This window comes from Silene latifolia, chromosome 2, assembly GCF_048544455.1.
Source record: "Silene latifolia isolate original U9 population chromosome 2, ASM4854445v1, whole genome shotgun sequence".
NCBI classification, from domain to species: Eukaryota; Viridiplantae; Streptophyta; class Magnoliopsida; order Caryophyllales; family Caryophyllaceae; genus Silene; species Silene latifolia.
This window is the reverse complement of record NC_133527.1, coordinates 13723883-13795971: the sequence shown is the minus strand read 5'-3', so window position 1 is coordinate 13795971 and position 72089 is coordinate 13723883. Positions and strand designations below refer to the sequence as shown.

Sequence of the window (72089 nt, the reverse complement as noted above, 5' to 3'; positions counted from 1 at the left end):
AGGAGAGCTTATTTAGTCATATGTCTAAGTTTTTGGGAAGATTTAAATTAAGAAACCGTTAACTTCATAAATTGACCAAATCATGATTGATTTTCAGTTTAGAAATGTATTTTATAATGTATTTTGATGGAGGTTTTTTAATCCTTTGGATTTCTAAACAACTGGAGTATGTATTTTATTCTTCTCGGCAGTTGAGATCTCTTTCCCTTTGGTGTTATTTGTTTAGAATTTTGTAATTTTTTTAAAAGTTTACTTATTTTCCAATCGACTTTATTTTTTTAATTCTTTATGTCTGTTAAAGTGACTTGCTTTTTTGAGTAGAGTCTCTTCTTTGTATCCTTTTGTCTTATTGTTACTTCGTGGTAAACAGAAGTTCTTTGAATTTCGTTTACCTTTCACATCCGCGAGGATGTTATAGGTTGATTTATAATCATCCTAGTTTTCTTACCTTATCAAAAAAAAAAAAAAACAGATCTCTCGACTTTAGGATATGTTCTTTTCAGCATAATTGCAGTTCTCATTTTGCTCACTCCAACTCATTTTAGTTCAATTCAACTTATTTCAACTGTTTTCATCTCAGCTACAACTGTGCATTGAACCCGGCCCAGCCTGATCTTGTGGGTCGAGTTCCAGCAGCCTGGCACGACCCAATCACCACCTCGGGCCAGGCTAGTGCCATATTTACCTTAGTCCAGCCCAATCCCAACGCTAAAAATTAAAAAATAAAGGTGGCCCAACTCGACCCACGATGGTTCGCTACTAAGTGGACCCACCATATATAAATAACAAACCGGGTGGTCGTAAAATCTATTGGGATTTGGCAATTTTGGGTACGTGCATTGTAGGTGTTGAGCTATCCAGTTGATTTACTAAAAGTTTATACGGAAATAGCAAGTCCTCATTTACAAATGGTGGTTACTCAAAACGCAGCATTTTACTCCGCGCCATTTTAATAAATCCCCTCCAACAAGAAACCCAGCTCACAATATCGAAAATTTTCACTCTTTCTCATCAAATTTCTTTCTGACACACCCGCACAAATTCACACCCACGCCATTTGTTCGTCTTTCTTCTTCTGCAACTATGATGCCGGAAATGTACGCACTCTTATTTAATCTAATCGCCATCTTTTCCAACAATTATTCCTTCTTACTCATCAATTTTACATCACGTTTACTCATATTTATATAAATAATTTTGCGTGAGTTTTTGTGTTTTGTTTTTTAGGAATAATCGTCGTGTTTTTTATACCGTCAATATTTCATCACGCTTCGTCATTTTCATATGGATGATTTATTGATTTCTGTGTATTTTGATGCAGTTCTGAATCACAGAACGAGCAAATGCAGCTCATTCTGTCAATCGATACGCGTATTTGTCTTAATCTCTCATCGTTTCTATTATTTTTGAAGTTACTGATATTCTTAGAGCTTGAAATTTCTGTTGCTTGTTGCGTAATTTTTGTTGATTTTCAAGTTGCTGATATTGTTAGACCTTGATTTCTGTTGCTTAGTAGCCTAATTTGTTTGATTTTGTTAAATTAAGTTCAATATATAACACAAAGGATCGTAGCTGCGAATTTAATCCACATGTTCATCTGACGTTTTTTTTTTGTTTTTTTTTTTTGGTATCATTATTGTGTATATATTTAATTTAAGGAAAATTTATGTTGAGAAAATGTTACGGAGTTGTAAATTTTTGCGATATACTCAAGTTTCTGAGATAAATTCAGTAATATTGCAGAGTTTCTACTCTGTGAATTCTGATCGCAGATTCGTAGAAATTCATTTATTTGTTTTCAGCGTTATTTTTTAAAAATTGACGAATCTATCGATTAATTGTGTAAATGATTGCCCGGAGAGAGTTGAGGATTTTCGGGCGATCAGCTTCAGTAATGTTATTATGAAAGTGGTTACAAAGTGTATTGCTAATAGATTAAAAGGTGTTATGGATGATCTCGTTAAAGTGCTTTTGTCCCAAATATATTGCGGATAATATTATCATTGCCCAAGAAATTCTCCATGTTATCAATCATTGAAGTTACGGTAAGAAGGGTATGATGGCATTAAAGGCAGATATGAGTAAAGGCTATGATAGACTCAACTGGAATTTCACAAGAGGGGTGCTCTCTTGCTTAAATTTGTCGGACGCTATGATCCATCTTATCATTAGTACTATTGAATCTGTTATTTATGAAATTCTGCTTAATGGTGCACCTATGGAAAAAGTTGAACCTTGCTGTGGGATTAGGCAAGGTGATCCATTATCCCCTTATATTTTCGCGCTTTGCACGGAAGTCCTATCTCAAATGATTCTCTACGCCCAGGATGACAACCTCATTAAGGGTATCAAAACATGCAAGAACGAACCAGAAATCTCCCATTTATTGTTTGTGGATGATTCACCCTTCTTTATTCGTGGTGACTATGGGGAATTGGACTTTCTTATGAATATTATCGATGAATATTGTATTGCCTCTGGGCAACGCCTTAATAAAGATAAGTCTTCTATTCTCTTCAGTCCAAACTGCTCACTTATGACGGTCAAGAAGTGTTTGACTGAGTATAAATTTGCTCCGAAGAATGATCTTGGCAACTATCTTGGCTTACCAACGAGTATTGGGTCTTCTAAGAGGGATTTATTTAAATTCCTTATAGACAAAACTAAGTGAAGGCTTTCGTCCTGGAATAACATTCTTCTCTCTTCGGCTTGTAAATTGGCTCTTATTCGTTATGTCCTTTCTTCATTATCTCTTTTCTCTCTATCGGTATTTCGAATACCGGTAAGTGTAACATCAAAACTTTAGTCTTTGATGGTGCATTTTTGGTGGAGTGGAACTAGAACTAGTAAGTCCATTCATTGGTGTAGTAAAGATTTTCTTAGTAGGCCTGTGGGGAAGGGGTCTTGGTCTTCGCAATATTGGATGTTTTAACCAAGCCCTTCTTGCAAAGTCTGCTTGGACAATTTTAAGTGTACCAGGAAGCCTTATTAGTAAAGTTATTGGTCCTAAGCTTGGTACTCAAGATGATATTTTATTCCAGAATCGTTGGAAGGCCCCCAGGCATCATCATGGGCATTTAAAAGCCTTGTCTGGGGATCCGATCTTATCTACAACAATATTGCTTGGACTATTGGCTCGTCTTCTCTTCTTAATGCTTGGAAGAGTAAATGGATAGAGGGTTATAGTCTTCAGGATCTTTGCGGGGATTTTATTGATGCTCCTACTGACTTCACACTTCTGGTTGGTGACCTTCATGATAATCATAGGAGATGGGATCTCTCGTCTCTCGGTTTTGATCCGGGTGAGGAAGTTTTAAAGAAAATCCTCGGAACCTATATCCCGTGTCATCCTTCGGATGGCTCCTTCTATTAGAAATTTTCTAAACATGGTGCTTTCACTGTTAAGTCGGGATACTATGTTGCTGCTATGGCCTTATCTAATGGGCATACCTCGGTTGCTGATTGCTCTAGAATGTTTGCAACCATTGTTGCATTTTGCAAATCAAAACTCTGGAAGTTGCCAATATCTAGCAAACTAAGGGTGTTTTTATGGAAATTTATGGCTAATGCCCTTCCCGTGGGTTCTGAATTCCTGAAACGAAATTTGAATTGGCGCTCCTCCTGTACTCTTTGTGATGACTTATCTCCTTGCGTGGAATCTATTTGTCATCTCTTCAGAGATTGTAGCTTTGCAAAGGCACTATGGTTTGGCTACCCTTTAGGACTTAGAATCACGGGGGGTTGGATTTTGGTGTTAGGGTGTGGGTCATTAACTGGGTTACTTACTTTTTAAATGGCCCAGATCCTAATTCCCTCATTTACCCCCTTATCGCTATTCTCTGGAAAATTTGGTGTTGTAGGAATGATATGGTCTTCAAGAACCGTCGCCCTTGGCCTATGGGTGCTCTCAATTTTATCCTTGGTGACATTCAGTTTATGAATGAGGTTGCGTGTAGCAAGGGCGCTAGCCTTCCTCAAGCGACTTTGTTGGACTTCTCTCCCGATTTTGAACTAGCAAAGAGGATTAGAAACTCCTTTCCCTTTTGGATTGTTGGTGGACCTGTGTGCGAAAATGTTTGCACTGTCAAGTGTGATGCTGCTTAGAGGGCTGATAGAAGTTCTGGCATGGGGTGGTGCTTGTTGGATGGTAATGGGACCTTAAGGAATACTGCTCACGCTCGCTCGTTTGCCTCTTCTGCTCTACATGCCGAAGGACACGCTGCTATCATGGCGCTAAAATGAGCCTTGGACGAGGGATATCTTCATGTTAGACTGGTTACAGATTGTCTTATCTTGGTTATGCAGGTTGCTGGAGCGGAGAAGGCGATTGCGTCTATTAATTGCATTATCTAGGATATTAAGTCTATTGCATCTCGTTTTCACTGCTGCTCTCTTAGTTTTTGTCCTAGGGGAGTGAATAGGATAGCTCATAATCTTGTTCAGGAAGCTCTTTTGTAAGCTATTTGTTGCTGTAAAAAAAAAAATCGATTAATTGTGTAATAACAAGGTTTGATCTACTAGTTTTATCAATGTGCATTTGGTAGCTTGAATGATCAAGTAGTTCTGCATATTATTATGGTTGGAGATATCAAAATTGATTAATCTGATTGCGTATTGCTACAAAATTACACGAACGAAATTCACTTGCAAATTTTGAAGTTGTCCTGCATTTCTTTTTGTGCTATAGGTGATTAATGTTCATGATCTATATTTTTCCGCCTATGAATGAATTGTCAATTGCAGTCTGATATTTAAAATTTAAAATTCTAGAGTTCCACAATTCTGTATCGCAGCTGCTTAAGCGATTATCGCGCTAAGTTTAATTAAAAAGCAATGACTGGCTCGAAACTTTTTCATATATGGAAATTTGTAGCTTCTGCTCCTACCTTTATAGGTAGTTCAGCATTTTACTAAGTCGTTTTGTGTCCCAATCTATTTTCAGTTAGTCTTGCTGAAGACGGGTCGAAGCAAATGACGGGTAATGCCACTCACAAAACGGATAGGGGGGACAAGGTGGGGGCACCCCCATATGCTTCCCTCTCTCCTCTATTTGGGTCATTTATGAGAGGAAATGGTATCCGTCACTCCAAAGTGACGGATACGTGCCATCTTCAATGAAATTTTGTGATCTATTTTATCGTCGTGTCTAAAGCTTGCATGTTTGCGTTTGAAACTTCGAATTTCAAAAGTTTATAATTCTCTCTGTGTTTTACTGGATTGCCATCAAAATGTATATCTACACTATGGTACATGAATCCTTTTGGTGTTCTCAATTGTCATCTAACTAACTCACCACCTTTCCGTCAATTGCAACATCTTAAGTGATAACTCATTGAATCGATTAATCTAGACCCGAACCCACATATCTCCACATATATTATAATGTCAATGGTTAAATGGTCAAATGTGTCGAATTGTGTATGCTCGAACTGTGTCGCTGTCTTTGGTCCGACTCCCAAGGTTGAATGTGTTAAGTGTGGAAATCCAATGCGTTTTTGCAAGATAGGTAATTTCCTGATATCTAAGTTGTTCCTCCTCAATTGTAATTGCCCCATATGTGGATTTAGGATTGTGGATCTCATTTCCATGAGATGTCATATGGATGACGAGCACCACGAAAGAAGTATCCCAATTGTTGCTGGTGAAGAAAAGAAGCTGAGCATAAAGTACACAAAAGTTATACTCGACGATAGGGCAACAAATGATTTATACTTGCTCACTTTTGAAAAGGGGACTCTGTGCCTTCAACTTATGATAGGTGATCAGCCCCGCAAGTATACGTTGATTGCTTACCAGGCCCGGTCCTGAGGTTTGTGGGGCCCTAGGCAAAAGTGTAGATTAGGGCTCCGTTTAAAAAATAAAATGTATGATCATTTTCTTTAAAGCACTAGTTCTATTACTCGTGAAATTCACGAGACTATCTACGTTTTTACGTTGATGGTGTTTTGTAAACCCGGATTCACGATCGCATTGGGCCTTGAGGAAAAAAGAAGACTCGTAAGAAAAAAACTTTTATTAATCAATAGATATATTGCCATAATATATCGCCAAACATATGTTATGTTTATGACCACAATTTACTAAATTTTATCACAAATTATTAATATTTTGCTATGAATATTGTTACGTTTATTAGTCTTTTGCCACGAATTTTGTTATTATTGTTGTTTGTCTTCAATATTTTGTCTTTATTTATTAAACTCCCCCCGTTCGGGTCATTTGTTTACTTTTTACTAACTTTAAACCCGTACAAAAATTACACGGATCTACTCATCCATTTGTATATGGTTGTTGCTTAAGCGCATATAAACATGAAATAATTTGTATCTACATACGACAACAATGGGCCCCTTTCTAGCTTGGGCCCTAGGCCGCCGCCCCTCCAGACGACCCTCAGAACCGGGCCTGTTGCTTACCTCAGTAGTGGTGATGATGATTACTGAAAGTAAACCGGCGTTTTGTGACGTGGAAATTACCCGTTGGGGCAATTTGGAACTTCCCCCACTGTTTGATGAGCTGTTTTCTGAAAATAAACCGGCGTTTTGTGACGTGGAAATTTTCAAGAAAACAAATGCAGAAAGTAATTCAATTACTATGAAGCTTGATGGTTTGAGTCTCGGTGATTGGAAGGAATTCCTCGAATGCATTATTTGTTACAAAATCGTTAGGCACCCCGCTTATCACACTCAATTTAATTGTCATACTGCGGAAGCGTTCATTCATGCACCTATCACATCTACTCCAATACTATTTTGATAGCCATCACGACAAATTCAAAACTTACCAACTATCATTATTACCACATATCATACTCACAATTTCTTTCATGTCAAACACTAATTCCAACTATTTGAAAAAAACATTACCAACACCACCTCATACTATTTGAAAAAAACGCTCTTGAATCTAAAGTTAAGGCTAGTGATGCCATAACTTCAGAGCTCAAACTCAACATTAAGCATCTTCAAGCTAAAGTTACAGCTAGTGATGCTATAACTTCTGAGCTGAAGAAAGTCAATGAGATTTTAAAAGATGAACTTAATGGCAAAGATAATGTGGTTTCCGAACATAAGAGAGAAATTACATTTCTCTCTAAGCAATTGAAAGAAGCTAATGATAGTATGTCTGAACTTAAAAAACAACATGATGATGAGAAACGTGTCTTGAATGAACGTTTTGATAAATTTCGTGAAGATTTTGAGAAAGGTAACTCTTCCAATGATTCAAGTGTAGATCATTCAAAATGTGAAAAAGAAATTGAGTCCTTGAAAGAATTACTCTTACATGCACGAAAAGTTCATGATAAGTGGGAAGGAAGCACAAAGGTTTTAAACTTCCTTACTGATCAATCTGATTATAACATGAAGATGGGACTTGGTCATGAATGCTATAGCCGTAGAGACCATTATAGATGCAAATCTAATCCTTCTGATCACGATTTCAGAAAAAGAAAATATGTTAATCTTCCAGAATACTTGATTTGCAATTACTGTGGCTCTATTGGACATATTCAAGTCAATTGTGTCAAACTTGCTTTGGATAAGCAAAAGAATGTCGAATTTGTTAAGACTTGTGATTTCATAGTGGAAGATGATGTCTCAACTATAGATGAATCTAACAACAATGAAGAACGTAATAATGAGTTTAGATGGACTTATGATATGGCTTTCGATTACTCATCTGTTCCTCCAAAATCAGACAAAATAAATGAGAATCAAAAGCATACATTTAAGTCTAAGGTTCATAACACTAAACCTAGAGTGTCTCATGAAGGTATTAGACCTAGAGCTACTTTTGTTAGAACAAAACCTAGAGTACCTTATGTTCTGATTGTTAGACAAAGACCGAGGCAACCCTATGTTAAAGCCAAAAGAATAATAAGACAAGTATGGGTTAGAAAGGATCAAATTTACAGAGTTACTAACAATAAAGGACCCAACTTAGCTTGGGTACCTAAAAACCTTATCTGATTCATATGCAGGAAATGGTGAAAGGAAATAATCTATGGTATCTCGACAGTGGGTGTTCGAGACACATGACAGGAGACAGAAATCTTTTTCTTTCACTAGAGCCCTTCTTCGGTGACAAGGTTAATTTTGGAGATAACAAGAAAGGTAGGATTATTGGAGTAGGAAAAATTGGAATTTCAACCTCTCATTCAATCGATAACGTATATCTGGTAAGTGGTATTAAACATAACTTACTTAGTATTTCTCAATTATGTGACAAAGGTAACAAAGTTGTTTTTCATGCCGATGTTTGTCGTATAATAATTGAAGGTACTAGTAATGTTTTACTTGAGGGTCACCGTAGGAGGAATGTGTATATGATTGACTTAAATGTTGTCAATACAAATTCCTTCTCGTGTATGAAAGTAACCCTAGATGAGTCTTGCTTGTGGCACAAGAGGTTTGCACACATTAGTCTAACTATTTTAAAGAAATTTATGTCTATGGATTTAGTTGAAGGCTTGCCCTCAATTAAATTCGAGCAAGAGAAAATGTGTGACTCATGTGCCCGCTGCAAACATGTTAGATCCTCATTTAAACCTAAAAGAGTAATTAGCACTAAACGACCACTTGAGTTGGTACACATGGATTTATGTGGACCTATGAAAGTTAGAAGCCGTGGTGGATCAAAGTATATATTTGTTCTAGTCGACGATTACTCAAGGTATGTCTGGCCAATCTTTATTTCCTCTAAAGATGAAACTTTCGATGAATTTGTGGCATTAATAAAGCTTGCCTAAAATAAATATGATAAAAAGCTAATTTCGATTCGGACGGATCACAGCACGGCATTTGATAATCAATTGTTCATAGAATTTTGTAGGGAAAATGGTGTAGGACATAACTTCTCCGCACCATGAACCCCACAACAAAATGGTGTCATGAAACGTATGAATCGAACCCTAGAGGATATGGCCCGTACTATGTTGTTGTGTAGTGGCCTCCCTAGAAGTTTATGTGCAGAAGCTGTTAGTACTGCATGCTATATATGTGCATAATAGAGCTATGATCCGACCTATTTTGAAAAAGACTCCCTATGAAATTTTAAGAGGGAGAAAACCCAATATATCACATCTCCGTTGCTTCGGGAGCAAATGTTTTGTTCACAATAATGGAAAAGACAATTTAGGAAAATTTGACCCCCGAAGTTACGAAGCTGTTTTTCTGGGATATTCGGATCATAGTAAAGCTTACAAAGTGTTCAACAAAAGAACTTTGCGCATAGAAGAAAGTGTTCATGTTCGCTTTGACGAAGATAATGTGCTTGATAAAGTTGAACAGGAAGAAGAGGATCCAGATGAGCCCGATTTCTTTTTAGCAAGAAATGATCCTTTAAATGAAGATGAAAATATTCAAGGTATCAATGATGAACTAGATAACTCTGCAAACGATCCTAAGAGAAGTGATGAGTCCGTAGTTAATAATACTATTGACCCTTCCTTAAATAAGGAAAAAGATCTTGAAGTTATACCTAATGATGTTGTAACTTCCGATCCAAATCATGATAATTCTAATGAAGTTAGTGATACTTCTGAAGAAAATCCCGAGTCTAACTCAGGGGGAACAAGTCATGATTCCTCGTCTGCAGATGGTGCGAGTTCATCAAATGATAATGAGCCTAGAGTTCTCAAAAAGTGGAAACATCAAAGCTCCCACCCTTTGGACAAAATCCTAGGGGATCTAGAACAAGGCATTAAAACTAGAAGGTCCTTGAATAATTTCTGTTCGTTCTTCTCTTTTCTGTCAACCATTGAACCTACCAATATCAAAGAAGCTCTTGCTGAACCTGATTTGATAACTGTTATGCAAGATGAGCTTCAACAATTCGAACGCAATAAGGTATGGCACTTAGTGCCACGACCTAGTGATCGAACTGTTATTGGTACAAGATGGGTGTTCAGAAATAAACTGGACGATGCAGGACTTATTACAAGAAACAAGGCACTACTAGTTGTCCAAGGCTACAATCAACAAGAAGGGATCGATTATGACGAGACCTTTGCACCCGTAGCAAGACTTGAGGCTATTCGTCTCATTATTACCTTTGCTGCTCATAAAGGAATGAAATTATTCCAAATGGACGTTAAGACTGCATTTCTTAATGGCTATTTGGAAGAAGAAGGTTATGTAGAACAACCTCCCGGATTTTTAGATAGCAAGTTTCAAAACCACGTATGTGATTATGGTATAAATGTAGGTCGTATGCCTATTATGTGTGACAATACGAGTGCTATAGTAATTTCTAAGAACCCTGCTCAGCACTCGAGGACCAAACATATAGATATTACACACCATTTTCTACGAGATCACATAGAGAAGGGCAACATTTCACTTGAATTTTGTAGTACCGAAAGGCAATGGGCTGATATCTTGACTAAGCCGTTAGCTAGAAAACGCTTTGAGTTATTGAGACTAGAGATTGGTTTAATTAGCAATAATTAAATCCGTCATAATTATATCTGGGAACCTGAATGACTGGCTAGAAAGATGAGATTGTACGATTGTGTCCGTATATTTTGTTGCAAGTTTAATTATGTTAAATAATGTTTATTTTACGTGTTATATCTTGCTTATGTGTATGGTAATATTTAATATTCTGTATATTCACATATTCTTACAAAAATTCGACAAAATCTACAATAAAATGCCTAAATATAATAAAGATATTTCTATCTTATTATATTCATACACGAATCTTTATCTTTACCATATTCTTGTAACCACCTCCTCACAATCCTACCTAAACACCAACACAAAAGATTCTTTTCTTATCTCACAACAAATAGAATTCTTTTCTTATTCTTATCTTATAAGAAAAAGGAGATAATACCAAAAATAAAATAAAAAATTGTGCCGGAAAAAAAAGGAGAGTGCGAAAAAAAAAGCACGAAAAAAATAAGGAAAAGGCACCGAAAAAAAAGGAAAGTTGCCAAAAAAAAGGAAACCGAAAAAAAAAATATATAGAAATTGGTATTATTTTCTTTCCTTAGAATTCTATTGTTACCAAAACACAAACTCCTTAATACTATTTAAACCCTCTTAACCCCTCCATAATTCTCATCAATTTAATCATCTACTTCCCTAATACTTCTTCAAAACCTTCAAAATTAATAATGGCAAATCATCCTACAACCCGTTTTCAATCCAAGAAACCCGTTGTTGTTGGAAAGAAGGTAACCCGATCACCCCTGAGAACCACCCGCTCTGTCACGCCACCCGAGACGGATCACGGTCACCACGGTCCGCCGCCGACCGCACCGACACCGCCAATTTACCTATAGTTAGCAAGAAGAGAAGGTTGATTAAAGGTAAAGGAAAATTGGTTTCGGAAACTGAGGTAAGCTCGAAAACTGAGAGCTATATACTTCAAGATGGTTCTTCACCTGTTCTTTACGCATAGCATATGGATGATTACACTAACAATGGACTGAATAATCTTCGATTAACTCAAGTCGAACGAAGGAATATCAATCAAGTTGCTCAATACCGCATTCACGCTGGACGAGTATATTCGGTTGATTGGTTAAAGCAATATAAAGCACTTGGGTTCTTTAGGAATTTTCTCAAAGATCAAGGTTGGGAGAATATTGTTGCTGTAAGTGGTCCAGTCTTTCCTATTGAGGTATATCAATTTTCAATTGGTCTCCCTTGTGTCGGGTTACCATTTGTGGCGGATATTTTGTGAGATAAAATGGTAACAAAATGGGTTAGTGGACAAAGGGGACCACATGAATAGTGTTGCAGAGAGAGAAAAAGTGGGTACTTTGTGAGGTAAAATGGTATCCGTCACTCAAGAGTGACGGATATGTGCCGTCACAAACAAGAATTTGTGATCAATTTTATGCTACTGTTCAATTTAAGGAAGGAAATTTACTTGTTGTGGTTAATGAGACGTCTATACGTGTCTCAATTGGTGATTTTTGCGACTTAGCTCGAGTTCCTAGAGAGGGAATCGAAATTAATCCAAGCGTAGAATGGGGAAGTATGTCGCCTGATGAGAGATTAGTAGTGAAACGTTATTTCAAACAAGATGCGATTTCGTCTGAAACTATTTTAACAAATAAATTGTCGCCTTCTTTGAAATTCTTTTTTACCTTTATTTGGACTACTATTGTTCCACGAAAAGAAGGTCGAGATAAATTTGTGGTTCACGAGATGATTATTGTGAAGGCTTGGCTTGAAGGAGAATATGTTAGTCTACCTAAGCTTGTGTTTCATAAAATTATACAAGCTAGTGTAACGGCTAAGTTGGACGATCTCGCTTCTACTTTGAGTTTGCCTTATGGAAATTGGATTTCTCGTATTTTAGAGAAGAAAGGAGTTATTGGGAAGCATAGTTATGGAGTTATTTCAAGTGATGAAATGAATGATCTTTATTTATCTTTTATGAAGCTTGCTATTAATGGCCCGGAATTGTGTTTTGAAACAAAAGGAGAAAAAGGAGGAAAAAGCAATGTGAATTTAGAGATGTTGGATTCTAAGACGGAATCAAATTTCACATTACTTTTTCTCCTTTTTCTCCTTTTGTGTCAAAACACAATTCCGGGCCATTAATAACAAGCTTCATATAAGATAAATAAAGATCGCTCATCTCGTCATTTGTTATAACTCCATAACTATGCATCCCAATAACTCCTTTCTTCTCTAAATTTCGAGAGATCCAATTTCCATAAGGCAAACTTAAAGTAGAGGCTAAATCGTCCATCTTAGTTGTTACACTAGCTTGTATAACTTTATGAAACACAAGCATAGGTAGACTAACCTTTTCTCCTTCAAGCCTTGCCTTCATAATAATCATCTCATGAACCCCGAATTTATCTCTACCTTCTTTTCGAGGAACAATGGTAGTCCAAAGAAAGTTCAAAAAGAACCTCAAAGATGGCGACAATTTAGTTGTTAAAATAGTCTCAGACGAAGTCGCATCTTGTTTGAAATACTGTTTCACTACTAACCTGTCATCAGGTGACATACTTCCCCATTCTACGCTTGGATTAATTTCGATTCCTCCTCTAGGAACTCGAGCCAAGTCGCAGAAATCACCAGGTGAGACACGTATAGATGTCTCATTAACCACAACAAGTAAATTTCCTTCCTTAAATTGAACAGTAGCATAAAATTGATATACCTCAATAGGAAAGACTGGACCACTTACATCAACAATATTTTCCCAGCCTTGATCTTTGAGAAAATTCCTGAAAAACCCAAGTGCTTTATATAGTTTTAACCAATCAACCGAATATACTCGTCCTGCGTGAATGCGGTATTGAGCAACTTGATTGATATTCCTTCGTTCTACTTGAGTTAATCGAAGATTATTCAGTCCATTGTTAGTGTAATCATCCATATGATGTGCGTAAAGAATACGTGAAGAACCATATTGAAGTATATAGTTCTCAGTTTTCGAACTTACCTCAATTTCCGAAACCAATTTTCCCTTACCCTTAACCAATTTCCGTCTCTTCTTGTGGTTGTCGGGTAGGTCGGCGGACCGGGGGGGACCGAGGGGTCTCGGGCGGCGTGACGGAGCGGGTGGTTCTCGGGGGTGATTGGGTTACCTTCTTTCTAACAACAACAGGTTTCTTGGATTGAAAACGGGTTGTAGGTTTATTTGCCATTATTAATCTTGAAGGTTTTGAAAAAATAGTATTTAGGGAAGAAGATGATTAAATTGATGAAAATTATAGAGGGGTTAAGAGGGTTTAAATAGTATTAAGGAGTTTGTGTTTTGGTAACAATAGAATTCTTAAGGATAGAAAATAATACCAATATCCTTATTATTTTTTTCGGTGCCTTCCCTTTTTTTTTTCGTGCTTTCCTTTTTTTTTCGGCACTTTTTTTTTTCGGCGCTTTCCTTTTTTTTTTTTTGGTATTATCTCCTATTTCTTATATGATAAGAATAAGAAAAGAATCCTCTAGTTTGTGTTTAGGTAGGATTGTGAAGGAATATAATAAGATAGAAATATCTTTATTATATTTTTGCATTTTATTGTAGATTTTGTCGAATTTTTGTAAGAATATGTGATTATACAGAATATTAAATATTACCATACACATAAGCAAGATATAACACGTAAAATAAACATTATTTAACATAATTAAACTTGCAACAAAAATATACGGACACAATCGTACAATCTCATCTTCCTAGCCAGTCATTCAGGTTCCCAGACATAATTATGACGGATTTAATTATCGCTAATTAAACCAATCTCTAGTCTCAATAACTCAAAGCGTTTTCTAGCTAACGGCTTAGTCAAGATATCAGCCCATTGCCTTTCGGTACTACAAAATTCAAGTGAAATGTTGCCCTTCTCTACGTGATCTCGTAGAAAATAAATGGTGTCTAATATCTATATGTTTGGTCCTCGAGTGCTGCGCAGGATTCTTAGAAATTACTATAGCACTCATATTGTCACACATAATTGGCATACGACCTACATTTATACCATAATCACATAGTTGTTGCTTTAACCAAAGTAATTGAGAACATACCAGTCTAGCAGATACATACTCGGCTTCAGCAGTAGACATTGCAACTGAATTTTGTTTCTTTGATCCCCATGTGATGATACAAGGTCCAACAAACGTTGCATACCCAGAAGTGCTTTTCCTATCTAAGGAGCATCCTGCATAATCTGCATCTGAATACCCTACTAGATCGAAATTACACTCAAGTGGATACCATAAGTACAAATTTGATTACCAATTAAATATCTCAAGATACGTTTAACTGCAATCATATGTGACTCTTTAGGACACGGTTAATATCGCGCATAGACACATACACTATACATTATATCAGGACGACTTGCAGTTAAATATAAAAGTGAACCAATCATACCTCGATATGTAGTCTCATCGACACACTTACCATGTTCATCTATAATTATCTTCTTTTCAGGTACCATAGGTGTATCGTAAGATTTTGCATTTTCCATACCCAAATTTTGGAATCAATTCCTTGATATATTTCTGTTGGTGAATCTTTATACCATCCTTTGTTTGTTGAATTTGTAAACCTAGAAAGTACTTCAATTCTCCCATCATGCTCATTTCAAACTCAGAAGTCATTAGATCTGAAAAATACTACCACAATTTTTCATTAGTAGAACCGAATATTATATCGTCTACATAAATTTGCACAACAAGTAAATTAGAACCCTCAGATTTTAGGAACAAGGTTTTATCGACAGATCCTCTTATAAAATTATTTTGTAATAAAAATTTGGATAACCTGTCATACCATGCCCTTGGAGCTTGTTTCAAACCATATAAAGCTTTGTCTAATTTATAAACGTGGTTTTGAAACTTGCTATCTAAAAATCTGGGAGGTTGTTCTACATAAAATTTTTCTTCCAAATAGCCATTAAGAAATGCTGTCTTAACATCCATTTGGAATAGTTTCATTCCTTTATGAGAAGCAAAGGCAATAATGAGACGAATAGCCTCAAGTCTTGCTACGGGTGCAAAGGTCTCGTCATAATCGATCCCTTCTTGTTGATTGTAGCCTTGGACAACTAGTCGTGCCTTGTTTCTTGTAATAAGTCCGGCATCGTCCAGTTTATTTCTGAACACCCATCTTGTACCAATAACAGTTCGATCACTAAGTCGTGGCACTAAGTGCCATACCTTATTGCGTTCGAATTGTTGAAGCTCATCTTGCATAGCAGTTATCCAATCAGGTTCAGCAAGAGCTTCTTTGATATTGGTAGGTTCAATGGTTGATAGAAAAGAAAAGAACGAGCAGAAATTATTCAAGGACCTTCTAGTTTTAATGCCTTGTTCTAGATCCCCTAGGATTTTGTCCAAAGGGTGGGAGCTTTGATGTTTCCACTTTTTGAGAACTCTAGGCTCATTATCATTTGATGGACTAACATCATCTGCAGATGAAGAATCATGACTTGTTCCCCCTGAGTTAGACTCGGGATTTTCTTCAGAAGTATCACTAACTTCATTAGAAATATCATGATTTGGATCGGAAGTTACAACATCATTAGGTATAACTTCAAGATCTTTTTCTTTATCTAAGGAAGGGTCAATAGTATAATTAACTATGGACTCATCACTTTTCTTAGGATCGTTTGCAGAATTATCTAGTTCATCATTGATACCTTGAATATCTTCATCTTCATTTAAGGGCTCATTTCTTGCTAAGAAGAAATTGGGCTCATCTGGATCCTCTTCTTCCTGTTCAACTTTATCAAACACATTATCTTCGTCAAAGCGAACATGAACACTTTCTTCTATGCGCAAGGTTCTTTTATTGAACACTTTGTAAGCTTTACTATGATCCGAATATCCCAGAAAAACAGCTTCGTCACTTCGGGGGTCAATGTTCCTAAATTGTCTTTTCCATTATTGTGAACAAAGCATTTGCTCCCGAAGCAACGGAGATGTGATATATTGGGTTTTCTCCCTCTTAAGAGTTCATAGGGAGTCTTTTTTAAAATAGGTCGGATCATAGCTCTATTATGCACATAGCATGCGGTACTAACAACTTCTGCCCAAAAACTTCTAGGGAGGCCACTACACAACAACATAGTACGTGCCATATCCTCTAGGGTTCGATTCATATGTTCCACGACACCATTTTGTTGTGGGGTTCGTGGTGCAGAGAAGTTATGCCCTACACCATTTTCCCTACAAAATTCTATAAACAGTTGATTATCAAATTACGTGCCGTGATCCGTCCGAATCGAAATAAGCTTTTTATCATATCTATTTTGGGCAAGCTTCATTAATGCCACAAATTCATCGAAAGTTTCATCTTTAGAGGAAAGAAAGATTGGCCAGACATACCTTCAGTAATCGTCGACTAGAACAAATATATACTTTGATCCACCACGGCTTCTAACTTTCATAGGTCCACATAAATCCATGTGTACCATCTCAAGTGGTCGTTTAGTGCTAACTACTCTTTTAGGTTTAAACGAGGATCTAACATGTTTGCAGCGGGCACATGAGTCACACATTTTCTCTTGCTCGAATTTAATTGAGGACAAGCCTTCGACTAAATCCATAGACTTAAGTTTCTTTAAAATAGTTGGACTAATGTGTGCAAACCTTTTGTGCCACAAACTAGAATCATCTGAGGTTGCTTTCATACACGAGAAGGAATTTGTATTGACAACATTTAAGTCAATCATATACACATTCCTCATACTGTGACCCTCAAGTAAAACATTACTAGTGCCTTCAATTATGATACGATAAGCATTGGCATGAAAAACAACTTTGTTACCTTTGTCACATAATTGAGAGATACTAAGTAGGTTGTGTTTAAGACCACTTACCAGATATACGTTATCGATTGAATGGGAGGTTGAAATTCCAATTTTTCCTACTCCAATAATCCTACCCTTCTTGTTATCTCCAAAAGTAACTTTGCCACCGAAGAAGGGTTCTAGTGAAAGAAAAAGAGTTATGTCTCCTGTCATGTGTCTCGAGCATCCACTGTCGAGATATCATAGATTATTTTCTTTCACTACTACCTGCAAATGAATCAAATACAACTTTTAGGTACCCAAGCTAAGTTGGGTCCTTTATGGTTAGTGACTCTATATATTTGATCCTTTCTAACCCATACTTGTCTTATTATTCTTTTGGCTTTAACATTGGGTTGTCTTGGTCTTTGTCTAACAATCGGAACATAAGGTACTCTAGGTTTTGTTCTAACAAAAGTAGCTTTAGGCCTAGTACCTTCATGAGACGCTCTAGGTTTAGTGTTATGAACTTTAGGCTTGAATGTATGCTTTCGATTCTCATTTATTTTGTTTGATTTTGAAGGAACAAATGAGTAATCAAAAGCCATATCATAAGTCCATCTAAACTCGTTATTACGTTCTTCATTGTTGTTAGAATCATCTATAGTTCAGACCTCATCTTCCACTATGAAATCACAAGTCTTAACAGATTCGACATTCTTTTGCTTATCCAAAGCAAGTTTGACACAATTGACTTGAATATGTCCAGTAGAGCCACAGTAATTGCAAATCAAGTATTCTGGAAGATTAACATATTTTCTTTTTCTGAAATCGTGATCAGAAGGATTAGATTTGCATTTATCATGGTCTCTACGGCTATAGCATTCATGACCAAGTCCCATCTTCATGTTATTATCAGATTGTTCAGTAAGGAAGTGTAAAACTTTTGTGCTTCCTTCCCATTTATCATGAACTTTTCGTGCATGTAAGAGTAATTCTTTCAAGGACTCAATTTCTTTTTCACATTTCGAATGATCTACACTTGAATCCTTGGAAGAATTACCTTTCTCAAAATCTTCATGAAATTTATCAAAACGTTCATTCAAGACACGTTTCTCATTTTCATGTTGTTCCTTAAGTTCAGACATACTATCACTAGCTTCTTTCAATTGCTTAGAGAGAAATGTAATTTCTCTCTTGTGTTCGGAAACCACATTATCTTTGCCATTAAGTTCATCCTTTAAAATCTCATTGACTTTCTTCAACTCAGAAGTTATAGCATCACTAGCTGTAACTTTAGCTTGAAAATGCTTAATGTTGAGTTTGAGCTCTGAAGTTATGGCATCACTAGCCTTAACTTTTGATTCAAGAGCGTTTTTCTCAGCATTTGTCATGTCTGAAGTTATAGCTGGGGTAGCCATAACTTTAGATTTGAGCTTTTTGGCTTTGGCTTTTAGAAGTTGGTTTTCCTCAGCAATGTCTAGAATTTGTTCCTTAAGGTCTTTTAACTCCAGACTTTGTTCATGACAATGATCAAGGGATTGTTCAAAATACTTAATTAAATCACTCTTAGAAAGTTTCTGAACTTGCTTTTTGAATTCAAGAAAACTTACCTCTTCATCATCATCTGAGTCTGAATCTCCAACAAGACACATCTCAGTATTTGAACCATTACTTTCATTGTCGCTGTCGGAGAATAGGTCAAGACTGACGCTGCTTAGGCAAAGATTTGCAGTTTCTTCTTCATCTTCGGATTCGCCATCTTCAGAGTCCAAGTCTCCCCAACAATATGCCATCATAACATGCTTGAATTCCTTCTTTGTTTTGTCACGTTGATTTTTGTCTTTAATTTTCTTCCATGTAGGGCAATCTTTGATCATGTGATCATTATCACCACACTTGAAGCATCCACGGTTAGAGAAAGACCATTTTGACTCAGAAGTTTTCTTGGGAGTTTGCTTTGATTTGTTATTTGTTTTATTTTGATTTTGATTGAAGGACTTTTTCTTAAATCGTTTAACAAACATTACGGTTTCATCTTCAATATCTGAAGAATCATTAATCTTGCTAGACTCAGCTTGTAAGGCCATCTTTTTGCTTGTGCCAGCTTCCTCCTCATCCTGATTCAGAGTAATCTCGTGAGCCATTAAGGTTCCGAGTAGCTCCTGATAGGATAACGAAGTTAGGTCCTTACATTCCTCTATGACAGACACTTTATGTCTCCATCTGCGAGACATACTTCTAAGAATTTTTCTACCAATTTCCTCAGAGTCAAATGTTCTTCCTAAATTCTTTAGCTCATTGATGATACTAGAAAAGCGAGAGGACATGCTGTCAACTGACTCGTTTTGCTCCATGGCAAACAGCTCGTATTTTCGCATTAGTAATGTCGTACGTTGTTTTTGACAACAGCGGTTCCCTCATAGGCTAATTCTAGACCATCCCATATTTCCTTGGCAGATGAACTGGTTGAGAAACGATCGAATTCAGTTGCAATCATACCGTTTTGCAATAAGCTTATTGCTTTTGAATTCTTCTCAGCCTTTTTATAATCCGCCTCAATATAATCCTCTTCATTCTTTTCGACGGTAATGCCATTAGTGGTTGCAAGTAAGATCTTATTCAGACCATTCTTGATAATTAACCAGCACTCCCAATCGTTACCATTAATGAAATGGGTCATCATATTCTTCCATAAACCATAGTTCTTCCCATTGAATATAGGACACTTAAGGTGTTTGGAATTCATTTGATAAAAAAATAAATGCAGCGGAAAAACGATAAATAGACTCAAAAAAAAAGATCAGACTCTAGCTGTTAAGCTATCAAGAGCACGAGGCTCTGATACCAATTGAGGAGTCTATTGATCGAATACGAAAGAGGGGGTGAATTGAGTATTAAAAACGATGCCCACTTTTTCGATCTATATGATGTAAAATAATTATTTGATTTTATTGATTAAAATCAACTAATTAATTTACTAATAATAAACGCAAAATCGAAATAACAAAAATAAAGAAAGAGAGAAAGAGAGACACACAGGATTTTTGAAGTGGTTCAGTTTCACAAGTCGAAACCTACGTCCACTATTCTCGATTAATAATTTTTAGTACCTTTCTACGTATTACAAAAATTATCAATCCACTCGTATAATCAACTATATGATTATAACTCAGATTGAGTATCGCTAAATACTCTAGATTGCTCTTACGTTAATAAGAAAAGTACAACGATAAATACTAATCTCACGTTATGCGAGTGAGTATAATATCTTTGTGTACTTAGTATCCTATAACGATTTCTCTTTGAGTGATTGACAAATATGATGCGCAACTTTTGTATAAGCAATTTGTAAAATAAGAATTAAAGCTCAAATAATTTTTGCTTAAATATTTTTCTCTTTGAAAGTGTAGATGTGTGTCACATTTAACTGTTGAATGAAGAGAGGTATTTATAGTTGTAGGGAATTAGGGTTTAAGAATATTCTGGAAGGTGTAAAACCCTAAATGACTTGACGAACAAGTAGGAGGCAAGGGTGAAGAGATTTCGGCCTCTAGGGTTTCGGCCCCTAGGGTTTCGGGCCATTCGGCCTCCATAGCCCACAACAAATCGAGATAGAATTTAGTTGAAACCCTAGGTTGCATGACGACATAAATATCGTGTTACAAACCAATAGTTTATTCAACTTAAATTCTTATTAAATAATTCCAATTATATAAATACTCTCTTATTTTTATAAAACATTAAAAATATATTTTCCAAAAATTAACGCATCATTTTTGTCTAGCAGTGAAGTTATGGCTATTAGGTCATAACTTCACTATCCTTTAAATCAAACAAAGTAAAACCATTACCGGATGACGACCTATACTGTCTAATCTTCAGTAGATCTTCAGTAAACGGATCGTCTTTTCACAAGTCTCTCATCTTTAGTCTCGTGGCTGATTTCTGATCTTGATCTTGCTTGAATACAACGATCAAGTGTCTTTGAAGTTGTACCTCTTTGGTCCAAACTTCAAGCTTGCGTCATTGTAATTGTTCCTTTCTAAATTAAGACTTAAGCACACAATTACACGCATATGTTTATAATATTAAGTCCACATACAAATCATTATTGTCATTATCAAAACAATTAATTAGGACTAAAGGTCCAACACATAATTTATCACATTATCATAGTATTTATGAAGAGATAATTTGAGTTACTACTTGTCTAACAGTAGCATTATAATACTTAGTTGCACAATGATCAATACGAACTTAATGTAATTCACTTTGGAATAATTCAAGTATTTTTAAATTGAGATGGACTTTTTATTGGACGATATAATGTATATATACCTATAATAATTAGGATAATGATACGTCGCCACCCATTGGCGCGCCCAATTTCGGCGTCAACCTCTCACATGCACCCATCATTATTGGGGTCCCTACTTATTCTATAAAATGTATCAATTATTTTATGGTCCCCATTTATTGGATGTGAGAGGGTGGCGCTAATTCATTTTCCTAATAATTTCAATCACTTGGCGAATTTTACCCACTATTGTGGCTTTTTTTTTTAAATCTAAACTATACAAAATATTTCTTTGACCATATTAGCTAGACCTATAGATAATGTTATAAATAATAAGGCATGAGTAAAAATTCGAGCAAAACCATAAGTCGTAGGGCGATTATCTTCCTTTTCCTAATCAAACGGCTTCCGTCAAATTTAATCACGAAGGTAAGTTTTGTGCTTGATTTGCTGATTATTGTCTTATCAAATTCTATATTATATACTCCTATGTGCTATAGTTGTATACAAATTGGTTTTGACTTGTGATTTTATTTAATACTCCGTATACTCACATTGATCTAATTAGTTTCAATGTTTCATACATATTTGTTGATGATGGACGAATAAAAAATGGTTGATATAATAATATTAAATTAACCTGATCTTGACTGGGATTACCTTTGATTAAATCTCATGAACAAATTAGATAAAAAGTAAAAATTTATAAACAATAAACACTTAATTTCGCTATACATCGAATACATTGTGGACCGTATTATACCGTATTCAAACAATAAAATCATTAGCAATTCCAAAAAAAAACTACATATTTACAATGAAGTAAATACTAAAGAAAGATAGAAGACCAAGCCACCTTTGTGTGTAGATTACATAAATACAATATTTGGAATTCTAAATTAAAAGAATACCAATTAACAATGAATGAGACTAAAGGGTACAAATACTTATTTTGTTTTGGGTTATCTTAGTCGATCAATTGTTTACCTTTCTATTTTAAGAATGTCTTTGATGGTGTCAAGGAAGTACAATCGTCAAACGCTCAACAACATCCAACAGCTTAACCGAGTCAAGCATTGACTCACATCTGGTTTTCTCCGTTCCTTTCCTTCCCGACCAATCAACAATGTCTTCCTCTCAACTTCAACTATATTTTCTAAGAGTAGCATAACACTTGGAAGTTGGAAATCGGAGAAACGTAAAGAAACTCTTAAAAGTTAAAACCTATTCCTAATCATATAGAATTTGTTACTATCTTTACTATATTTGTATCGCGTCTCACAAACTACTTGTCGACTTTCCGAATTTTATAAGGAAATTGTACTAATAAGTAATATCTATATCATGATGGCCATATGCATTAATGTATACACATATAAATCTTGTAAAAGAGTAACTAATTGACCCGATAGACTTTCATGTCTTTAGTCCACCTCTCACTTTTGTCGTCATATATAGCAAGCGGGATTGTTATACAATTTATTAATTCAACTACTTATATTATTTATTTATTCAACTACTTACATGGAAATTTGTCCCTTCAATATATGTTTAGAGATTAAGTCTGAAACATATCTTGTTTGCTTACATGATTTCTGCGTTCAACACCTAGCTGATAATATAGCTCGTTCATACAGTTGTTTTAAAGATAAGGAACTTCTTTGGGAGTTTCAGAGCCAAACAATACCTGTTGAGAAGAGGCCTAGTTTATCTGCTAGATGTTTCATCATGTCTCCCCGCTCTGACCCAAAGTTTCCAGTGAAACTAACTCTGCATATCAGTCATTGAGCCGTAGTTCGATCTTTTGTAACAATATGCCTTTCATTAGTTTCAGTTTTGAAAACTATGCGTAATAAACTTGTAGGAAGCGGAAGTATTATTGATGTTAATTGTAGTATTTTGACAAATTCAATATGTTTTAAAAACTTGGTTCGTATAGAATATTTTCACAATTTACTAAACATTGTCACGGATTTATAGTATTTGCCACGAATATTATTATATTTATTAGAATTTTGTAGCGATTATTGTTATTATTATTATTGTCTTCATTTTTTTTAGTTACGTAATTAATTCAACTTAAACAAAATTTTTTCAAAATAAAAATTTCTATATATTTATTTGTAAGCTTTAATTCAAAGTAGATTGAACAGTTATTATTGTTTTAAATGATTATGGTGATAATTATTAACACTGAAGAAATAAATGATGATAAGATATATTATCGTATAGATAATTAGATATATTGATTCTTTTTTACTTATATGTTACAAAATATATAAGAACACTTTTGTAAAGAATTTTAATAAATTTATAATTTATGTGTAAAGATTAGTTTAATAATTTTACATGGTTGTGAAGTGACTTCATAACAAGGTTGACTTACTCTTTTCTCCCTTTTTCACATATATAACCCATATTTTCCCCTTTCTTCACCCAACAAAATCTGAAAAAGCTCATCTCCATTCCCAACACCTTATCAAAAGTTTGTTCAAAGCAATACCAAAGCATCAAACATCTCAATCTTCATCTCCATCTCCGTCGTCACCTTTACTACCACTATCACCTTCACCCTTACATTTCAACCACCTTATAGATTACTCATGATTTATCAACCTACTATCCATCTAAGTCATATTAAAGTACCTTATTTCTCTCTTCATGGTAAGATGATGGTTATAAGAAAAAATAATGAGATAGTAGCACACACGTGATCCTAAGAGTGAATCCATGATTATTTTCGAATAGTTAACATTTAGAGTTAATTTTGCCAACAAGGCCATAATAGATCATTATTGTTGAAAAATTATCGATCATGTTAAGATTAATATCAATGATGATATTGTTCCGGTGATTAGGACTTTGATTCGGGTAAGAGATAGACAAATTAAGGTGATTAATGTTGGGTTTAATCAATCTTTATCATCGATTATTAGGGTTATGAAATAAAGAGTTAGATTCAACATGAAATGGTAAGTCAACGCCGTAAAGTTGACTTTTTTTCGCCGGAAGTGGATTTTTGGTAGTCTTTCGCAAAATGAAAAAATGAAGTTGAATACCAAAAATAAAATGAAAGGTAGTTGTTCACAAATGACCCTAAATAAAGGTAGTTTCTCATAAAAAACCCTTCATATAATAAGGAAAATTGGTTTTTTTAAAAACAATAAAATAAAATAAATAAAAATCATATTCGAGAAAACCCTAATTTAATTTATTGATCAAATTAAATTACGGTGAGCTTTTAAGTTATCGGGTGAGCAAAGCAATTTCTAAGCAAGTAAAAATGGGGTGAGCTTTTAAGTTAAGTTACACAAAATCCCATTGAAGACGGCACGTATCCGTCACTTTGGAGTGACGGATACCATTTTCTCTCACAAATGACCCAAATAGAGGAGAAAGGGAAGCACATGGGGGGTGCCCCCACCTTGTCCTCCCTATCGGTTTTGTGAGCGGCATTACCCGTTACTTGCTTCGACCCGTCTTCAGCAAGACTAATTGTTTAAGTTATCGGGTGAAGCTCGAGCTTCACACTTCGAGGGAGCGCCTCTAAAAGCTCCTGAGCAATTTTGTGGGATTCCACGTCTAGACTTCTAGCTGAAGAGTAAAATGTGGAAGCAGCCCATGTTTAGGGATGGCAATGGGTAGGGTCTGGGTAGGGTCCACCCAGACCCGGACCCGAGATTTTCCCTTTGGACCCTTACCCGACCCAGACCCGCAAGGGTCTAAAATTTGAGGACCCATACCCAGACCCTATAGGTAAGGGTCGGGTCTGGGTCTACCCGCGGGTCCGAGTTTCAGCCACTTTAATAGCAGGATTAACAGCTGTGGGGTCTATAATATTAAAAAAAAAAATCATACTACTTTAACATTATGAGTTTATTAATCTCTATTATACACTACCAAATCCAATATACATACCAAAGAGATTAAGAAAGACAAAGAAGACCTAAATTAATTTTACCTCCAAATACATGTGAAAGAGTCAAACTCGGAACCCTAAAATCAATACCGTACTTGATAGCCTTCTCCATCTGACCGTCGCTGGATGTCGTTAATAGTGGTTGTCGGTCGCCGCCTATTAGAGAGATGGTTGCTAGTGGCATATCAGTGCTGTGGTGGTGGTTTCCTTGTGTCAGTGATGGAGTGGTGGTACGAGTTTGGTTAGGTTTTATCACTTTATGGGATGAGGGAAGAGAAAGAGACTTTAGTTGCTTTGGTTTCTACGGTCTGCCAGTATGAATTCAGAGAAGTTGTGATTTTTTTTTAATAAAGGGTCTAAGGGTCGGGTATGGGTCTCATAACTTAGACCCGGACCCGGACTCGAAATACTTTCTTAAGACCCATACCCGGTCCATACCCATTGGGTCTGAAAAAATGAGACCCATACCCGACCCTCAGGGTCTGGGTCGGGTCCCCGACCCACTGCCATCCCTACCCATGTTGAAGATTTCCAATAAGGTTAGAACTAGACCTGGCAAAAGCAACCCGATCCGATTTACCCGACCTGAGACCCGAACTACATCATCCGAATGTGACCCGAAAACCCGAATTGACCCGACCCGAACCTGACCCGAGCTTTCTTGACCCGTACTGGCACGACCCGAAAATGACCCGATCCGAAACCACCAAACACGAAAATGACCCGACAAAATATAACTCTAATTGAACTGAAAAGACTTGAAATGGCTATTTCTCTATTATTCACTGACTCGAAAATGACCCGACCCGAAACAACCCGACCCGCTTGACCCGAAACAGACCCGACAACAAACCCGAAACCCGAAAAGACCCGTCCCTACCCGATTTAACCCGAAGTCAACGAGAGACCTGTATTGACCCGACTCGAATTGACCCGACCCGAACCCGATCCGTTGACCCATTTTACCAGGTCTAGTTAGAACTGACCCATGTGAGGTCTGAAAGATGTAGAATCTGTATAATTAAATATGTATGATGAAAATAAAGGCGAAGATGAGGTTGGCCATCTTGGTTACCAAATAAGGGCCTGCCTGGGATGAGGTAATAGGCCTGAACAAGTCCAACGAAATTATTATGGGCCGTTTGTGGAAGTTTGGCATGAGAGTAATAAGTACAGCCAGTAACTATTACCTCCTAATAGACGTAATCCATTACCCACCCCATATCATCAGTAACAATTCCAACGCAATAAAAATCACCCCCAAATCTCGTTTCATTTTCTGCGAATCTCGTCTTCTCCGTCCTCTCCAACCATAGAGATGACCAAGATGCAATTGATGAGACAAGTGAAAATGCACAACAAGAGGTTCAAAGTGGCGAACTCACTGAAGGTTCCGAAACTAGTAAGAGATGTGGAGATGAAAGTTTGAAGCAATCAAGTAAGAAAAGGTTGCGTAAAAACAAGGAGATCTTGAATGTTCAGAAAAGTTTCGAAAATCTAATGGGAACCATGCTTGAAAACAGTAATGCTCAGATTGCTCAACTCACTACTATGTTAGAACTTAGAAGCACCGAAAAACTACAAGGTTGGTTTGCGTGAAGAGTTAGGAAAGGTTCAAGGTATTCCAAGGGTGAACATTCTTACTTTGTGCTCAATTATGACTGAGAGCGACGTTGCTGTCTTCCGTGACTTGACAGACGAAGATGAGAAATATGACTTTTTGGCCATGATTTTAAGTAGGCCTTAGATTGTGACGATGATTTATGAACATATACATGGACTTTCACATTCCATTTATTAGTATTCTGAGATACAATTTATTTTTTGTTTTTATTTTTCGGTATAAAAAATTAGGCCACTTTTTTTGGCAATGTAATAAAGTAAAAAGTTTGATAATGTTGGATTAATGGTATAATTAAAAGTATGGCAGCTTTGCACATTGTTATATTGTTTGGTCCCTTTGTAATGTAATGTAGCTGGAAAATTTAACCCCATGCCAAACTTGGGGAAATATTAAGTCATGACTATTTCCCAAAAATGTCAAACCTTGTGTTAGGGGAAAAATCTCTCCCTAAATCAATTTAATGGGTAATTATTTCCCCACACATATCTCCTCCTCATTCATTAGAGCTATACCAGACAGGCTCTAAGACCATCCCCAAGCAGTGGTCGCGCTAATTAGGTCGCGACCCGATTTTACTCTTAATCTCACCTTATTAACCTTGATCCATTTTCACCTCTCAAGCAGAAGGTCGCGACCTAGGTCATCAACCCAATCATTTTTCACCTTCCAACCCTTTTTGTTTTGTTTACGACCAATGATAATTTGACACCTATTGGGTCACCAATTGTTAGAAGCGTGAGGCAGAGACGAGGAAGGAATAAGAGAAGCAACGTATGATGTTGTTATTCATTATGCAAAGAGTATTTATAATACAAAAGATAGGGTAACAGTAAGTTGTTACCATAATTTCCGACTAGAATCAAGGAGCTAATTGCTAAAATAAAGGCAATAATATTGTGTATAACTAATCACCCAATATTCTTGCCTAATACCCCCCCTTAAACTGGAGCATGAAGGTCGAGAATGCCCAGTTTGCGCCGTAAATACTGAAATTGACGAACGCCCAAGGGCTTGGTAAAAATATCCGCGACTTGCTCATTTGTAGAGACATGAGACGGGAGAACAAGGCCATCAGTAATAGCATCCCGAACGAAATGGCAATCAATCTCGATATGTTTGGTACGCTCATGAAAGACCGGATTTTGAGCCAAATGTATCGCAGATTGACTATCACAAAATAGTTTCATAGGAGCGGAAATAGGTACGTCAAGGCAAGATAACAATCCTTTAAGCCACTTGAGTTCGTACACGATGGCTGCCATGGAGCGATACTCGGCTTCAGCAGATGACAAAGAGACCGTATGTTGTTTTTTGGTCTTCCATGATACGGGAGAATCCCCTAGAAAAACGAACCAGCCCGTGACTGACCGGCGAGACAGAGGGCAGGTACCCCAATCCGAGTCGCACCATCCAGAGACTTCGAATGAGCTCTTAGCTTTAAGGAAAACACCTTGGCCAGGGCTACCCTTAAGATAGCGCACAACACGCATAGCAGCATCCATGTGAGCAGTCCGAGGCTTAGTGAGGAATTGGGACAAGACATGAACGGAAAAGGATAAGTCGGGGCGTGTGACGGCCAAGTAAACGAGCCGTCCAATGAGACGCCTATAGCGTTCTGGATCGTCCAAGAAAGGGCTATCGGTGACGGCAAGCTTGTGATCGGTGTCCATAGGTGTAGAGGCAGGTTTCGCACCCAAGAGACCCGTCTCAGTAATGATATCAAGAGCATACTTGCGTTGATTGAGAAAAATACCATCCGAATTTCGAGCAACCTCAAGGCCGAGAAAATACTTGAGAGGTCCTAAATCTTTCATTTTAAAGCACCTGTGCAAGTAATCTTTGAAAGCAGAAATAGCCATTGAGTCATTTCCCGCAATCACTAAATCGTCCACATAAATTAGAACATGTAAACGAGTAGTGTCAACGCAATAAGTAAAGAGGGAATAATCGGAGTAGGACTGTCGAAATCCATACTCACGAAGGGCGGTAGCTAGTTTGGCGAACCAGCAACGCGGGGCTTGACGAAGTCCATAAAGAGACTTTTTTAAACGACAAACCTGACCGTCATGTCCACGATTAAAACCCGGTGGTAATTTCATATATACCTCCTCATCCAAATCCCCGTGTAAAAAAGCATTGTGAACATCCATCTGATGTAACTCCCAATTTTTTACAGCTGCAACAGCTAAGAATGTACGAATGGTAACCATTTTGACAACTGGAGCGAATGTCTCACCATAATCAATGCCCTCGACCTGATGATTGCCAAAGACAACGAGTCGAGCCTTCAAACGCTCAACCGACCCATCCGACTTGTATTTTATTTTATAAACCCAACGACACCCGAGAGCTTTCTTATTAGGAGGCAAATGAGTGAGCTCCCAAGTACCATTGGATTCAAGAGCATCGATCTCATCCTTCATTGCTTGACACCACCCATCATTTTGAATAGCAATTTTGAAGGAAGGGGGTTCAACCCCCATTGTGATGGCAGCGAGAAAATGCTTATGCCGGGGAGAAAACTTATTGCAATTTACATAATTAGTTAAAGTATAAGGCGTACCTGAGGTAGATGACGGAGATGTGGGTGAGTCGGGAGAAGATGGACTGTTTATGGAGGTAAGAACATAGCCTTGCAATCGCGAATTTGGAATTTTGACACGAAACCCGCGACCAACTGGACTAGGCGGGTCCATGGCAGCAGCCGTGGGTGTGTCTTCGTCAGAAACAGGGCCGGAGGAGGGAGTGTCGGGAGTGGTGGGAGTGGTAGAGTCCGGCGTGATAGGTGGGGTATCCACGGCGGCAGTTTCAGGAGCACTCGGCTGCTCATCAGAGATGGGTTCATCATCTTGAATGGGAGGGTTTGAAATAAGGGGACGAGCTGCATCAGTGAAAGTATGGAATGTATCTTCATGAAAAACGACGTCACGGGATACAAATATAGTTCCGGTCTCAATATCAAGGACTTTCCAACCCTTTTTATTGTGCGGATATCCGAGAAAAATGCACTTCTTACTGCGGGGTTCAAATTTATCGCCCCGAGATTGTTGATTATGGGTATAGCAAATGCAACCGAAGACCCTCATATTTTGATAAGACGGAGGTGAGCCAAACAAAACCTCATACGGCGTTTTATGATCAAGGAGTTTAGAGGGAGTGCGATTAATAAGATAGGCAGCTGTAAGAACGCATTCTCCCCAAAATTTCTTCGGAAGGTGTCCCTGAAAAAGTAAGGCACGAGCCACATTCAGAATATGCCGATGTTTACGTTCGACACGCCCATTTTGTTGGGGCGTGCCAACGCAAGAAGTTTGGAACTGAATGCCCTGTTGTAAGAAATAATCCGCCATGTGATTGAACTCCGTCCCATTATCACTCCGCACCACTTTCACCTGTTTCGAAAATTGTGTATGGACCATAGATAAAAATTGCATAAACACACTAGTGACTTCGGTCTTTGCTAGTAGTAAATAGACCCAAACTGAACGGGAACAATCATCCACAATGGTAAGAAAGTACTTAGCACCACATGTAGAAAGAGCACGATACGGCCCCCAAAGATCACAATGAACCAAACTAAAAATATCGTCTGCAATATTCTCGCTTAAATTAAAGCTAGCTCGGGTTTGTTTTGCTCGGTGGCACACATCACACACTGAGTTTTTATTAACTGAAAAAGAATGAGCCATAGGTAAAAATTTGACCACATTGCTACCCGGATGGCCGAGTCTTTGATGCCAGAGTTCAAACGAACCAGACGTGTCAACCGTGTGGACCAAGGCAGCCGAGTCCTTTGAAGATAAGAGAAACAGTCCATCCCGAAGCTCACCAACTCCAATCATCTTCCTCGAGGAACGGTCCTGAATAAGACAATTATTTTTTGTAAATTGCACAATGTAATCATAATCAGTTATTAATTGAGAAACGGAAATTAAGTGACAGGTCAAATGAGGAACAAATAAGACCCGACGCAATACTATATCATTGGAAATTCGCACAGTGCCCATTTGAGAGGCCATTATCCGCTTCCCGTTAGGCAATCCCACGGCACGAGGTGGGATAACGAAATTATCTGTAAATAAGGAGAGATCACCTGTGACATGATTAGAGGCACCGGTATCTATAATCCAAGAAACGCACGTACCAGATAACCGATCCGAAGGAATAGCGTGAAGAGCATTAGCATGAACCGTGCCTTCAGAACTCGAGCCTATACCAGAACCCGCTCCCTTACTCGAACCAGAACCCATACCGCCACTAGAACCGGTACTCGAACCCTTCCTGCTGCGTCTTAATTCGGCCAAAGTACGGGGCCGACTCCCCCACCAATCCGGAAATTTACCACTTTTAATAAAACAGGAGCTAAGATCATGACCATGTATATCACAGTGGGAGCAAAATAATTTACGACGCTCAGCTTTTTCTTTTTCGCGAATGGCCTTCCATTCATCAGGTGTCCGAGTAGCGGAAGGAATCGCATACGCCAAGACATCAGAGGTGTCGGCAGGGGTGTCAGCCTGTAATAGGCGTTCGGTTTGAAGGGCCGAGTGATAGCCACGATTAAGGGTAGGGAGCGGGTCGAGTTGAAATTGTTGATTACGAAGGGCACCATATAAACTACGGTCTAGTCCCATAAAAAATTGATGTAATCGTTCATTATCGAGTCGCTTAATAGCTTTGCCAGCAATATCGCAAGTGCATTTACCGCATTCACAGGCAAAAGGAGGTTCATGTATAGAGAGCGCATCCCACAACGACTTCAATTTGCCATAGTATTGGGTAACAGACATACCTTTTGTTTGTCGACATTCACCGAGTTCGGTTTTCAAGGAATGAACGGACGTACCGTCAACAACAGCAAATCGTTCCTCCAAGTCGCTCCACATAGCCGCAGCATCTTCCACATAGGGTACGCTTTCGAGAACAGAAGGATCGATTGTCGCCCGTAGCCACGAAACGATCGTGCAATGGACAACCTCCCACTGCCCTAATAAGGACTCGTCAGTCGGCTTCTTAATCGAGCCATCACAGAACTCAAATTTTCGTCGGGATTTTAACGACATACGCATCGACCGACTCCAATTATCATAGTTTTGGTGATTCAAAAGAATGGTAGATAGTTTTAGGCTGGGTAAGTCACCCGAACCAAGATAGAAAGGGGATAGAGGATCAATTTTTGAGACGGAATTGTCCGTCAAAGGAACACCTCCGCCAGTTATGACAAGGAGGAAAAAAAATGGAAAATTTTTGTAGTTTTTAGGGTTTAAACCTTGCTCGATACCATGTTAGAAGCGTGAGGCAGAGACGAGGAAGGAATAAGAGAAGCAACGTATGATGTTGTTATTCATTATGCAAAGAGTATTTATAATACAAAAGATAGGGTAACAGTAAGTTGTTACCATAATTTCCGACTAGAATCAAGGAGCTAATTGCTAAAATAAAGGCAATAATATTGTGTATAACTAATCACCCAATATTCTTGCCTAAGACCATCCCCAAGCAAGGTCACGAGGTAGGTCGCGACCTTGTTGGGTCGCCTTAATCAACAATTAAGCATGAGATTAGCGTGACCTTTTGGTTGCTCTTGACCTTATAAGGTCAATTTGTGACCTCTTTGGTTGCTCTTGACCTTATGAGGTCAATTGGTGACCCAATAGGTGTCAAATTATCATTGGTCGTAAACAAAACAAAAAGGGTTGGAAGGTGAAAAATGATTGCGTTGATGACCTAGGTCGCGACCTTCTGCTTGGGAGGCGAAAATGGGTCAAGATTAATAAGGTGGGATTAAGAGTAAAATCGGATCACGACCTAATTAGCGCGACCACTGCTTGGGGATGGTCTAATACCAATTGACCTAGTAAGGTCAAGAGCAACCAAAGAGGTCACAAATTGACCTTATAAGGTCAAGAGCAACCAAAAGGTCACGCTAATCTCATGCTTAATTGTTGATTAAGGCGACCCAACAAGGTCGCGACCTCCCTCGTGACCTTGCTTGGGGATGGTCTAAGACCATCCCCAAGCAGTGGTCACGCTAACTAGGTCACGACCCGATTTTACTCTTAATCCCACCTTATTAACCTTGACCTATTTTCACCCTCCCAAGCAGAAGGTTGCGACCTAGGTCATTAACCCAATAACTTTCCACTTCACAACATTCCCAATCATACCCCACTATCATATTATATACTTTTATTTATTATTTTTTTATTGTCCAACCAATAAAAAGTGTCCACCTAGAAGGTCACCAAGGTGGTCAATTTGCTCAACAATGGTCACAAATTGACCTTTTGATGCAAAAGGTCACAAATTAACCATCAAAGGTCACCAATTATACTTGCTTAATTATGTCATTAGCATGACCAAGCGAGGTCATGACCTACCAATTGACCTTGCTTGGGCATGGTCTAAGGGTGAAGAATGTATTGTTGCTAGGATCTTGGCATTTGAGGGGACCAACTTTGACGCGCTGCAAATAATGCACCACGTGCTCATGTTTCATGTATGTATGTGTACTTACATTTATTGTCTTCATTACACCCTTCATTTTCGACATCTAAAATTAAAGTTGATTGGAGTGAGTTTCGATTTCTAATATTTGCGAATGAAAAAACGAAATTTGGAAAGAGTGACACCCATTTAGGCATTGTTTTTTTGGAGTTAATTTCAGTTCTAATAAGTTCAGTTTAATTCAGTTCAGTTCAGTTATTAGTTTTATTTCAACATTAATATTCTTATTCTTATTTTATATTCTTATTGATATCATTATTATTATATTAATTAATTTACTATTGTTATTATTGTTATTATTATATTATTATTATTATTATACTCCCTCCCATTCATACTAATCTTCCCATTTTGTTTTGGCACGATACTTTAGGAAAAATATTAAAATATGAGTAAAAGAGTTGTGTGGGGTTGGTGATAGGAGAGAGGGAGAATTATTAGTAGTTAAATAAAGAATTGTGGAGACAAAACATAAAGAAAAGTAATAAAATAGGAGTAAAAGAGTTGTGTGGGGTTTGGTGATAGGAGAGAGAAATGAATAAAATAAGAGTAAAAGTTTCTAAAAATAGAAATGGAACATTAGTTGAATAATCCGTTTCGGGAAAGAGGGAACATTATAGTGACTGAGAGGGAGTATTATTTTTATATTTATTATATTTATTAATAATTAGTTCGTATTGTTTATATTATTATATTTATATTTAATATATTTAGTTATTAATATTATTATCATTAAATATTATATTTATTATTTTATTAATATATTCATTATTAATATTACTCATTAACATATTTATTATTATTATTATTATTATTATTATTATTATATTAATAATTTATTATTTTATTCATTATTATTGATACTATTAATCACATATTTATTATTATTATTATTATTGTTATTGTTATTGTTATTATTATTATTATTATTATTATTATTATTATTATTATATTTAATATTATTATATTAATAAGTTATTATATTAGACCTATTATTATTATTTATATTATTATTAAATTATTTATTTTTTAGTTATTATCATTAATATATTATATTACTATTAATAATGTTATCATTTACATTACTAATAGACTATTATTATTACTATATTTATTATTATATTACTATTTTATTTTTAACGTATCTAATTAGATTATTATTATTATATTAATATAATATTATATTAATGAATAATATTATTATAATATTTATTATTATTATTGGTAATATTGTTATTATTATTAGTATAATTTTTTTATTATTATTTCAGTTCGGATCCATTAAGTTCAGTTAAGTTTAGTTCAGTTAAGACAATTTCAATCCAAAAGAACGGGACCTTAGTTACCTTCAATACCTCAAGAGAGATTATTCCAATTATTGATAGGGACAGTCTTGGTCAACACAAAAAAAAACTTATTGATATCAAATCATTATAGTTGGTTGGTGTAATGACTAATGAGTGATGTGTATTTTATAAATGGTCAAGACTCAAGTGTTCTGTTTATTTCCATTCACTTATAAATCCCGTCTCAATTGTAAACAAATGAATGAGACGAATGTAATATTTCACATTCAAAATTGTAAAAGAAAATGGACAATCAAATGGACAATTAATCACTCACCTTTCTAATTTTATTCATTACTGGTATATAAATTCAAAGTTTAACAACGGTATTTATTTCTTAAAATAAAACTCAACATAGCTACAAAAGACATGACATGTATGATGTATCGTACATTCATACTCTATCTCATTTATCAGATTCTTTACATTTGCTTTTAGTGCACATTTTTAAAACCTCATTTGCATGTGACTTTGAAGAGTACTTATGATGATTCAACTTTCAATCATATATATAGACCAAAAATAGAAAAGAAACGTAAAGTAATTGAACAAGGCAAAAAAGGAAAATATAATGAAAAGAAACGTAAAGTCATTTAAAACATTGTTGTCTTTTATGAATATTTTGAGAAAATTTATAGCGTATTCTAATTTTATGATACTTTAAATAAGATCAGTTATAGCGTATACCCTTCTTTTGACAATAACATCTAGGTTTGTGAACCGTGAAATTCACGGGTTTATCTGTTTTAGTTTTGATATTTTTATCCTATTGTTAATATTTGTTCGAGCAATTAGTTGTTGATCTATTTAAAAATATATAGCCTTGAAATACATATAAATTAGTTAGTTAATACCTTATTTCTTTTACAACTTTGGTTTATTTTTTTTAAATCGAATCATGTAAGTTACAATGTGGTAGCTACTAATTTTGAGAAACTTGACAACGAAGCAATGACAAAGACGACTCATTATATATATGTGTGTTTTACTCCGCAATATAATAAAGTGAGTTTTTTAAATATTAAAAGTTAAAACCATCCGTATATTCCGTATGGAAAAATCTTCAATGACGCTTGACACCTTATAAGGTTGTAAACTTAATACCTCAGTATAATCATCTCCAAATTATTTCCAGACCTCTCCATCAACCCTCACATAGAAATATCTTTGAAGTCTTATCACCACGTGCGTACTTCAAATATTATTTACATCCGAAAAACATCTATTATATCGATAGAAAAATATTAGATACGATTCAACGGTATGGTCGGTATCTACTCCATGTATTACGAATTAAATTTTCATTTCAATTGCTCAATAATCTAAAAAACTATATTCCCTAAATTCGAATTCCAAAAGGTTAATAAATTTTTTTAAGTTCCTTATTACTATTTCAAGAATTTGATCCATTTCTCGTTATACTTATGTCCACGATCCTATATAAAAATAAAAATAGTATTAAAGATTATAAAATAATCTATTCCGGTTTTGAAAAAAAATACATAAACTTAAAAATATACGGATTAGAATTTAAAAACTATACTGTTTAATATTTATCTGAAGGTTCACTTTCGCTTCCTTTTAGTACGCTTCCTTTTAGTACATGCCTTGATAATAGTTCATATGAAATGAAAAAGAAAAATATATGTTAGAGATGATTATACTCATGAATAGTGAAATACAAATTCAGATAGGTTGATCGGGAAAGCGCATAATAGTAAAATTACACAACAATATACGCTTAATAACAAATTTAAAGATACTACAAAATCTTCATTTTGAAATCAACGATCATCTTATAATGGTTAAAAAAGCATAAACCACTTAAAAAAGTAAAGTAAATTTTATAGAAAATAAATCAAAAGGCGGGAGTTGGAGAAAATTTAAATTGGAAGAGAAAATGACATAATTAAAGTGATTAATTATTGTCATGATGGTTCAAAAAGTAAATTGTGAAATTTTAAAGATTTTTTATTCAATTATTTGTACTTATTTATTTACCATTAATTATGAGAGTAAGTTTTATTTATTTTATTTTTTAGGAAATTATGAGAATAAATTTTATTTATTATTCCTGTTTTGACAAAAAAAACACATAAACTTAAAAACAAACGAAATAGAATTTAGAAATCATACTATTTAATATTTACCCTAAGGTTCACTTTCGCTTCCTTTTATTACATGCCTTGATAATAGTTCATATAAAATGAAAAAGAAAAGTATATATTAGAGATGATTATACTCGTGAATACAAAAATACAAATTCAAATAGGTTGATCAGGAAAGTATAATAGTAAAATTACACCACAATATACGTTTAATAACAAATTAAAAGAAATATTATAAGAATTCTATTTTGAGATCAACAATCATCCGTTACTTATCAGTTTCTACCTTACGTTTTTTTACCTTTAATTTTACCTCAGTTTCGTGCCTTTTGTATTTCTTCCCTCTTCAGATTACCTACGTGATGATTTGCCTTATCTGCATTCACATACGTTTCATGGTGCTTTAAGTTATATAAAATACATTGGCCAAAAGATAAAACATCAACCTGGCAAAAACTTCAAACGAATCAAAACATTGTCACATGTAAGTCACTTAAATTAAACCAACTCGAAAACATGAATTCAAATATAAAGAAAACCATTCATAAAATCAACAACATAACAAATTAAAATATACTTTATTGGACACAACAACAACAACAACAACAACAACAACAACAACAACAACAACAACAACAACAACAACAACAACAACAACAACAACAATACACAGTATACTCAATATAATCAAATAAATAAATTAAACCATAAAATACAATCCACAACTTAGAAACTCATGACAAATTGACATATTTTAAATAAATAAAGTGAATAGAAACTATTATAGGTATTGTAGGTTTTATAGTCATTACACAATCATAAATTCCCATATTTTAATTTAATTTTTAATTTATTTTGTGATATTATTAAATTAGATAATTGATTGCCGAGGACCTCAAGAGAGGAATTAAATAGAAATGTTAATGAAAATTATGGGTGTTGAGTAAAGCTCCGTTTGGCAAGGCATTTCAGGTACCTGATTTGCTCAAAATAGCTTATTTGACCAAAATTTCAGGTACCTTATTTTTTTGTAAGCGTTTGACAAATAACTTATTTAATCAAATAAGCTACCTGAAAAGAAATACTACCTAGAGTAGCTTTTGAGATTTCAGGTACCTGTTTTGATTTGATTTTCCATTTTTACCCCTTAAATTTATAATATTAAATAATTATCTTATCCTTTTACGTCATTTCATCAAAATCAGTTACATTTTCAGTTAGTTTGCCAAACATTTTTTTATATAATCAGCTACCTTATCAGTTCCTAATTTTCAGCTACCTAATCAGTTACCTTTTTAGGTTTCAGGTAGCTTTTCAGTTTTCAGCTACCTTTTCAGGTTTCAGCTAACTTTTTAGCTAATTTTACCAAACGGAGTCTAATATAAGAAGTTTTAATAAAATTATTAACATATTATATTACAAAAATGAATTAAATAGGAAAAACTTTTAATTAATTTGGTGTGTGTTAAGTATTATGAAGAGTTTTAATCAATTTATTACCATGTTTCATTAAAAATAAATAAATAGGAAAATATTAATAATGGTGGGTGATCAGTAAAATGAAGAGGTTAATTAATTTATTAACAGGTTTTATTACAAAATTTTTAAAAACAATGAATTAAACAGAAAATTGTTAATAATGGTGAGAGTTTAGTAATATGAAGAGGTTTAATCGATTCAATAACATGTTTTATTACAAAAGTTTCAATTTTAATTATAAATTATGAAATTTATTAACATGTTTTATTACAAAAATTTCAATTAAAATGTCAATATTAATTAAGAAATTTGATGTAAATTTGTAAGGGTTATATAAATTTTAGAAGACAATATATTTAATACGGAGTATACAAAATTAATTCAAGAATAATGACAATATCCGTTCATATTATAGATATAAGTGAATTAAATTAATTTATAGATAAATGATTTAAATTAATGTCATGTAATAATAAATTGATAATCCATGTCACATTAATTCGTCATGTCACATTAATTCGCCATGTCACATTAAAAATATACAACATCACATTTAAATTTGCCACGTCACATTAAATTTTAATCTAGGTGGCTTTTTGGATCTTACGTGGCTTTGTCTAGGTGGCGTTTATTTGTCATTTTAGAATAGCCTTTTAATTATATTTTATAGATAACATTGTAAAACGTTGTTAATCAATATTTTGAAATACAATCAACATGACTACACAAGACATAAAATGTGTCGTACTCCGTAATACTTAATTATGTGTCACTTAAAATATCGTCGTCATTTATGCATATTTTGAGAAAATTATGCTATAGTTAATGTATTCTTAATTTTACGATCATTTCAATAAGATTGCTAACAAGTTATAGCATATAATACCCTTCCTTGTAACAATAATAACAACATTGTAAAACGGTCTTAATCTATACCTGTGATATTTTGGATAAGGTTTATTTTAGACTTCAGAGCCACACTACCTTGGGAAATCGCAATCCCAAGGAGAAGAATTTGAACTCCTCAATTTCAAGACTTGATAAGAAGTCTTACCAATTTCTTTTCCGATTCAATTATGAAATAACTTCCATTTGAGGATTCCTAAGCAAAGTCTAGTGGAGTAGGTGTTGATCGTCTAATATTAAAAACAAAGCCTCTTGCTTGTGACGGGCTAATCCCGTCACAAGCTGAAGATCTCTCACAAAAAGAAAGAGGGAACAAGGTGGGGCATCCCCCATGTGCTTCCCTACTCACCTCTTATGGGGTCATTTATGAAAGGAAACGGTATCCGTCACAAACTTGTGACGAATATCGCCCGTCTTCCATGAGATTTGTTGTATTAAAAATGGGTGAACGGTGGAGATCTCGGATTTGGAGGAATACATTTTTTTTAGTGTGCAATGAGCTTTAAAAATTGAAATTACTCCCTCTGTCCCGGTCATCTGTTGTACTTTTCTATTTTGGGGTATCTCAGTCATTTGTTGTCATTTCTATTTTAATAATAAACTTCATGTGTAATTTGATCATTCACACTCAATTTGTTCCACTTATCATTTAGTATTTGAGCCTCTCATCTTTCCTTAGTCTTTATGCCAAAACCAAAGGACAACAAATGACCGGACGGTGGGAGTATTATGTTTGCTAATGCTTTGCTCTCAAGTATTCACGTTCAAGAGATCTCTCGAGTTTAGGCTTTGTTCTTTTCAGCATAATTCCAGCTCTCATTTAGCTCAGTTCAGTTTAACTTATTTTAACTCTATTCATCTTAACTAGAGCAGTGCATTGAACCCGGGGTAGACCGGTCTTGTGGGACGAGTTCCAGCGGCCAGGTCAGCTCAGCACGACCCAGTCACCACCTCGGGCCAGGCTAGTGCCAGATTTACCTTAGCCCGTCCCAATCCCAAATTCCCAACAGTTAAAAATTAAAAAACAAAAGTGGCCCAACCCAACCCACTCTGGCCCACTACTAAGTGGGCCCACCATATATAAATAACAAACCGGTTACTCGAATTGGGTGGTCGTAAAATCTACTTAGGGTTTGGCAAGTTTGGGTACGGGCATTGTTGGCGGTTCAGCTATCCAGTTATTTTCAAGTATTCGTTTTGTACTAGTACAATGTGAGTCCGAATATGTCAGTTTGAATTTAAGATCATATCCAACCTATTAACTCGCGTACTAATCCGACCATATATACCGGGACAATAGAGTCATCCAACCTGTTTCGCCGATTTTATCAGACACCGGCACAAATTTATCGTCATATCAGATAAATATACTCCGTATACTCGTAAGTCGTAATGGGCCTAATGACCATTACAAGATTTCAGACGATAAGAAAACCAATTAAACAGCCCACAAACCCAAAATAAAATATACTCCATAGTCCATACTAGCTAGTCAGTCAGTACCACAAATTTCTACGTATACGATCAGAATGACCCACATAATAATCTATGCTGCCTCAACTGGGAGTCCTTAATTCCTTATGCATACACCAATAATGGTGCAATTGCAATGACAAGTACGATGATACCGTTGAACAAGGCTTCATGTTGTGATTTTGCTGAAAGTCAAAAACCCAAAACAAGTTAGATATAAAAGCCGATGCTAAATGTAACAAAATGATCATTCAGATGCGTACATTAACTCATTAACTTATTTATGAAATGTGGTATGTGACTAATGTGAGATTATATGTCGCGAAAAATTATTGGAAATTAGGAGAGTACCGTGATTGTTGTTGCTGCTGCTGCTATCAGCCAGACTTGGTGACGGAGGTGCTGAAAGTGTTGGTGCGTTGGGCAAAGTGAGTCCCAGATTCGAACAGTTGCCTTCAAAAGAACCTACAAAATGGTTGTATGCATAAAACTGTTTTATAGAAGGCTCGCGATCACATTTATAATTGAGTATATTTGTTGTATACTTACATTCTTTGAAACAGGGGAAGTCAGTACGATTGAGGAGATTGCTGTATCCTTCATTGCATTTGCAAGCAAAAGTTAGACCTGATTTCTTATTGCATACACCTCCTCCACAGTTCGCCCAACCACAAGCTGTCAGAATACGGAGTACAAAAATAGCATCAGCTATGATTGTCTATAATTATACCTCATTAACCAATACAAGAGGTCGCAATGAAACATTTTGAAGTAACAAGTGGAGTAATTCTCTTACGTTCAAGGATTGATGCATTTGAAAAAGGGTTTCTTGTTTCAGCTACGGCTGGTGCTGCAGCTTCCACTTCTGAGCAGGAACGATTGAGGGTACCTTCAAATATTGCAGCATAAAATTAAAATGTTTAATCAAATTCCACTGCTAGTAAAGCGTAATTCCTAGAGTGTACATTTTATATTCTCTCCCAGTTTTATTCATTTGTTTACCTTTTATATTCTTTGCGAGGGGTATTTTAACCAAAGGTAAATAAATAATTGGAACGATCCTAGAGTGTACATTTTATATTCTTTGGAAGGGGTATTGCATAGATACACATGAAACAAAATATTCTCGAGTCACAGCCTAACAGGTATACGACCATTGAATAGCCGAAAAAATATCTAACATATCAGTAGTCGAAAACAAAGTTTAAAACGACAATTTCTTAACGTTTCTACTGAATAGGAAAAGTTAAGCTAAGGTCGACGTCTCCGCCTCAATATAAATGCAATGAAAACGTAATATAACTAACACAAAGCGGAAGAGAAAGAGAGCGTGCTCACAATTGGGGATGACGCAAGGGAGAAATTTCGGAGCAGAAATATTTGGAAAAATTGTTTGCATCCAACCAGGATCACAATCACATTCATACTCCAAACCATTCTTTTCGGACATCTTGCATTTACCCTTCCCACATCCTACGTTCTTGCATAGTTCACCTTCACATCATTTCAACACAAAACACAATATAAATACACTACAGACAACGGCCTAGTCGATATTAACCCAAAAATACTCGTCTATCCGCCTATGGCGGCTTTTAATGATCACTATTGTGAAACATCAAGTACACTTCTGTCTTCGAGACTGCGCAAAAGCAAATATGAAGATAAAAAAAAGGGAAGGTCATTTAGTTAAATAACTTACCTTTTTACAATGTTCTAAATAAAAAATTGAAAGCTTTTGCATTCATGTTGACTTCCCTAACTACTAAAATATTTGAAGCATGATTTATATTGGTATTAAACAACAAAGCCACGCCTTTGCACATGGCTTGGCGCCTTGGACTAACCCAAACGCTAATAAAATATCCAAATAATAAAGAATTAATGAAACCAAAAAAGAAAAAGAAAAATATAATATAGAAGAGAAGAAGTACCTAAAACAGGAGAAACAAAGGGAGCAAGGAAATCATTAAATGGATTGGTGGCGGAAGAGGCGGACGTAAAAAGCGTAATCAAGATTACGAAAAGAGTGTATATAGTAGTTGAAGACATATCGAATGAGTATCAAATTGTGAGTTGCGAGAAAGAAGGAAATAGGAAATGAAGAAGATATATACTCAAACAAAGTCGTGGGAGATGGGAGAGGTGGGCAGTAACAGGTAGTTGTACGTATTAATTACGAGTTTTGAAAATTTGAACACTTGATATTAAAATGTTTGACGAGGAAAAGATGATCGTAAACTTAAACGAGTAATGGGAAGTTAGCGGTTGATGCCGTTTTCTATAATTAAGTTCGTTGGTTTGTGTTGGCAATTAATTTAATCACCAAAAAAGGGTTCACATGAATGTTTGTTTGGCATTTTGTGTACGGGATTATCTCTTTAGATTCTTGTGTTGATGGGTAATGTTACCTTACAATCCCTACTTTAATTTATTCCGAAAACTAAAAAGAGTGACGTAAAACGTCTTAAGCTAAGATGGTTTAAATTGAAATCATTTAAATCATTATAATGATATAGTTATACACCCTCTGTACCGGTCATTTATTTACCTTTGATTTGGTACAAAGTTTAAAGAAAGGAGAGATTCAATTATTAGATGACAAGTTGATCAAATTGTCTATCAAACTCATTTTTAAAATAGAAAGATAAATAATTGACTGAGAAACCGCAAAATAGAATTATTAAAACAAATGACACCGCAATTTTTTTTGTCAAACACAACCTTTAAAAAACTTTTTTTTTTTCCAAACACAACCTTTAAAAAAAAAGTTTGTCAAACACAACCTTTAATAATGTTTTTTTTGTCAAACACGACTTTTTGGCCGGATTCTGACAAGTTCTCGACCGCTTGCAATGGAAGGACTTTCAGTATATATTTGAGATAGTAAACAAGATCTGTTTGAGGTGTTTTTGGCTCGTTAGAAAGGTGGGAGTACAGGCTTTCCAAGAGCTGTCAACACGATGGCCAAAGGTGGCCTTATGTGGGGTCGATTGGTGCGTAAAGTAAGGCTGGTCAGAGAAAGAGTTAGATGTTGGGGTTTACAGCGGGTTGTTACAGGGGTTTTCGAGGATCTTTTAATGGGGTTATGATGTTTTGTTTGGTCTGAAACTTGGTATGTAGGTTGAGGGGAGTGCAGGGCATGTCGTAGTTGTGTTGTTTGTGGTGGTCGTTGGTTGCAAGTGGTAGTTCAAGGGGAGTGAATTGACCCACGGGATAATCCTACTTTGACTTACATCAACCCTATGTGATCAGCTTTACTTTACACACCAATCTACCCCACATAAGGCCACCTTTGACCATCGTGTTGACAACCGCTAGAAAGCCTATATACTCCCACCTTTCCAACGAGTTCAAGAACACCTCAAACCGACCTTGTTTGTTATCTCAAACATCGACTGAAAGTCACCCCAATACAAGTGCTCAAACTTTGGCCAAAATGTCGTGTTTGACAAAAAAAAATTATTAAAGATTGTGTTTGACAATTTTCTTTTTTAAAGATGGTGTTTGAAAAAAAAAAATTTTTTTAAAGGTTGTGTTTGACAAAAAAAACCCTAAAATTATTAAACAAATTACCAGGACAAGGGGAGTAGTAACTAAATGTCTGAGTTTTTAGTTCGTGGATTCATTTTCTGAAACATTATAGTAAAACAGCTTCACGGATTGCTATACTTATTCTTGAACTACTTTAACATAAAACCATCACCGTTTATAAGAAGGTTACTTTGGAACCATTCACTTTGATTTTGTGTAGTGTATCCAACATCACAAAACGCTTCCACACTTCATCTTAGATAAAAAAGAAAATTCGCAGAAAGTAATTGCGTTCGACGCTCTGACATTGTGCAGTATCCGAGACTTGTCTCGAGTCAAAGTAACATAGCTTTCACTTTATATCATAAATTATCTTATACAAGACTGACGGGTTGTGATAACATAGTTATTGTTGAGTTATTGATGTGTGCCTTTTAGATGCATTTATTCACATGTTTGACACGCATTTTTATATGCTTATTTGACTATTCCATTCTATTTCCTTCTGTATTTGCTGCTTTGGACGTGTTTTATGGCTCTTGTAGATTTGGGACTCATTTATGCATTTAGAAGCCAAATCCGTTCAATAAAGCAGATTGAAGGCAAGCTTAGAAGAGCCTAGAAGAGTAAGAGCTGGTAAGGGTTAATGCGCATGACTAACTTAGTTAATTAGGTAAATCCCGACCTAAGATCGAAAACCTGGTAAAGGTTAGACCTGTCACAATCATTAGAGTGCCCTAATAAGTTGTGAGAGCACCTTAGAGCATTTTAGGGCGATTAGCGATCCGAAAGGACCTTGTCAATACCCCTTAGACTAGTAATTAAGACCGACTAATTGACCTAGCCTAGACCCGCGATAGTCCATGGTGAATCGATAATCTTAGTTCTTCCTCTTCATAGTTTACACCTTATTTCACTCTTACTCTTTTTCTAACTCCTTACTATAATCTTTGATTAGTTTTAAAATAACCAAAACAAACCCCTGTGTTACTTGACATTCTACTTTAGCAAATAGTTTAATCTGTCTCCATGTAGATACGATTACGACTTCCCTAACTTTATTAGTTGGAGTATAGTTGGTTATTTTTCATAGGTTACGACATCCTCATAAAATTTTAGCGTCGTCGCCACGGAACAGACCTGCGTGACATACGGGAATATTTACCACTTAACTATAACCACCCGTGTAGCAGCCGCAACAGCAGTAGTAATAGTAGGCAGCTCACCGCGGCAGCAGTAGCATATCCACCCTCTGAAAACCTAAAATAAGATGGATGAGGCCAACCGGAAGGTGGCAACCTCTCATCTCGTACATAGGAGTCATAAACAAAGAATACCACATAAAGCTTGGTCACTCTCCATCCTATCCTCACGAGTGCAAACATCTAATAACATAGTATCACGTGCCTCTTGGTCCATGATCGTAGGGACAACAAATGGCGGAGGAATAAAATGAGTCGGGTAAATAATGAGATCCTGCAAAACTAATCAAGAACTTTACAAATAATGAGATCAGTCTCAAGGAATAAATTCCTTGAGACGAGAGACAAACTTAAATAAAGCAACAAAATTACGCCACCTCCCCGGCAACGGCGCCAAAATTTGGCAGGCTAGTCGTGTACCTACCAAAAATAACCAACTGGCACTAACTATATAGCTAGGGAAAGTCGGGTCGATCTCCACAAGGAGGCAAGATATCTGTAAAAGGTCCGTCTATTCGGTCACAAAATGGGGGGTTGTAATTGGTTTTCTAAACTAAAAGGCTTAAAGGAAAGAGAAATAAATAAGAGCAGTAAAAAGGCAAAAAACAAGAATAAGATGATCAATAAAGAGGGAACATGTCGGGATTTCGGTTCACTACGGTAGCCTAATGACTCAACTGCAAACAGCCTAGATAACTCATTGTGAGACGGATGTTGAAAGGTCCTTCCGGTCCACTTTCTATCCTAGATTTCCACTAACTTAACTTTCGTCCTCGTCAGGGTAGTCTACTGTTCATAGCACGTCTATTTAGTCCAATCTTCCGATCCAGGAGTAAATTTAACCAGATTAAAGGATAACTTAGAAGCGTGCACTCAACTAAGTCGATGATACAATTAAATTGTCATGGGGACAAAGTCTCACAAATAAGTCATCTAGCCTATTCGCTACATCGTCACATTTCTACCATAGATCCTCTAGTCCCAACATGAATGAAATTAGCTACTCATGCTATTGATGTTGTCAATATCGAATATAATGAAATAACTAATAATAAAATCGCATAAATGAAACTAGGGCAGAAATTAAGAGAATTAAACAAGAGAATTGAAGCAAACAAAAGAAAGATTAAGATTAAAAGAGGAGAAAGGAATTACAATAGCAAGAATTCCGGCGTAAAGAACACAAGATCCGAGCGAGAATAATCCCAAAGTAAAGTTACAGTGAAAGGTTTTAAGAGAAAGATTAAGAGAAAGGAAAGCAGCGTACTTAGAGTACTAAGCAGTCAAAAGATAGATAAGATGTGCTAATGACCAAATTAGTTCATGCTTAAATAGAAAATAACCAAGTCCATTAGCGAAAATAAGCAATCACGGACTAATTAAGGCCCGTGAAAACTCAATCCTCTCGATCGAGCAGTTTGAGACAGCTCGATCGAGGACTTCAGCAAGAAAACCACTCGATCGAGCAGAAATGTTACTCGATCGAGTAAACCTGAATTCCAGCATTTCGATCGAGCACAATAAAGTACTCGATCGACCTCCTCAGCACGTGAAACCACTCGATCGACCAAGAAAAGCCTTCGATCGAGTGTTCTTCCTCCAAAACAGCTCCAAACTCGTTGCCGACTGCTTCGTAGACCTTTCCTTCACGCATCCCAATGCGGTGCTCTCGCTCTGAAATTTACGTCTCCTCAAAATGCATGCAAAACAGGACGAAAAGGGTACGATTCCACTACTTTCAGGTTCATTCCTACAAAACAGACAAGACGAACCAAAGTAGCCATTTCGGGGCATAATGCAATATAAAACAATACAAAAGTACATGGAAATAAGTGCAAAAATAGGCTAAAAAGACTATATAAAATGCACGTATCAAATCTCCCCAAACCGAACCTTTACTCGTCCTCGAGTAAACTAAACACAAACTAATGGAACGGAAATGATAACTCAGAGCTAGCTATAACTTGTCTACTTGAACCAATTTAATGCAACAAAAATCAACGGTTAAAGCTACAGCAGTCAATACGCAAACGAGTTATAAAATGTTCAGAAATAAAGCTGACCTATCGACCTTGCAAGACCAACAAAATCGGACTTTCACATGGTCATTCTTCTCTCATGAAGCAAAGGGTGAATTATATGTAAAAGAGAGAAAGAGAAACAGTCGCTCACCTAAACTGCGACCTACATAGCATGCATGTAATAAAAATGAAAGACGGCTCAAGTACTAATGCACACATTCCAACCAACAATTTCCGTCACAGCTGAGGGCTTACAAATAGTATAGGAATAGTGAGGTTCAGGTGAGAAAAGACAAAACAAGTTATGGAGATGTGGAGGTAAAAGCGTCAAGCTAGTTCCTAAACATGACCATATAAGACCGTCCGAATCTCAACTGACTGAAAAATAAGTACAAGTGCCCTTTATTTGGCACACAGCTCACCAACCCAAAAACACTATCTCCTCAAAAGATGTATGAATAAGAACGGAGGAGTGAGACAGTCACAAAATTCCTTTTTTTAATACCGTCTTAATGAATCAACCAATACAAATCAAATATTTTTTTTTTCAACTTTTTTCTTTCTTTTTCTTGACTGACTTACATGAATCACCTTCTTTTTCATTCATTTTCCTTTTTTTTTTTTCTTTTCACGTTTTTCTCCTTTTTTTTCAATTTCTTTTTTTTTTTTTTCATTTTTCTCTTCAAACTCCCTTCCTTCATTTCTACCGACTCATATCAAAATAACACGGGCAAAACCGCAAACGGAAAAACATACCGCAAAAGACATACTAAACTAGGTTGACTTGGCAGGCTCAGTTTTGGATGTAGCTAATGGGTCAAAAAGGCTAAATTTGGCTTAAGTGGAGCTAAGTGGGTGAAAAATGTAAGAAAAGGGATATTTGCAAGCACCTCCCTGCATGTGACACCGACCACAAACCCGAATGTATGCATTTGACAAGAAATCGAATGTCATAAAAGTGCAAAAATGATGAACATGCTATGCAAGGAGTACTACTCTCAATTCACATGTAAACCGGTCATGAATGTCACCAGTTATAAGGCTCTAAAACTCAGAAATTGTAAGTAGGTTGCCAATTTATCAGGTCAAGTCTAAACAGTCAGCTATATTTGAACAAAAACTCGTAGATTATGCGTAAGACTCAGCTAAAAACCGTCGATGAAAGTGCAAGGCTCGAGTAAAATGACAAGTTAAAGTGCAATATCATCACGGAAATCAACCGTTCCGACTCAACCTATATGCAAAAATAAACATGAATATTTTATTGATTTTTGAAATTTTCTAATTTTTTTGGATTTTATGATTTTTATGAAATAAATGATAAATGAAACAATGCAAGCTGAAAAATAGAAACGTGAATGCAAAACAAATGCAAATGCAGACTCAAAGGATGCATTACCATCCTCAAACCAAAACGGACAACGCCTTCGTTGTCCTCCAGCATACACCAGCAGATATATAAAGGGGAACGGGAATATACAACCAATAAAATAAAAAGGAGACAAAAGAAAATAAAAGAGCGAGAATATACATACAAAATACGAACTTCCCCAAACCAGCCTGAAAACTGGGGAAGTGAGTAGACCAGTAGCTACTCGCCAGCCTCCTCTGTCACGTCCTCCACCGTCACTGTGAAGTCCGGGTCCTCCTCCTGCTCTCACCTCCTCCTCTGCTCAGCCTGAGCTCTCGCTACCGCCGCTGCTGGGTCCTCCTCCTCCTCCTCACTAGCCGTCTCAGGGTACCCCTCAGTTGGGTACCGGTAGAAGCACGGGTGTGGCCAACCCTCTGGAATGGGACGGTGTCGCCTCATGTGGTACTCGTACAGAGGGTACAAGGTAAGAGCTATGTCCCTCTGCATACGAGCCTGTCTCTCTGCAATCTCAAGTAACAAACCGTCACGGCGCCCTTGGTCCATGACCGCGGACGCCTCAAAGGGTGGAGGAGGTACGAAAGTATCCGTAAAAACCGGTTGTGGCTGGTCGGGCGCAGAAGTAGAAGTAGGGATCGGGGTAGGAATGGCCGTGGAAGTCTGGCCACTCGTAGTAGGTGTGGATCCCTCTCCGGTCTCAGGTCTACGCCGCTTCCTAGAAGCGGCTAAAGTAGGAGGTGGTCGGAGTGTGAGGTGGTACTCGGGTAACGGTGGTGGTAAGATGCCCTGAGCAACAGTGGGCAAAGGGACGAGACGAGGAAGGGTGATGCAAGGAAGGTCCTTGGACAAGGAACCACCAATCTTCCAAGTCCGGTAGTCTGAAGTCGGCCAAGTCATGGACAACATAGAAGCTAGGTCCAGGAATCTATCTCCAAGTATGTACGGTAGGTCACGAGGTAAGGCAGGGAGGAGAGAATGGGAAAGAAAGGTGGCCATGCCACCGCAGACAATGGTGCTCGTGGCCTTCTCCCCCTGAGACTGAAAGTACTGGGCGGTCAAGTAAGCAATGTTGAGGGCAAAGGGGCCCTCGCTGTCAATGTTCAGATACCCGCCCAGAATAGAAAGCTCGGTGTTAGTAATGTTGTTTTGCTCTTTTCGGCCAAAAATAGTACTTCCCATCATACGTAGGAAGTAACGGGCAGGGGGGAGGTGGACCTGAGCGAGCTTTCGCTCCCCGAAGGTGGTCTGTGCCAAAGTCCACCAAAGCTGACGGATGACCTTCCTAGGGGCAACAGTGGCGCCCGTAAAGGAAAGGCCAAGTCTAGTACCAAACTCCTCCAAAGTCAAAGAAAAATTCTGGTTGAACAACCGGAAAGACACAGAAGCACAAGTAGGGGCAGCGTCGTGTGCCCCGGAGGAGAAGGTAAAGGAGCTGAAAAACTCAAGGGACAGCTCCCTGAAGGTGTAGGCACTCATGGTCACAAGTCCAGCCATCCCCGTACCCCTCAAAAGCTCACACACCGGCTCATAAAAACCAAGCCTCTCAAGTGACGTACGTGACGTACGGCACAAGAAACGGGTAGGGAGAAAGTCACAGTCAACTAAACGGTAAAATCTAGTGCGATGAATACCGTTAACAAAAACTACCTGGGGGTACTCGGGGTGCGAGTCGAGGGTGGAGCCCCATTCTTCATAAGGCTCTAGTACCTCGCACCGGCGGAGGACGGTCTTCTACTTCAGGTTCTAGAGGCCGGGGTCGTGCTCGTGCTACACCTGCTGCAGACCTTTCTGCTGGCCTCACCTGAGATCATGGAAACTTATGACGTGGAGAAAGAGGCCTTTTCTATAGGCAACAGATGGTGTGTTCTTTGTGAACATGAAATTGCATTTTTACTGGGTTTAAGAGATGGGGGAGAAGATATGGTAGAAACTGCTGATATGAAAGCGAAGGTCAATCAGTCAGAGTTTCCCGATTTCTACACTAATCTTGTCAAATTGGCGGAAAAGGATTCAGAAAACCAAAAGGAATGGCTCAAGAAAAGTTTCATTGAGGATATTCTCAAAAATGTAAAAGCTACTGAGGGAACCACTGAATCAATAAAGAAATTGATCTATTTCTACTTACTAAATTTCTTCATTTATCCCACCACCTCTCTATATGCTAGACACAAGTTTTTTCGGTATGATGTGAATGTTATCGAATTGACCAACTGGGCTAGCGTCATCCACAATCTTCTGATTCGTGATGTTACTGGCTTTAAAATGGACAATATTTCAGCTGTGAACTTCTTTCCTCCTCTAATTGAGGTAATTGCTATTGATTACTTTTTTTTTTGTTTAATTTGATTGGTTGACAACTTGACATGATAACACATTTATAGGTTATGATGAGGAGATTGATGAGAATTTCTTTACTGTGCAGGCATGGGTCATCTATAGAACCAATTCTCTTGAAAAAACTATTGAGGATCATCAAGATCAGGCCCCATTTGACGTATGCCTCAGCAATTCAACAGCTCGCTCCTTTTCACACCGTGTTGCGAAGAGCCTGTGCACTCACTGCCAAGATATAGAAGAAATGCTGAACAAAAAATTCAGTACCAAGAGTGCAAAGAAGAGGGTAGATCGTACTTTTCATTTTAAGTACGATTCCCTTGCTCTGGAAATTGAACACAAAATTGGTTTACAAATGCTGAAGTTTTGCTTGGCTCATGCCAAGCAAACTGTAGAAGACGAAGACGAAGAAGAGTGTGCAATTGACTCAACTGATGAGGAAATTTTAGATCAAATGAAAGATTTTGTTTTTCAAGAGCCTGTGCCGCAGAGTTGGGCTTGGGCTTTACTAAAGTCCTTGGCTATGGCCGCCTCCCCAGAAGAAGACCTGTCTAAAAATTTGGAAGAGCAATATTTCGTTGCTTGCAAACGTAAACAAGATGTAGGGTCTAGTCCTGAACAGCCTAAGGGAGTGCCAAATCAGAAAAACCAGTCGAGTGCCCAAAAGAAGAGAAGGTTAAATGCAGAAAGTGGTGAGGTAAAGCCAACTGGTTTTTCTGATTTGGCACTCCCTTAGGCTGTTCAGGACTAGACCCTACATCTTGTTTACGTTTGCAAGCAACGAAATATTGCTCTTCCAAATTTTTAGACAGGTCTTCTTCTAGGGAGGCGGCCATAGCCAGGGACTTCAGTAAAGCCCAAGCCCAACTCTGCGGCACAGGCTCTTGAAAAACAAAATCTTTCATTTGATCTAAAATTTCCTCATCAGTTGAGTCAACTGCACACTCTTCTTCGTCTTCGTCTTCTACAGTTTGCTTGGCATGAGCCAAGCAAAACTTCAGCATTTGTAAACCAATTTTGTGTTCAATTTCCAGAGCAAAGGAATCGTACTTAAAATGAAAAGTACGATCTACCCTCTTCTTTGCACTCTTGGTACTGAATTTTTTGTTCAGCATTTCTTTTATATCTTGGCAGTGAGTGCACAGGCTCTTCGCAACACGGTGTGAAAAGGAGCGAGCTGTTGAATTGCTGAGGCATACGTCAAATGGGGCCTGATCTTGATGATCCTGAATAGTTTTTTCAAGAGAATTGGTTCTATAGATGACCTATGCCTGCACAGTAAAGAAATTCTCATCAATCTCCTCATCATAACCTATAAATGTGTTATCATGTCAAGTTGTCAACCAATCAAATTAAACCAAAAAAAAAGTAATCAATAGCAATTACCTCAATCAGAGGAGGAAAGAAGTTCACAGCTGAAATATTGTCCATTTTAAAGCCAGTAACATCACGAATCAGAAGATTGTGGATGACGCTATCCCAGTTGGTCAATTCGATAACATTCACATCATACCGAAAAAACTTGTGTCTAGCATATAGAGAGGTGGTGGGATAAATGAAGAAATTTAGTAAGTAGAAATAGATCAATTTCTTTATTGATTCGGTGGTTCCCTCAGTAGCTTTTACATTTTTGAGAATATCCTCAATGAAACTTTTCTTGAGCCATTCCTTTTGGTTTTCTGAATCCTTTTCCGCCAATTTGACAAGATTAGTGTAGAAATCGGGAAACTCTGACTGATTGACCTTCGCTTTCATATCAGCAGTTTCTACCATGTCTCCTCCCCCATCTCTTAAACCCAGTAAAAATGCAATTTCATGTTCACAAAGAACACACCATCTGTTGCCTATAGAAAAGGCCTCTTTCTCCACGTCATAAGTTTCCATGATCCCAGGTGAGGCCAGCAGAAAGGTCTGCAGCAGGTGTAGCACGAGCACGACCCCGGCCTCTAGAACCTGAAGTAGAAGACCGTCCTCCGCCGGTGCGAGGTACTAGAGCCTTATGAGGAATGGGGCTCCACCCTCGACTCGCACCCCGAGTACCCCCAGGTAATTTTTGTTAACGGTATTCATCGCACTAGATTTTACCGTTTAGTTGACTGTGACTTTCTCCCTACCCGTTTCTTGTGCCGTACGTCACGTACGTCACTTGAGAGGCTTGGTTTTTATGAGCCGGTGTGTGAGCTTTTGAGGGGTACGGGGATGGCTGGACTTGTGATCATGAGTGCCTACACCTTCAGGGAGCTGTCCCTTGAGTTTTTCAGCTCCTTTACCTTCTCCTCCGGGGCACACGACGCTGCCCCTACTTGTGCTTCTGTTGTCTTTCCGGTTGTTCAACCGGACTTTTTCTTTGACTTTGGAGGAGTTTGGTACTAGACTTGGCCTTTCCTTTACGGGCGCCACTGTTGCCCCTAGGAAGGTCATCCGTCAGCTTTGGTGGACTTTGGCACAGACCACCTTCGGGGAGCGAAAGCTCGCTCAGGTCCACCTCCCCCCTGCCCGTTACTTCCTACGTATGATGGGAACTACTATTTTTGGCCGAAAAGAGCCAAACAACATTATTAACACCGAGCTTTCTATTCTGGGCGGGTATCTGAACATTGACAGCGAGGGCCCCTTTGCCCTCAACATTGCTTACTTGACCGCCCAGTACTTTCAGTCTCAGGGGGAGAAGGCCACGGGCACCATTGTCTGCGGTGGCATGGCCACCTTTCTTGCCCATTCTCTCCTCCCTGCCTTACCTCGTGACCTACCGTACATACTTGGAGATAGATTCCTGGACCTAGCTTCTATGTTGTCCATGACTTGGCTGGCTTCAGACTACCGGACTTGGAAGATTGGTGGTTCCTTGTCCAAGGACCTTCCTTGCACCACCCTTCCTCGTCTCGTCCCTTTGCCCACTGTTGCTCAGGGCATCTTACCACCACCGTTACCCGAGTACCACCTCACACTCCGACCACCTCCTACTTTAGCCGCTTCTAGGAAGCGGCGTAGACCTGAGACTGGAGAGGGATCCACACCTACTACGGGTGGCCAGACTTCCACGACCATTCCTACCCCGATCCCTACTCCTACTCCTGCGCCCGACCAGCCACAACCGGTTTTTCCGGATACTTTCGTACCTCCTCCACCCTTTGAGGCGTCCGCGGTCATGGACCAAGGGCGCCGTGACGGTTTGTTGCTTGAGATTGCAGAGAGACAGGCTCCTATGCAGAGGGACATAGCTCTTACCTTGTACCCTCTGTACGAGTACCACATGAGGCGACACCGTCCCATTCCAGAGGGTTGGCCACACCCGTCCTTCTACCGGTACCCAACTGAGGGGTACCCTGAGACGGCTAGTGAGGAGGAGGAGGAGGACCTAGCAGCGGCGGTAGCGAGAGCTCAGGCTGAGCAGAGGAGGAGGAGAGAGCAGGAGGAGGACCCGGACTTCCCAGTCACGGTGGAGGACGTGACAGAGGAGGCTGGCGAGTAGCTACTGGTCTACTCACTTCCCCAGTTTTCAGGCTGGTTTGGGGAAGTTCGTATTTTGTATGTATATTCTCGCTCTTTTATTTTCTTTTGTCTCCTTTTTATTTTATTGGTTGTATATTCCCGTTCCCCTGTATATATCTGCTGGTGTATGCTGGAGGACAACGAAGGCGTTGTCCGTTTTGGTTTGGGGATGGTAATGCATCCTTTGAGTCTGCATTTGCATTTGTTTTGCATTCACGTTTCTATTTTTCAGCTTGCATTGTTTCATTTATCATTTATTTCATAAAAATCATAAAATCCAAAAAAATTAGAAAATTTCAAAAATCAATAAAATATTCATGTTTATTTTTGCATATAGGTTGAGTCGGAACGGTTGATTTCCGTGATGATATTGCACTTTAACTTGTCATTTTACTCGAGCCTTGCACTTTCATTGACGGTTTTTAGCTGAGTCTTACGCATAATCTACGAGTTTTTGTTCAAATATAGCTGACTGTTTAGACTTGACCTGATAAATTGGCAACCTACTTACAATTTCTGAGTTTTAGAGCCTTATAACTGGTGACATTCATGACCGGTTTACATGTGAATTGAGAGTAGTACTCCTTGCATAGCATGTTCATCATTTTTGCACTTTTATGACATTCGATTTCTTGTCAAATGCATACATTCGGGTTTGTGGTCGGTGTCACATGCAGGGAGGTGCTTGTAAATATCCCTTTTCTTACATTTTTCACCCATTTAGCTCCACTTAAGCCAAATTTAGCCTTTTTGACCCATTAGCTACATCCAAAACTGAGCCTGCCTAGTCAAGCTAGTTTAGTATGTCTTTTGCGGTATGTTTTTCCGTTTGCGGTTTGGCCCGTGTTATTTTGATAGGAGTCGGTAGAAATGAAGGAAGGGAGTTTGAAGAGAAAGATGAAAAAAAAAAATTGAAAAAAAATGAGAAAAACGAGAAAAGGAAAAAAAAAAAAGGAAAATGAATGAAAAAGAAGGTGATTCACGTAAGTCAGGGAAGAAAAAGAAAGAAAAAAGTTGAAAAAAAAAAATATTTGATTTGTATTGGTTGATTCATTAAGACGGTATTAAAAAAAAGAATTTTGTGACCGTCTCACTCCTCCGTTCTTATTCATACATCTTTTGAGGAGATAGTGTTTTTGGGTTGGTGAGTTGTGTGCCAAATAAAGGGCACTTGTACTTATTTTTCAGTCAGTTGAGATTCGGACGGTCTTATATGGTCATGTTTAGGAACTAGCTTGATGCTTTTACCTTCACATCTCCATAACTTGTTTTGTCTTTTCTCACCTGAACCTCACTATTCCTATACTATTTGTAAGCCCTCAGATGTGACGGACATTGTTGGTTGGAATGTGTGCATTAGTACTTGAATCGTCTTTCATTTTTATTGCATGCATGCTATGTAGGTCGCAGTTTAGGTGAGCGACTGTTTCTCTTTCTCTCTTTTACATATAATTCACCCTTTGCTTCATGAGAGAAGAATGACCATGTGAAAGTCCGATTTTGTTGGTCTTGCAAGGTCGATAGGTCAGCTTTATTTCTGAACATTTTATAACTCGTTTGCGTATTGACTGCTGTAGCTTTAACCGTTGATTTTTGTTGCATTAAATTGGTTCAAGTAGACAAGTTATAGCTAGCTCTGAGTTATCATTTCCGTTCCATTAGTTTGTGTTTAGTTTACTCGAGGACGAGTAAAGGTTCGGTTTGGGGAGATTTGATACGTGCATTTTATATAGTCTTTTTAGCCTATTTTTGCACTTATTTCCATGTACTTTTGTATTGTTTTATATTGCATTATGCCCCGAAATGGCTACTTTGGTTCGTCTTGTCTGTTTTGTAGGAATGAACCTGAAAGTAGTGGAATCGTACCCTTTTCGTCCTGTTTTGCATGCATTTTGAGGAGACGTAAATTTCAGAGCGAGAGCACCGCATTGGGATGCGTGAAGGAAAGGTCTACGAAGCAGTCGGCAACGAGTTTGGAGCTGTTTTGGAGGAAGAACACTCGATCGAAGGCTTTTCTTGGTCGATCGAGTGGTTTCACGTTTGAGGAGGTCGATCGAGTACTTTATCGTGCTCGATCGAAATGCCGAATTAAGTTTACTCGATCGAGTAACATTTCTGCTCGATCGAGTGGTTTTCTTGCTGAAGTCCTCGATCGAGCTGTCTCAAACTGCTCGATCGAGAGGATTGAGTTTTCACGGGCCTTAATTAGTCCGTGATTGCTTATTTTCGCTAATGGACTTAGTTATTTTCTATTTAAGCATGAACTAATTTGGTCATTAGCACATCTTATCTATCTTTTGACTGCTTAGTACTCTAAGTACGCTGCTTTCCTTTCTCTTAATCTTTCTCTTAAAACCTTTCACTGTAACTTTACTTTGGGATTATTCTCGCTCGGATCTTGTGTTCTTTACGCCGGAATTCTTGCTATTGTAATTCCTTTCTCCTCTTTTAATCTTAATCTTTCTTTTGTTTGCTTCAATTCTCTTGTTTAATTCTCTTAATTTCTGCCCTAGTTTCATTTATGCGATTTTATAATTAGTTATTTCATTATATTCGATATTGACAACATCAATAGCATGAGTAGCTAATTTCATTCATGTTGGGACTAGGGGATCTATGGTAGAAATGTGACGATGTAGCGAATAGGCTAGATGACTTATTTGTGAGACTCTGTCCCCATGGCAATTTAATTGTATCATCGACTTAGTTGAGTGCACGCTTCTAAGTTATCCTTTAATCTGGTTAAATTTACTCCTGGATCGGAAGATTGGACTAAATAGACGTGCTATGAACAGTAGACTACCCTGACGAGGACGAAAGTTAAGTTAGTGGAAATCTAGGATAGAAAGTGGACCGGAAGGACCTTTCAACATCCGTCTCACAATGAGTTATCTAGGCTGTTTGCAGTTGAGTCATTAGGCTACCGTAGTGAACCGAAATCCCGACATGTTCCCTCTTTATTGATCATCTTATTCTTGTTTTCTGTCTTTTTACTGCTCTTATTTATTTCTCTTTCCTTTAAGCCTTTTAGTATAGAAAACCAATTACAACCCCCCATTTTGTGACCGAATATACGGACCTTTTACAGATATCTTGCCTCCCTGTGGAGATCGACCCGACTTTCCCTAGCTATATAGTTAGTGCCAGTTGGTTATTTTTGGCAGGTACACGACTAGTCTGTCATATCACGTGCCTCTTGGTCCATGATCGTAGGGGCAACAAATGGCGGAGGAATAAAATGAGTCGGGTAAGTAGGCAGTGGCCCGGCGCTAGGTGGAGGCAAAGTAATGGTCGGTGTCACAACAAGAGGAGTGAGAATAAGAGGGCTCCTTGGCCTACCTCCATAGTGGACCTTGATGACCGTGGAGCTGATAGTCTATAAGACGGAGTCGACGGCCTAGATTTCGTCGGATCAAGCGTATGGTCAAACTTAGGCATGGGAACTATGACATGTAAGGTAAGATAGTCCAGGGTAAGGGAATTGTCTTCTTACCCTCTAACTTCCATTTAATGGAATGTTTGGTCTGGATCCAGTGAAAAGAGGCTAAAGCTGAATTATTAAGCAGACTGTCGGCATTTAAAGAGGAGGGTATGTCCTCATGACCGAGATTAGCTTTAGATGGCTGAAAACAAGGGATACGGCAAGATGCTAAATGACTCACAATACCGCCACAATGAATCGACTTATGACTAACTACGGTGAGAAAATGTTCGGCCACATCTTGTGCCACATTCAAGACAAATGGCTCACCGTAATCAACATTAAAAAAAGCAAGCGGGCATTTGTTGCTCAATCACTTTCAGTTTGTTTGGCTTAGGACGACCAAAAATTGTACCATAAACTAAACGAAACCAGTAGTGGGGAACGGGGTGATCAACATCATTAGAATAATGTCGATCGCGGGGCCTCCCATATATGACCCGCTAAAGGACCTCAATAGGCTCGTCTCTCGGGTCGGGGGTGTTGTTGAACCATCTGAAGCAACCTCGAAATGACCACTAAATTGTGCCAAAGTCAAACGATATTCCTTTTTTAAAAGCCAAAAATGAATCCGACTTTGAGGTATGTTTTGTGCATTATTTTGAGGTACATAACGAAAACTACTAAAAAAACTCGTACGTGAGTGACTCGTACGTATAATGAAGCATAGTAGCTAAGCCCATAGTACCCGTCCCATTCAACAATTCAACTAATGGTTCACGCAAACCCAATTTATCTAATGATTTATCATCCAAAACGCGAGTAGGAATAACATGAGTCTCACATATATTTTCAAAACTTTTTTCCTGCTCCTTGGATGCAAAGTCGAGATTCGGGTAGCCTAGAAGTCCATCTACCACCGCTCGTGGAACGGGAGCGGTTCTCGATGTATCCACATTAGTGCTTCCACTGCCGCTGCTACTACTACTCGCACAACTTCCTTGTACAAGCGACCGAAGCGGGACCAGCCACTGCCTTGGTTTGCGTGCCCTTCGACAATTGACATGAGGTGAAAAGTCGACTGACAAAGGTTAATCGACACAGTGAATGATATGAAAGAGGTATTAAGGGTTTGTCAATCAACAACTGCTGGTAAGTCGATCGACAATGAGGTAAGTAGTCGAAAGGGTATGCAAGTGTCGATCGACATGAGAAATTTAGTATTGACAAGTTTTGTTCGACACTATGTGGATCTTATATGTGTATTAACATATATGTCGATCGACTTCTGCTACTCTTGTCAATCGACACTTAATAAAAGACCACTAGTTTGACTAAAACCTTTAGGGGACGTTTGGTTGGAGGTTTATAAGAAAGGGAAAGGCCGAAAGGTAAACAAAGTTATTGATTTCCTATGTTGGTGTTTGTTTGACACAAACAAAGAGAATGAAATTCCCTTCCTTACCTCTCAATCCATCCCACTACCACCACCCCACTAAAACCACCACCACAGCCACCCCACATAAACCACCACCACAACACCGGCTCCATAACCACCATGATGCCACCACCACCACCACCACCACCACACCTAAACCACCACTCGTACACCAAAACAAACCACAACCCACCACATTTCATTTTCTTGATGTAACCAAACAACTAATTAAGTTTTAGGTAATCCCTTACTTTTTCCCCTCTTACCCTTTCTAATTCCCTTTCCCTTTCTCTTTCTCTAACCAAACACCCCCTTATTCTAAATCACCCATCTCTCTTTATTTCACTCGACACACAGAAGAAAAAAAACTGAAAAACAACCATCCTAATCCTACCTATACATTAAGGGGGCGTTTGGTTGGGGGATTTGGAATGGAATGGAATGGATTCTAGTCATTCTAGTATTTGGTTGGGGTATTTTGGAATGGAGTTAGAATCCTGATGGATTCTCATTCCACCCCAACCCTTTGGAATGCCATACCCACCTCCTTCCCATGGATTTAAACTCCATTCTTTCATGTTTATTTTTCTAATGAACCAAACATGTTTTGGAAGGTATGGAATTGGAACCCCATACTCCTATGGTTTCTCATTCCAATCCATTCCATTCCTAAGTAGTGAACCAAACGACCCCTAAATCTAACTCGAAATCTTGCTTCCAAATCGCTATAATACTTTCACAAAATCAATTCCTCAAATATTAACAAGTTCCATCATCCCTTCCCCTCTTTTAATTCGACCGAAGATCGAATTAGAGTTAGGTTTTCGAAAATTTGAGGATTCTCTTTCTGATTACTATTTGGTTTGAGTCTTGCCAAGAAAGGTTAAGGTTTATTTGTAATTTAGGATTTACATATTACACATTCTTGAATAAACTGAGTTATTCGAATTATTTTTCGAAAATCCCAATTACACTCGTTATTGCTGTCGTAATCCGCCTTTGCTTCCCACGCCTATTCTACGCTTGATTGGAACTACACTCTTGTTTGTAGGTTATGGAAAGCGCGAACAAGAGACAAATTTCCACGCCAAGGAAAAAAGGGCACGCAAACCGAGGCAGCGGGTGGGTCCCGCATCGGTCAGCCTGTTCAGGGAGGTCGTGCAAGTAGTAGAAGCATCGAAAGTGGAAGCACTAATGTGGATACTCGGGAACCGCTCTCGTTCCGGGAGCGGTAATAGGCGGACTTCCAGGCTACCCGAATGTCGTCTTTGCTTCCGAGGAGCAGCGAAAAAGGTTTGAAAACACGTGAGACTCATGTTATTCCTACTTGCTTTTTGGATGATAAATCATTAGATAAATTGGGTTTGCGTAAACTAATTATTGAATTGCTGAATGGGACGGGTACTATGGGCTTAGCTATTGTGCTTCATTATACGTACGAGTCACTCATGTACGAGTTTTTTAGTAGTTTTCGCTATGTACCTCAAAATAATGCACAGAACATACCTCAAATCGGATTCATTTTCGGCTTCTAAATAACGAATATCGTTTGACTTTGGCACAATTTGGTGGTCATCTCGAGGTTGCTTCAGATGGTTCAACAACACCCCCGACCCCGAGAGACGAGCCTATTAAGGTCCTTAGGCGGGCCATCTATGGGAGCCCCCGCGATCGACATTATAGTAATGATGTTGATCACCCCGTTCCCCGCTACTGGTTTCGTTTAATTTTTGGTACAATTTTTTGGTCGTCCTGAGCCAAACAAACTGAAAGTGATTGAGCAACAAATGCTCGCTGGCTTTTTTTAATGTTGATTACGGTGAGCCATTTGTCTTGAATGTGGCACAAGATGTGGCCGAACATTTTCTCACCGTAGTTAGTCATAAACCGATTCATTGTGGCGGTATTATGAGTCATTTGGCATCTTGCCTTACCCTTGGTTTTCCCTTGCCTCATCTGAAGCCGATCGGTCATGAGGACGAACCCTCCTCTTTAGATGTCGACCGTCCGCTTAATAATTCAGCTTTAGCCTCTTTTAACTAGATCCGGACCAAGCCATCCATTAAATGGAAGTTAGAGGGTAAGAGGATAATTCCCTTACCCTGCACTACCTTACCCATGCCTAAGTTTCACTCTACGCTTTATCCGACTAAATCTAGGTCTCCGACCCCTCCCCTTGGGTCGCAGACTATGAGTTGGACGGTCATCGAGGTCCACTATGACTTCTGGAGCCTGCCTACTCCCACTCCTCTTATTGTGACACCGACCACTACTTTGCCTCCACCACCTCTAGCTAGCGCCGGGCCACTGCCTACTTACCCGGCTCATTTTATTCCTCTTCCGCCATTTGTGCTCCCTACGCTCATGGACTAAGGATGGAGAGGGACCAAGTTTTATGTGGTTTTCTTGTTTATAACTCATATGCACAAGAGGGGAGGTTGCCACCTCCGAGTTGGCCCCATCCATCTTATTTCAGGTTTCTAGAGGATGGATATACTACTACTACCGCGACGACTGTTATGAGCCGCCTAAAAATTAATGATGTTATTTTATAATGTTTTACCAATAATATATATTTTTTAGCCGCAACTTCTTATCATAAAAAGTCAAAGAATTTTTATCGTGATTTTTTTTCATAATGTGTAATATTGAATGATAAATATTTAAATCTAAAAGATTATGCCCATTTATAACCTAGGTTGCACGGACACTCCTCCTATTGGCTTTCCCGTGTCGGACACGACACTCGTCGGACACACGTCAAAACGTGTCGGACACTTGTAAAGCCGTGTCTAACTTTCATCTTTTATTTGAGCACGTGTCCGACACGTGTCCATGGTATTTTGAGCCGTGTCCATGGTATTTGGACACACCTTCAAACAGAATCAAGTTGAATTTAAGGTAAATGGCGTGAATTGTTATATGGTTGAATTTGGTGGGGAAATAAGTTGAATTAGCGGTAAATGATGTTCTTTAGACTAGTAATGAGATGTCGAAATAGATTGATTATAAGTTGGTTTTTGGTTTTGGAAATGAGAATGAGTTATAATTAACGTTAAGTTACCTTCACTTATTTAAATTTAATATTCAAATACTTTTTCAAAAATAAAATCGCACATAAATAAATATAAAATATATATTTTATTAAATTTAAATGACGTGTCCCGTGTCCTAAATTTCATGAGATGCCGTATCGCGTGTCCGTGTCGTGTCAGTATCCGTGTCGGTGCTACCTAGTTTATAACTCATTATGCCTATAGAATATGCTAAAAATACTAAGCTCAATTTTAGGAAATATATTTAGGAGGGAAAATTTGGAGCTTCTCCTATTCTTTTAGTAGATAGATGATTAAGAAACCAAAACAAACCCCCGTGTTACTTAACATTCTAGTTTAGCAAATACTCCCGACTTCCCAAGTTATATTAGTTGGAGTACAATTGGTTACTTTTTGATAGGTTGCGACAGCCTCATCAGTTACATAGAGGTGGGAAGGAAAGGGGTGAAAAACATTGTCATTTTATTCAATTTTTTCTTATGTTTGAAATACTTCAAATTAACTTGTATGAGAGATACATGGATGATTTTTTTTCATTTATTTCCTTTAAACCCTATTTTGCAAGGGAAAATGACATAATCTAAAGAATGTCAATGACTCAATGGGGACACACAAAGGTGGATACTTCCCTGCACCGGTCCCAATTGACACGGGTATGAGCCTGGTTAAGTGGATGGTATGGCGGGTACAAAAATAAAAAATACTATCTGCCATGGGTCATGGAGAGGAGGTGGGTAATCAAAAGCGCTACCCGCTAAGAGTTCTTACACCTCCGCTTAGTACATGGTACTAAATCTAATTTGCGAATTAATATCGGAATTGGTCAATCAGAGAATGTTCTTGGTTACTTCGCTATAAACACGGCCATATAACAGACTATATTTATTACCATGCCGGTGTATATTCAAGGCAAACATATAAGACCCCTCAAGTAGTCCTAGCAAACAGGTACATATACAAACAGAAAATGAACTCATCTAATTCAAAACCTGAAATAACAGAGATTTTAAGTGAGAAAGACTAATCTGACATCAAGGTGCAGCACTATAGTTGACAGCTGAAACATGTCGCCAACTTCACTGCTTGCTCAGAAGATCAATCACGTGAGAGTACACACGTTCTCGATATTCGTCTCTGTTACTAGGGTTTAGCATGTACAAAGTTGCACCTGGATGATTTCTTATCCTTTCAACTGCACAAGTCAATAACACAGCCATCTCAGACAGTTCCAAGATACAATAAATTACTTCCTATAAGACCTGCTATTCGTCCCTATTAGCAAGGACGACTTGAGCCGGACAGTCAGACACCGGCCTATCCTACCCTGTAACAAGGTAATCCGGAAACAGCCTTTAAGGCTTTAACACGGGGATATGGACACATCTATCCAAAGTCCATCTTTAACAGCCTTCCCTTTTCATAATAGTAATGTTCAACACAAGATTTAGACAAGAGTAGATGAGATAGGCTCTTAAGAAACACGTCAGACCAACGACAGATGTTCTGCTAACCAACTATATGAGCAAACCAATACCACTTCCAGACAACCAGAAAGATTAATGATAGTGGAGTCAAGAATACAATAACTATCATGTTTTCCCACAACACTCTCCACCGTCTCAAGTCTCAACGTCTCAAACTTGGGAGCATTTCAACATGGTTCTTCATTACAGAATAGGACAATCATGTAACAATTTATACAATCCGAAAGATTGATCAAGAACCACTAGGTACCAAGTATCATACCTCCGGGTATATCTCTGCCATGTTTAACGACTGGTATAGTGGCTAACGGTGGAATGTTAGAGTTCAATACCCTCAAAACTGCTGGGAGGAACGATGAACTATACAGCTCCATTTTCCCAACTTCATCAATGACAAATAAGTCTGTGTCTTCATGAATCTGATTAAATCACAACATGGTTCTTTGAACTCTAAACAGGCGGTAAAAACAAGTCAAGAAAACGAGTTATCAAACACAGGTAGTTCTCCATGTTCAAATATTGGATATACAGAATGGCTGTTAGGGTCAGTTAACACCTGAGAAAACAATTGTAAATCTCCAAAATTACTTTATCATGTAGCAAGTTTTATTTTATCTAAAACAAAGAATAAGAAAACAAAACTATATGAAAGATCTAATAGCTATAAGGTCAGGCTAAGAGCACGGCAAAATAACTCACTATGGATTCAAATAGCTTCAAACTAAGCTCGTAAAAGGATCACACAAGCTCACCTGAAGTTCAGGCAACACTACACGTTCGAAAGAGGCTACGTCCACATGATACCTCCCAACTGTAGGCCATCTGGCAGCTTGAAGACTGTCACAGTTTTATATGGAAAACCAATGTTGTCAGGATCGGGATTCTACTTTGGATCGATGGGGAGGGTAGGATCGAATCGGTAGAATCGGATCGTAGAATCGCAAGATTCTACAAACTCACTAAATATAATTTTTTATTTGGTAAAAACATATAATTGAAAATCAAAACAGTTATTTATTAATATTTATTCATAAAATATTGGTAATTAATAATTTTAGTATCATTGTATGAACAACTTACACGAAATTTGGGTTTTACGGTATCATTATATAAAAATATATATTAATTTTTTTTATTATGGAATCGGATCGTAGGATCGTAAAATCGTAGGATCGTATTATAATCTCATCTCTAGAAATTTTCAAATTAATAGGATCGTAAGATTCTACAACTATGATAGAATCGTAGGATCCAGGATCGGTCAAGCATTTTTGGATCGTAAAATCGTAGAATCGTTGGATCGAATCGCGATTCTGACAACAATGTGGAAAACGATTAGATGCTTAAAAGACGGTATTGTGTTAATATAATGTCAAACCAACTCATATAATATACGCATTCGCATACCCACTGATCAACTAACTTGAAGATGATCCACATTCTACCCCTTTCTAATACTCAAATGGGTTAGTGTTTCATATGAGATTTTGTGTATCGAGAAAACATTATCATAGTTTAGGCGAGGAAAACATGAAAAAACACTGGCTCCAACGGCAGAAAACATATCTAGCCACGAACTTAAAATATGAATATTGACCTAAAATTCACCAACATTTTTACTAATACCCATTTATGATGCACACAGATTTTCCATCAGCCGAGCCTAATATCTGCACAACACCTCAGAAATACACATGTCAGATAATCAACCAAACGCATCCAATTTTGTGTTGATATTTTCCTAGTTTGGACACTCCGAATACTATAATCCAAACATGGGCACAAAAAACCATGAGAACCACAAATTCTCATATGAGAAGGTGGCACAATACTAGTATCATGAGAATGACATATTACAGAGCGAGCGATAACTCTTGATTCGGTATTTTATGTGTTCATGACTGACTAAATGGGTAAATAGGTGAGTACTTTAGTCCAGCATATTCGTCTCAAATTATATATATACAAAACAGTTTCAAACAAGCAATCCAGTACAACCCCTAAATCCTTATCACATTTCAATGGTAATTATAAACTGAAATTTGATCAATATCACTAATTTTCACCCATATAAACATGAAAATCCGAATCAATTGAATACTCCCTCAGTTACGATCAATTATTCAATGAATGAGAATTGTAAAAACAACATGTACATTGGAGAAAAAGTAACATATTTATATACCTAAAACGAAAACGTAAATAAATGACTAAGACACCAAACAAGGAAAACGTAAAAAATTGACGAGACGGAGGAAATACTTCATACTTGGGATTGTTAATAGAAGCAAGAGGAGCTCTTTGACCAGCCATAGTAACCACCTCAAATCCAACCCTTTGATTTCCTTGCCTGATTTCACCTTAGAATTCAAACATCATAATCATTAATATAGAAAAAGGGAAATACTAACTCCGTCTCAATCATTTATTTACCATGACCTCATAAAGAATAAAAACGATAAACAAATGATTGGGACGGAGGGAGTAAATAAGTCGAACCCGTATTAATACTTACGGGTGTAGAAACCTTGAATCTTCAAGTTGGGGTGACTAATTCTGAGATTTTCCACAACTCTAATGATGAGGGTCGTTTTTCCAATACCCTGAATGCACAAATTTTGTTGAATTTCTGAAATATTAATTTGGAAATCAAAATACCAGTAATTGATTGCTACTTAGTACTTACTGGAGTGCCCGAAATCAGAATGCATTTCGAAGCCATGTCTTGTTCTATTGTAAGTACAAGACTATACTCATCTTTTAGTTAGAGGATAATTCATATGTTAGCCTCTAACTTTGTTACTTTGCATATTCATTTTTGCAGTACGAATTTTACTTATTTCATTATATTTTACACCGAAATTTCCATTTCATACCCTTCTACCAAAAAACAACACCAAACCTCTCCTTTTCAATTCCTATCCATTCAATCTCTCAATTCAATCAATTTCTTCAATAGTAGATGAAAATTTGAATGTAAAAAGGTGTTTAATTTGTCCGTTGCAAACTAGAGAACAAATTTATGGTTTTATTTTTTAATAATTTCAGTAGTTTTTTGTTTTATAATCAATTTTTGGGGTTTTCCATTTAGGGTTTGGTAGTAGTGGTTGGTGGTGGTGCCGGCAATGGGGGCGGGTGAAGAAGCGACGCTGGTGGTGGGAGACTGAGGTAGGGGATGCGGGTCATGGTGGGTAAGAGGTCTGAATCGGTCGCGGTGGGTCAGGATGTGAGGGGGATTTGAGCGGCGGTTGGGCGTGGATGTCACGGTGGGGATCCAAGGAGTTGAGCGACGGCTGTGGCATGTGTGTGGGCGGCGGCTGGTAATGGTAGGGGATAAGTGGGTCCGGTGGAGGTGATGGTGGTGGCCTGGTGGTGGTGATTTTTTCTTTATTCTTTTTTTTTCCCTTTCAATGTAGTACATTTTGTTTGGAGAAATGAGAAGACTATTATGGTCAAAAGCGTACTGTAATGAGTAAAATGTGTACTGCGAAAATCAGCACCTTTTTTTTTTATAAGCTAAGGAATTAAATTGATCCTCTAGGATAGACCAATCTATCTCATCCTTTCGAAAGATTGACGTAATTTGATAGTGTCAAATTGTGACGAGTCAATAGGTTAATGTTATCAAAATAAACATGCTTGATACCAGGTTTTAGTTGGACTTGTTGTAATATGCCGGTTTGCACTTTTGGTTGTAATTTTAGAGTCTTAGCTTATAAATTACCAAGGCAAAGAAGGAGAGCAAAGGAAAGCCAAGGGAATAAGTGCAAAATCAAGAGAAGCAAGCAAAAGGAAGAATTGAAGCCTTGACATGCACAAACAAGAGCCAAAATGAAGAATTGAGAACTCGATTTCACAAGGGTCAACTTAAAACGGGTATATCGGGAGTTCTAGAGCTCGTATCGACACAAGGTCAAGTGGAGGAGAAAGCTTGTGATCTTAGCTTTCCAACGGTAGGTCACATGCCTTATTTGTCCAAGAAACGAGGGAGATATGGCTCTCGCAAAAACGCGCAGGCTGCGCTTTGTGCTGTTTTGAGCCTTGTGATTCTCTATTTTGAAGACCCAATTTTGCCTTAACCTAAAGCCAAGAGCCAAGGATATAAATACCCACATTATGAGATCTTAGAGAGACTCTCCTTACCACCAAAGAACTACCTAATTATTGAATAATCACAAGAGACTTTTATGAGAAGAATACTTTGTTTTTGGGTTAAAGTTGTAATCTTTTGTTGGATTTTTATGTCAATCTTTCCACAATTCTTGGTTTCATCCATGGTTATGGAAGGCTAGACCTTTTTCTTGGTGTAATATGGTGAGACACTACTCTCCTTAAGTTTGTAAGAACCTCTTAATCTTTCCTCAATAATTATTACATGTTTCCTTGTTTTTATTGTTCATGTTGGATGTTATTGTGTTAGGACTTAGGAGTAATTAACCTTGCATGTTAATCATCTTACTATTGCAATTATTGTAGCATGCTTGCATGTTTATGAAGTTGGTTTAAAGTTTGTATCTTTGTGAGTGGAACTTGTATGTTAACCCTTGGGATAGTTGGATTAAACATCCTAAAGGACTAATCTTGACACTTTTGTTTGGCTATTGTTCTTCATGCTCTCTAAGGGAAATAAATCTGTATACTTCCCTTAAACTAGAAGGATTATAACGATTTAATAAAGATGATCTAAGGTCATAAAATAAAATACATAAACATAAGTAAAAAGATTTAGAATTAACCTTCGGTCCTAGCAAATATGGCCTAAGAACAATATCAAAATTGATATTCGCCTATTAGTTGCACCCAAGACGATCTGAGATATGCCCTTTGATTATGCTAGAAATCAATCTAAAATTTTCTGTAAAATTTAATTGTCTTTGTGTTCTTGTGATGAGAAAGAGGAGGCTAGGTCAAGAAAAAGCATTAGGGTAGAAATAATTCTCTCCCTTTCTTTTTATACAGACCAAAACTTCACTATTACCACTATGACACATTCAGCTTGTTGATATTAAATACAACTGATTATATTTAACTACGAATTAACAGATTAATTCGTCCAAACTAACCTTATATATATTTAATTTAAATATAACTTATTATATTTAATTTACGAATTGATAGTTAATTCGTCTCAACTAATATTATTTAAGTTTCATTAAATAATTATCTCATCAACACATTGACTAACTTTTTAGTCATTTTGGGCATCAATGTAATTATATTTCTATAACCACATTTCTCAAACACGTCCTATAGGTGTGACCTTTAGGGACCAGTTGATCACCGTCATCTGTATGATAATAACGTCAAACTTTCTAGCAAGCCAACCGTTATTAGGTAAACGTTAATCAACTGATTAAATATACGAAGTATACCCTTGTGAACCTGTAAAAGATTTACAAATGTTATCACACTAATTTGTGGAGGACACCAGCTCCAACACTCTCATATGCAAACCTTGTTGTGGTTTTCAATTAGGTGGCCATATTAGTAGGACCAATTATTCCGGTTTAGGAGTAAGTAGTCACTATCTTACATAAGTAGTTGAGTAATTGTTAGGGAAAGAAAAAGAGAGGATCTTTATGCTTAGGAGGTAGTTGTTGAACTTTGTTACACCAAGTTTTTCCCACTACTTTGAATCTTGCATACAAGTTGTTTGTTAAATTATCACAATAGCAAATTCTCCAATTTTACTATCTCTCATGTTGGTTTCCAATCAAATGCCTTTCTCCATTTATGTCATACCACTTGTTTACCATTGTTTATACCCATTGTTTGTGATTAGTCTAAGTTTTTGAGTCTAAATTGTTGTTAGTGTCTTACTTAGTTTATAGAGCCTTCATTAGTATCCCAATTAGTTCACTAGTTAAGTTTTTAGTTGTTAGTCCTTCTCTTGGGTTCGACCCTTACTTATGCTATACTACTATTCTTAAGTGCCTAGTGTAGAGTTGAGTTTGGTTTTAGAAATTGTTAATTTGATAATTAATTCTAGTATTTAACGACCTAGTATTATCTTAATCATAAGTTAAAGTCATCGACTTTCAAACCACCTCGAAAGAGTCGAACACAAATGTCCAATAGAAGCCATAAAGTCAGCAACCTTGTTGGCTTCACAGAATTAATGTTTAATTATCACTTCATCGAATAGATAAAGGTCTAATTTCACATCCTTGATAATACTATAAATTTCCCAAGAAATTTGTCAAGTACTACGAAGCGAGTTCAACACATAAATTGCCATCTTCCACAATTAACTTTAAGATTCCTAAGTGTTTAGCGGCTAAAATGTCTTCTTTTAAAGCGAGAGCTTCCGCAAGAAGAATATTATTACATCCGCACTTTGTTGCTCCTAACAAAATAAATTTACCATTTTGATCTCTTATAGAATATCCTAAAGCAGCTTTATTTCCATTTATTTTCGATCAGTCAAAATTTAGCTTTAAAACCCGTTTCTAGGTTTCTACCACCGGATTTCTTCCTTACTAATGGTGTTTCTAACTGACTCGTCTTTCTCGGGATTTATGAGATCCTTATGTCTAATCTCATTCCAAATCTTGATGTTATTACCGCATAATAGAATAAGTTTGCTGATATTGAAATAAACATTATTACAGATAATGTCATTTCTACGAAACCATGCGTTCTACAAAAAAAAAAAAAAAAATCTTACTAAAATCATCTTTTGGAATTAAGTCTTTGAGCTAATTGAGTTTCATTAGAAAACTTTGACTTGCAATATTGTCTTACTTTGACTAAAAATTGTTAAAGCTAATAATATTCATGTCATGGATAACAGAACCAATCAAGGAACATTCGTAAAAGAAATGATCTTTGTTTTCAATAGGATGGTTGCACAAAACACAATTAGGTGGGACATTAATATGACTTTTAAGAAGTCTGTCTTTCATTGGAAGGCCGTCAACACATGCTTTACAAAGGAAAAGTTTTAACTTTGGAGGTATTAAATTTTCAAATCTAGTGAAATTCACATTTTTCAAGACTTTGATCGAACAAACATTCCGCTAACCATGTTGCTGTTTTGGTAGAGAAATTTTCATCCATAGACAACTCCCAAAGGAGGGTATCCGAAATATCATTATGTGGTAGTGTTAGTAATCTGATTAACAATGTCGTTATTCACTAAATTGGATAATATACAAACATCCCATTGTTTATCAAAAGTTATGAAATCTTTAACCAAAAAGTTAAGATCATGGGTACTATCATCACCAAAATGGTTGGTAAGTGGGTGTGAAAAAACTCAATTATCAGGCAAAAATTTAATGTTACTACCATTACCTACCTGCCATCCGAGCCCTTTTTTAGGATTATGATCAAAGAGTGGGCAATTTCTTAAGTATTTTTTTAGTTATCAGTTTGACCAATATACTTTCCTTATGCTTGAGAATTTTCCAAAAGAGTTTCATTTGAAGAACTTTATTAGTTGCTTCAGAAGGTTTTATTCTTAGTCCACCAACTGAATTCGGTAAACAAACTTTGTGTCAACCAATCAAATTAGGGGAGCGCTGTGAAGGATTCTTATTCTAGAGAAAGTCTCTATTAATCTTATCTAACATATTATGGATTTATGACGGCCGTTGTAGATTTAGTTACCAAATAACATGTCACTGTATGTCATAATAAGTCATGGGGTTGTGAATCTCATATAAGGTAAAATATTTTTTTGGTAATTGTTGCTTAAAATTTTTTTAACAAAAAAAAATTATAAAGTTGTAAAAATTTTACACCAATGTATTTTTGAACGTCAATTTTGCTTCATCATTTACCTGGAAAAATGTATGCAATCTATCTAGGAGATTCTTATTAGAAGTTAATGTGGATTGTGGTCACATAATTCATACAGTAG

General features: G+C 37.3%; 3 protein-coding genes across 3 annotated transcripts; all 3 read right to left on the bottom strand.

Annotated features, from left to right (window-relative positions):
* Positions 1–30646: 30646 nt before the first annotated feature.
* LOC141628470 (uncharacterized) lies at positions 30647–32118 on the bottom strand. The gene is made up of 2 exons (XM_074441612.1): positions 31200–32118; positions 30647–30915 (listed from the first exon to the last, which is right to left on the bottom strand). Exons 1-2 carry the CDS (start codon positions 32116–32118, stop codon positions 30881–30883), a joined length of 954 nt encoding a protein of 317 aa, XP_074297713.1. The 3' UTR covers positions 30647–30880.
* Positions 32119–40756: 8638 nt separating this feature from the next.
* LOC141642310 (uncharacterized) lies at positions 40757–43309 on the bottom strand. Its single transcript, XM_074451084.1, has 6 exons — positions 42809–43309; positions 42213–42368; positions 41671–41763; positions 41424–41549; positions 41226–41339; positions 40757–41059 (listed from the first exon to the last, which is right to left on the bottom strand). The coding sequence occupies exons 1-6, from the start codon at positions 42924–42926 to the stop codon at positions 40980–40982; spliced, it is 687 nt and encodes a 228-aa protein (XP_074307185.1). The 5' UTR covers positions 42927–43309; the 3' UTR covers positions 40757–40979.
* A 20295-nt stretch (positions 43310–63604) lies between these two features.
* Positions 63605–67038, bottom strand: LOC141642308 (uncharacterized). The gene is made up of 6 exons (XM_074451083.1): positions 66912–67038; positions 66741–66828; positions 66495–66585; positions 64978–65062; positions 64488–64644; positions 63605–63933 (listed from the first exon to the last, which is right to left on the bottom strand). Exons 1-6 carry the CDS (start codon positions 66945–66947, stop codon positions 63818–63820), a joined length of 573 nt encoding a protein of 190 aa, XP_074307184.1. The 5' UTR covers positions 66948–67038; the 3' UTR covers positions 63605–63817.
* Positions 67039–72089: the final 5051 nt, after the last annotated feature.

Bases quoted from the DNA above. Each gene is read 5' to 3' on its own strand.
- LOC141642310 (XM_074451084.1), bottom strand. From the start codon at position 42,926: ATGTCTTCAACTACTATATACACTCTTTTCGTAATCTTGATTACGCTT. The intron at 41,340-41,423 runs GTAAGTATACAA...ACCATTTTGTAG, and splicing joins CTTCCCCTGTTTCAAAGAAT to GTTCTTTTGAAGGCAACTGT. The intron at 41,060-41,225 runs GTACTCTCCTAA...TTTGACTTTCAG, and splicing joins CAGCAGCAACAACAATCACG to CAAAATCACAACATGAAGCC.
- LOC141642308 (XM_074451083.1), bottom strand. From the start codon at position 66,947: ATGGCTTCGAAATGCATTCTGATTTCGGGCACTCCA. The intron at 65,063-66,494 runs GTATGAAGTATT...AAACTGTGACAG, and splicing joins GCTTCTATTAACAATCCCAA to TCTTCAAGCTGCCAGATGGC. The intron at 64,645-64,977 runs GTGAGCTTGTGT...TGATTTAATCAG, and splicing joins TAGTGTTGCCTGAACTTCAG to ATTCATGAAGACACAGACTT.
- LOC141628470 (XM_074441612.1), bottom strand. From the start codon at position 32,118: ATGTCGTTAAAATCCCGACGAAAATTTGAGTTCTGTGATGGCTCGATT. The intron at 30,916-31,199 runs GTACGTGCGTTT...TGTCTTATTCAG, and splicing joins TCCTTCGGATCGGTTATCTG to GACCGTTCCTCGAGGAAGAT.